Source organism: Accipiter gentilis, chromosome 10, assembly GCF_929443795.1.
Source record: "Accipiter gentilis chromosome 10, bAccGen1.1, whole genome shotgun sequence".
In the NCBI taxonomy this organism is placed as follows: Eukaryota; Metazoa; Chordata; class Aves; order Accipitriformes; family Accipitridae; genus Astur; species Astur gentilis.
In genome coordinates this window covers 7,597,631-7,658,578 of record NC_064889.1, presented here as the reverse complement: position 1 = coordinate 7,658,578, position 60,948 = coordinate 7,597,631, and the positions used below count along the sequence as shown (strand labels likewise).

Genomic DNA, 60,948 nt, shown 5'->3' with positions numbered 1-60,948 from the left:
AAAGCTCAAATGCTCCAGGCCAGCAGAAAGCTTGTTGCGGCTGGGCTTCTAGGCTACAGCACTACGGCCACCACTCCCTTTACCTGTAAGTTGGAATGATCTGAACACTAGAAAAGCAGGTTAGATCCCAAAGTCATCTAGTAAAGTCTTTTTTTAAAAGCGTGTTTCAACTTTTTTTTTTTTTAAAGTTGGAATGATCTGAACACTGGAAAAGCAGGTTAGATCCCAAAGTCATCTAGTAAAGTCTTTTTTTAAAAGCGTGTTTCACGGGGTTGGCATTCTAAAGGAATTTTCCTTGCGTTACGCACTGGACAGGGGTAAGATAAAACACCTTCTTTTAAACAGACATACAAGATACACAACCACCTCCAGCGTCGATAAAACCAAACGCAATCACGCCACGGGGAAGGAGGAGACTTCCTTTTATTCACCTATTATTCACCTGCGGCTAAGCAGAGATTGCCCTGCCACTCTTTCACCACTACCCAGGAAGCAGGCACCCAGGCTGTCAGGTTACTCTTCGCTCGGCACCGGCTCCGGCGCCCTCAATAAAGTCCCACCTAAGAGGCACGACCAGAGCCACCGAGGCGAGGCGAGGCAGCCGCGGGCGGGCGGGCGGGGGGCGGCGTGGGGGGGTGTGTGGGGGGGGGGTGTTGGTGGTCGGGCAGCGCTTCGCCCCCGAGCGGCGGGGGAGGGCGGGCCGCACGTGGCGGCGCGGCGCGCGAGGGAGCCGGCCGCGCCCGCCGCCGCCGCCGCCGCCGCCGCCGCGGGGGCATGCGGCTGTGCGACAGGACCCCCCTGCAGGCGCGGCGGCGCTGCGCGGTGCTGCTCAGCTCCCTGCTGCTGGCCGCCGCCGTGGCGCTGCGCAGCGCCACCCGGCCCTGCCCCGCCGCCCACCCGGACGCCGCCGCCCACCCCCGCTGCCGCGAGCGCCTCTACCAGGCGCTGGAGCTCTCCCCCGGCAGGAGGATCAACTGCTCGGGGATCGTCCGCGGCGATGAGAAAGCCATCCGGGAGGCCCAGCTCAGCAACCTGGAGGTTGCGAACAGAAGGGCTTCCCTGACGCCCGGCGAGTACCTGAACATGACTGAGGACTGCAGCAACTTCAAGGAGACCCGGCGATTCATCGAGTTCCCGCTGAGCCAGGAGGAGGCGGAGTTCCCCATCGCCTACTCCATGGTCATCCACGACAAAATCGAGATGTTTGAGCGGCTCCTGCGCTCCCTCTACGCCCCCCAGAACGTCTACTGCGTCCACGTTGACAGCAAGGCTCCGGCCGCCTTCCAAGACGCCGTGCGGGCCATCGCAGCCTGCTTCCCCAACGTCTTCGTGGCGAGCCGCTTGGAAGAGGTGGTGTATGCCTCCTGGTCCCGGCTGCAGGCTGACCTCAACTGCATGCAGGACCTGCTGCGGAGCCCCATCCCGTGGCGCTACGTCCTCAACACCTGCGGCACCGATTTCCCCATCAAGACCAACGTCGAGATCGTCCGTGCCCTGAAGGTGCTGCAAGGGCGGAACAGCATGGAGTCAGAGAAGGCCTCGGGCCCCAAGCGGGAGCGCTGGCGGTACCACCACGAAGTGGGGAAGTTCATCTTCCGGACAGCCACAGAGAAACTGCCGCCACCCCACAACTATCCCATGTTCACGGGCAACGCGTACATTGTGGTCACGCGGGCCTTCGTGCAGTACATCTTTGAGAACCCCACGGCGCAGCAGTTCCTCGAGTGGGCCAAGGACACCTACAGCCCCGACGAACACGTCTGGGCCACCCTCAACCGCATGCCCGGCGTGCCGGGCGCCACGCCCCAGAATGACAAGTTCCAGCTCTCGGACATGAACGCCCTGCCCCGCCTGGTCAAGTGGCAGTACCTGGAGGGCGACACCAGCAAGGGCGCGCCCTACCCGCCCTGCGCCGGCCAGCACCAGCGCGCCGTCTGCATCTACGGGGCGGGCGACGTGCCCTGGTTGCTCCAGCAGCACCACCTCTTGGCCAACAAGTTCGACCCCCTCGTGGACAACGCCGCCATCCAGTGTCTCGAGGAGCACCTGCGCCACAAGGCCCTCTACGGCCGGGGGCTCTGAGGGGAAGCCGCGGAGACCCTCGCCAGCACCTGCCTCGTCCCCTAGGCGAGTCGCAGCCGGCAGCGCCTCAGGGACGGCGGCAGACCCCCGTCGTGAGGCGGGACGGGCGACCCCGCGTTACCCGCGCCGGCGGAGGGATCTTGCCGCGGGCCGGGTGGGCGCGGGCGCCTCGGGGGGGGGGACCCCCTGAGGAGAAGTCGGCCGCGCGCGGCAGGCGGTGCCGCGGGCGCTCGGAGCCGGCAAGCGCGCGCGGCGGCTAACGGTCAGAAGAGCTGCGCGGCCCCCCTGCGGCCGGGGGGTGTGGGGGTGTGGAATACGGACGGGGCGCCCCGGGGGCCGCCTCGGCGGAGCTTGGCGGAGGGAATGCCCGGTGTCGAAGGGCGGGAGGGCTCAGCCTCCCCTGCCCTGCCTCCTCCCCTCCACTGTCCCCCGACGCGCGGGCTTCTCCTCAGAGACGCCGTGCGGGGTGCGGTCTCCCGCCCGGCACCCCAGGCAGCTTTCTGACAGACCGTCTTAAAGAAACGGGGCCAGTGTGTTTTTCCATTCTCCTACAGCCTGTTGGCAAAAGTGACCCCAGGGCTTCTTGTTGCAGACAGGCAGGGTCAGGTCATGGACCACGCTGACTCCACGTCCTGCTACAAGCAGAGCTGAAACTACAATTAATTTGCTTTTCTACAAAGCACCCCCAGGCCACGCACTCCTGGCACCTGCTGCACTGCTCAGCTTAGCATCTGGCTGCTGCTTTTGCATCGGTTTAGATTCTGTCAATAGCTATTAGCCATTAAAAAAAAAATCCTTCAATAAAACCAAATATACTAAAATAGATGGCTCTTCGGTATTCTGTAGTCCTCTGAGGAGGACTGGTCGTGCTCCTAGGCAGAGCCATTAAACCAATTAACCCCTCCGCACCCTACTTCTCCGTCTGAAATACCGGGAGAGGGATGCTTATGTCGTTAATGGTGTGCAAACCTACATTTTTGCAACCTCCTCTCTCTTTCCCTCCCCCGGGAAAAGAGATTTTTGTGAGGAGGGCTCTCGGAAATATAATTGCTGTGTCCACTAGTGTACCTGGCCTTTTAGATGAACAAAGCAATCATCCAACATGTTGTTTTATTAAGTTTCTAGAAGCTGAAAGATTTGTGAACTTCTGTATTTCACCCACATGTATTTTTCCCACCTTCTCACATTAAAGCCGGCCACTTTCCATGGATCCAACAGCTTTTCATTACCTATAATGCCGAGGGACTAATTCAGTTGTCTTTGTACTACCAAAAAATCTTCAAGTAATTTTTTTGTCAGTAAACACTCTCACCTTCATAAATTCAAGGTCTCCAGTGGAGAATTAGCATTATACAAAGAACTTCTGAAGCAATTCCATAGCACCCGGCTACATTTAGAGGAAGTTAAGACTGCAAACACACAGATCTTGAAAACACTAATTTAAACAGGATAAGAAGATGAAATGACTGACTGGAAAAGGTGCGTCATTGCAATTTTGTTAGACATTTTAAAATTAACTTGGTTGTAAAATGCTGATTTTTAAAATGCCACGGTAATTTAACAGCAAACATTATAGGCAAAAACCCCAACTACTGGCAAGAAAAGCTCTTGAACATAATCACCCAATGTGTGTCAAATATCATTGGACATTTGTTTATTCAAAAAGAGCAAATAAAGTGATGGGATTGCTGGTCCCAGTGTGAAACTTTCCAACTTCCATAAAGAGACATTTGCTACAACAGAGATGAAAGCTTTATGTGAACCTGATAGTAACACAGAGAATTTTAAAATGGCTTCAGCAGCAAATTCAACATTAAATAGCAAACATCTCCATGTCCAGTACATTGGTTTAGAACAAAACTTCTCTGCAGACTCAGGGTAAAAAATCAAGTCTCCCAACACAGAAGACTGCATCTAACCACTGCTGCCTAATCTGATTTTCCTTGTTGGAGCCCTTCCATTTACTTGAAGTTAATACATATTAGCCCCAAATGGTAAACTACTGCCAGTGGTTCATTGGGGGACTGAGGTAGTTGTTCAAGTTTCCGGACTAAATCAGGCAGAGCGGGGTCAGTGTGTTTCTGACTATGGCAAGGTGTTGTCTTTTTTCCTTGGAAAATAGAGAAAAAAGGTTCATATTCATGGAGGGGGAAAAAAAACCCCAAACAACAAACCCAAACCCCATACTTCTCTATTCTAAGGAATTGCACCAAAACCAAACTCATCCATGACATGGATATCCGTAAGAAGATCTAAATAATTTTTTTTCTCAAAGAACCTTCTGAGCACCTACAAAAGGTGAAAAGGTGTTTGGGGGGTAGAAGGAATCCCAGCCTGAAATAGTGAAAGATTGTTGAGAGAGGAACCTCTATTATTTTGCAAATGTACCTGTAAAGAAAGATATATATATTTACAGGTTACTTACAGATTTGTTAACAGTAATTTTTATCCCCTTCACTCTGTAAATATGTTTAACTTCTTCAGCTGTTTCTTCTCTGAGAAATATGGAGTATTGCTTGTACATACTATTTAAATAACAGTGTTTCATCTACTATTGACAGACACTGCCCTGACAAAAAAATGTTACAGATGGAGAGACAGTGACAAGTATTTAGATCTGGAGGGTGGAAAAAAAAGCACCACTTCAAATCTATTCCATGGTAAGTCTTTTAGCAAAGTCAAAATAATTTTTCTTTTAATGTTACTTGTTACAGTCTCTGCTCTTCCAGGTTAGACCCGGAGACAGAGAATCTAAGCATTTATCCACATTTGAAAGAGCTTGCCCATAGAATATGAAGGCCTCAGGTGAAACCAGCATACCAAAAAAACAGCTTGGCCACACACTTAAGAGGGACAGCAGTTACCTAACAACATAGCCTACACAGCCTTCTCCATTCAAAGAGATCACGGATTTGTACGAAAACACATGTTCTGGCATTAGTATCTGGAGATGCAAACAACTTGTGAACTTCCAACATCCAATTTTCTTGATTCAAAGAAAATTTTCAGTTTCTGTTGGTGTTACTACTCACAAGTTATCTCAGATGACTTGCTTCCAAAACCAAAGGCATATCTTGTGCAAATTTATTTTCAGCTCACCCTCTCCTTTTAGTAGTAATTTAATTCCTTCTGAAAGAACAAGACTACTCCCAAATTCAGAAGGTGACTAAGACAAAAAGATTCTTACAAAGGAACGTTCTCATCATTTCCTCTTCCAAAGGCATTAGAAATATCAGATTTATGAGTGCAGTCACATGTCAAATCAGTGATACAGAAAAGAAAAAGAAAAGAAAAATTGTCTCCTTACCATTAAAAATGACAATAAAAAATATCACTCAACCCTAATATATAACTTAGTATTCCAGAGATCTCAAAGTGTCTTCGAAATAAGGTAGCTAGCATCTTAGAAAACTGGCAACAGGGCACAAAGAAAGGTTGTAACTTGCCAAGGTTAGCTGCAGAACTGAAAAAAGAATAAACTTTGAGTAGGACAAGCTGTAGCCAAAGTAGCATTTGCATCTCAGAATATAGTATCACCTCTAGAAAATAGTCTAAACCCCATATGAACTTCATCAGTAAAATCTTGGGCTATCCAAATTGGAAATACAGTCACATCAGAAATATTAGTGTTAACTTTGTCCAGTGAGAGGATGAAAATTTACTTCTGACACTTCAGTTTACAGTCAATTGTTAACTAACCACCTGAACTTTAAATAAACCACCAGTGTTTAAGGAGGAAATATGTTGCAAATTGCCATTTAGCTTTCAAGATATGCACGAGGAAGACAAAACTATAATTCTGAAATCTAATAACTTTTTTTTAAGCACCTGGCTTTAATTTATACTTTATTTCCAAGTAGTTTTCACTTTATTTTTACAACCTAATGTGAGCTGCAGCTGGCATAATACCTATTTACACAGCAGGTCCATGAACAGCTCCTCAACTCTAGTTAGGAGGGTCTATTTCCTTCTTGCTTTGCATTTCTTTCATGTTCTATATGATCATATGACCCATGAAGACATGGGTCAATTGAAATAAATTCAGAAGAAACCGGGTAATAAATTCTGAACAAACTAGAAGCAAACATGACCTGTGGGAACAAAATACCAGTGAAGTATTTGCAGTCATGAGTAAAATTGATTCAGGGAACTGGGTTAGGATGTCCTTTTTCTTTTGACTGCAACAGCAGTGACGATGAAACATTAACTAGACTCTCAGTGAACTATTTTCCTATTTTCCACTTCCTTGGAGGGTGCAGGCTCTTTTAGCACAAGGTGAAAAGCAAAATATTAATGTATCTGTGACTTACTACCTACTAAGCCATAATGGCTAATTTATACAGTAAATTTATCTTTGATAAAAGCTATTTTCCTAACAAATGTTACCCTTCAAGTTACAGTGAAGGAAAAGTCCGCATCTCCCAGTACAGTCTTACTGAAGTTAAAATGCTTTTTTACCATGCTCCTACTTTTCTCCCTTGCAGCCTGGAACTTTTAGAATACAAAAAAGCAAAACCAAGTCACTAGTACCTTAACTGAAATACTACCTCCTAAGCTGCTGAGATCCTTAAACCCAAATATCTGTATTTTGAGTAACTCTCATCTACCTCATTGTACCTAGTCATCGTGTAAAAGTACATAATGATCCTGATAAACTTGTCTTCTAGGAATTAATCATAAATTCTTCCTGCTCTGCACTTTTCCTTTAATTTGTGTCTCTCTGATAACATTTAAAGTCAGGTATTGGCATCTCTGACTGAGCAAACAGCTTACTTCAGATAGCCTCCTGTTTTGCACACTTATGGAACTCACAAAATCCTTTTTTCTCGGAAGCCGTGTTTAAACACAGCCAGTCATGCACAGACACTTCTGTGTTGGTGTTTATTCTTTTATTTTCTTCACTTCTAGTTAACTTACTTTCTAAATAGAAACATCCATTCCAACTCAAGTCCAGGGTGCAAAGGTATCTTTTACTTTCTCTCTGCTACTGATAGGCAGAAGCAACTGTGACCTTTCTGAAGAAAAATCAACAAAAAACCCAAATAAATTAATTGGTCCATCCATAACACTACAGGCAAGGAAGAACCCATGCTGATGCTGTAGCAAGTGAGATGGTTTGTCTTCCACTGGATATTAAAATAGCTTAGTATAACAAAAGTGCAGTTAACACTTCTAGGTGCAAGTCCAACAAATCTTCCAAGACCACGAAAGCATGTTAATCATATGAACACAGAGCTGAAATTCAAACACAAAAAATAACAAGTGGCAAGAAAGTTATGCAGACAAAGCAATAAAAAGCAGGAAGAATATTGGCACCAGATCCCCCTACCTTTTTTTTGCTCCCCTCTCCTTCAGTGAACTGAAACAGTCTCCACAGCTGTAGCAGATCCATAACCTGGACAAACACCATCCCAGAAACATGGTTAAAGTCAAAAAGAATGTGTGCTGCCAAGCTGGTGTAAGAGCTTGTGTTGACAGCTGTGAGGTTTGCAGGAATTAATTCCTCAAGAAGCATAGGCAAACTTCTCTTCTGCAGGGAGCAGGCAGCAGTCTTCATCCCATAGGCAGATACTTCCCGAGGCATCACTGGAGCAATTCTAGACATCAAAAAGGTTAGTCCCAAGAATTATTTACACCTCAGTATGCCTAAAGAGCCATTTTCTAAAGAGATGGCGGAGTCAATAGGGTAAATACTTTATGCTGAATGGGGAGTTTTAAGAAAAAAGGAAAGTTTAGAAACGAGAGACAGACAGACAGACTAGAGGTGAGCTAGGAACAGAGAGTATTAGAGTATTTCCAAACAAAATAGAGGGAAAAAGACAGATCAGGTTGGAACACCAGCCTTCTGTGAAGTTTACTTTAGAAGCTTTAAACCATAAAGCAACCTTTATTCATGTTGTTTCTTCACATACACAAACCCAACACTAACTTCTGCAGTTTTCAACAGTATATTCACTGAACATATAAACACTAAAGAAGTGGTACCTAGAGCTTCTGCACTGTAACATAACTGTGCAAGGAACAAGGCTGCCAAATGCTTCTCTGTTGCATATGCACAGATTGTCCTTTGGCCTTCAAGGACAACAGACCACAAGAACAAAGAATAGCACTGATCACAAAAGTTCAAGTATACTTTGTGTACCCAGATAAACTCAGTAGTCTATATGCCTCCAAATTCGAATTCCATGTCCTAGAAACATCCCACAGATGCAAAAATACCAGATATCTGCATTGCCTAACACTGCACTGTCATGGAGGAGACAGAAGATGCATATGTAAGCTAATTTTAGGAAAAAAAAAAAAAAAGTCAAACTTATAACAAAATATGTATTTTAAATAGAGTACACAGAAGACAAGGAATCTGCCATGCATGAAAAACAACTGGTTTGCAGAACAACAGCTTGATGCATTTGCCATAACCAGAAGGAGCTACCCTACGTTACCAGAAAATTTTAAACAGGGATATTAAAACATTAACCAGATGTGAAATAAAGCTTTTAATACCACCAATAATTAGCCAGGCAGCAGCAATACAAAAGATTCAGGGTACGTTTGCCTTTCTTTCCTTCAGTTTTTGTTTGGTAACTTCTCTCTTCTTGTTTTGTATTAAAGGCCTTCTCAGACTTTCAGCTTGAGAGAGAAATGTCTAGATTACAGAAATGTATGTTATGCCTGCCCACTCGTTCCTACTCATTTGTTTGCCGTTTCATCTAAAACATTCCCTTACTCCCCATTCATGCATGCTTCGTAGCCTTTCACACAGACTAAATTACACGGATTTCCGCAGCATGCAGCCCCGTTGTTATCACTGTGCTCAGGAACAGATTGCTTCCCGTTCCCAACCATTCCAGATGCTCCAAAAATCTTTAAAGTCTGTTGTACATTTCTTTTAAGACTACATTATTATTAGCAAAAGGAAAAATCTTAGAACAGTTCACAAGCATCCATAACATTTAATATATATTTCATGTGTGTCACTTTTTGCCACTCACAGAACTCGGGGTAAACAAGCTAATCAAGAACATCAGCATCACTTAAGCATTTGCCCATTTTTTCAGTACAGTAAGACTCGGATACAGAGCATTTAAATTCATTTCAGAGCGTCCATCTCCTTTTCAGAGCTTCCTTACAAGGCAAGGCAATATTCAAATCTCAGTTTTTAAGCCAAATAGGAACCACCAGATAAGCAAGATATACAATTCCAAGTATTACTATTATGCATCAGCACAGGGAGTATCCCATCACCTTCTTCTTCCAGTGGGCCAAGTCTAGAGCTTCAATGGGACTAATCTTTTTTTCAAAAAGTTGGTAAAGTTGTCCTGAATTATGAACGTAGTAATTTCTGGTTCCTGCTCACATTGATTTGAATGTCACTGATGACTAAGTAGCAGACATCTTTGTCAACACGATTTCTCCCTTAATCTGTAATTTTTCTTAGTATATATATATTCATTACATTATTTTATTTTTCAGTTAAAAATAAACTTCAGTTTATTTTTCAGGTAGCAGTAAGCCTGGGAGTGCTACAGTTGTAGTATGCAACTGTTGAAACACAAATCTGATAAAGGAGTATCAATGAAATGCAAACGTAAATCCATTCCACACAGTAACCTCACATCATCAGTACAACTGTGCTTCTCTATTAAATATTTTTAATGGAAAAATGCTACAGTAAATATGCTAATGCACACTTAATTGGAACAAAATCAGATATATAATTATTTGCATTAGGAGGGAGTCCAAAGGCTACAGAGAACTGGAGATTGAGAAGTTTCTGTCCAGAGACAGGAAGAGACTGCAAAGAGTTGGAGGTAGGAACAGCAAACTTTTATACTTGTAAGGGCTGAAATTCAGTTTACCACATGACTACTAGGAATAAAAAAGTGTTTAAAACTACAAGATTGAGTCTGATGTAGAAAAAGAGAAAACCATGGTACAGATACACATTTGTAATGACCTCAACAGATACTTACTGTGCTGTTCGAATGAGAGCAATAGTCTGTTCTTCTGGTTTCAAAAATGGTTACTTACCAATCTGCAGTTTGCAGCAAAGGACATTTAGCATAGATACAAGACCCAAAAAAAATTAATGGTAAACATAATACTTGGAACAGTCTAGCAAGTCTGTGAACTCCTTTCTCACTTGAAGTGAGGGAAGCAGAAGTTAACCAAAACCTAAATATATATCCTTTGATGTCCAAAGGTAGGATTTAGAGAACCGTAACCTATCAGTCTGGAAAAGTATTAGAAGAGATACTAAAGCTTTATTACTTTAATAGACCGGGCCACTGACATGTAAAGGTTTCAACATGTAAATTATGCTCCAGTTTCAGCACAAACTAAAGATTTAGACTGATCTGAAAACTGTTGCCCCCGACTTTTCTTCTGTATCGTTTCCAGTTTCTAGTGGTCTATAAGTAGCCTACTGTCAAAAATAAATTAATTTGACACTGATAAGGCAGCTAGCATTCCTATGACCACACTGGAACAGTCACTGCTGTAAAGTCGGACAAATGAGCTGTCAGTATATTATATTCATACTTAGAGTGAAGAAAATATTTGTAAGGGTTTCTTGATTGGAGTTATTCAGTGGAATGTATATATCTAAAAAGAACAGTTATCTATTTGATATCTCAAAATTCATACCTCAACTCTTTCGCTGAAATCCTCTTGGCCAGGTGCCCAATTAAATGTATTCCACATAAATACAAAAAACAATTAGCAAGACATTAAGACAAGCAGCACTAATATTTGTTGAGAATATAGTGCAATCTTATGAGACTCAATTTCATTATTTCAACTTGATTAGCTGTGCAATAACTTTAACACTTGGGTTAGTGTATCATTAGGAGAGGGTACCAAATGGACAAATTTATAGACAGAAAGATGCAGTAACAAAATAGACAAATATACTGGCCAGCATGAGCTGCTAAGCTTTTGTTGATGTCCTCCTCCATCATTCTGAAACAGCCATTTCTTGCAATGCTTATCGGTGCAACCATACTCAGAACCCTGTAACTGAAAGACCTTTGCATTTGCAACATTACTCTAAACACACTTAGGCAATATTGGGAGAATATATTATATTAATGATTATTTTTAAACAAAGTTTTCCAATGATCACTCATTCACAAGTTTTTAAATAAAAGTTTATTACAGAAATTATTTTGAACAAAAAAGGCAACAGTATCAGTTGTAATTAAAAAAAAAAAGTAACATTGTATTCATGCCCTATAAGGTGAACTGAAGAAATGCTACAGGTATTTCTTCCACTGTCATTCTGTGACGCTTTCTAGTATGGATTAACACATCTGCATCACAAGAATTAAGTATGAACACAGTCCCTTTCCATGCTTCTCTCCAGAAAGTGCTGCGTATCAACAGAAAATATTGCAGACAAACCACAGTTCTATTCATTCTGCAGTATTAGAACCAGTATCTAGGAAAGAAAAAAGAAAGTGAGTAACACATACCCCACTACAGTTGAATATAAATTAAAGAGAACCAATACCATTCTCTAACACCTTCCACAAACTCAAAAGCATTCCCCAAGCATTTCAGAACATGTTCTGTACCTACCAAATTCCCTCCACTGCTATCAATGCAATGCATGAACTGCTTGTGCTGTTTCACTTCAGTTAGCAACACTGAAAATGGCCAGCACAAAACTTCAAGGTTGTGCACACACATCATTTGCTATTAAGGCATTACAAATACAAGGAGCTTTGCTCTAACTTGTAGAGATACACACACACTTCACTGCAGTCAGCCACAAGCACATCTGGCTAAATCACATGATGTGAGAAAGGGGTTTGCACATCCAGTAGCATAAACTCCTATGGAGTGTGAGCTATAGTTCATTATGCATTTTGAAACAGATGCAAGAGTGAGCATGATCTTCATAAAATAACTGAGAGGAAGTCTCTGTTCTGAACTTGTGGCAGACACACCAATTAAGACCAGTGCAACTTCTGGTATTACTACCATTACTGCTTTCTTGTTCTTAGACCTATGGAAAAAATAGGTAACTTGGATATGCAGAAAGACAGGTCAGTGTTTACTACATCCCTTTAGCAAGTCAACTTCTGGTGGGGAAAAAAAGGCCGTAATGTTGACAGCAACTTTAAGTAACCCAGTTCTTTAAATCTTATCTGCATACTTCATCATGAGTGAAAATGATCAGTACTTGGAAAGTAAGGTTTCTTCTACTAGCTACAATAAGCACACAAAAAATAAACAAAGTAAGATTATATGCTTGGCTAATACCAGAAGTTAAGCAAACAATAAATTCTGTCAACTGTTTAGAACTACAAGTCACCTGAAGTGACTACTCTAATTACACCTGGATCAGGAAGCCATGAAGAACCTGTTTCAGAGGTCTAGGGTATATTTAAATAAAGCCTTTTCCATTCTCATTTCTTCCTTTTAGCATCACTCCCCGGGAATGAAAAAAGTGGCACCATTTCACACATCTTTAGCAATCTTCTGCCACATCAATGGTCTTAAAAGTTATAAACCAGCTTGCCACAAAAGTCACTCAGTAAAGAATTTCAAGGAACATTGACAAAAGTAATCCAGTCAAGCAGATATGGAACATAAACTCCCATAAGCAGTGTACATACAGTGGGCCTGTTGAACAATATATAAATCTTACAATATGATTTGCAAATGCTAGCGCAAGCTTTTCATGTGCTTGGGTCCTCCACTATCAAATCCAGCGAACAACTGCTTAGACAGTCTTCGCAGACAATTGCTTGGTCAGGCTGATGAAGCGCTCCTTGAATTCAATACAACACGGTGCTGTTCTAACAAACAGGTTAATACTAGAAAAATCACCACACAGAAATTCAGTTAAGATTACTTCCAGCTTTCTAATTGCTCTACTAGTATGTACTTCCCAACAACACTGGGAACTTTAACACATTCCTATTTCAGTGCTTATGAGTTAGGGAAGCATTCAGCTTACTTTTGTTTCATTTCTCATCATATGTTAAAGGGAGTGCAGAGCCCTACTTTTGTCTGAATAATACAATTAATCTAGCTTTAATCAGACATTTGGTCAAAGCTTTCTATAAATTATCAAGTCTTGTGTTTCAGCTTATTTATATCATATTCCATACTTACTTTTTCCATCACATGCTACTATTTTCACTTTATCCACTTTCACAAGTTCAGTGACCTCCCTAAATTCAACATCATTCAGTACAAATGTCCATACGTTGTCACAGAACCTGTACGTATTCAGAGACCCCTTCAAAAAGACAAGAGACATTTTCTATAGGATGCATCCCAAAAGTAACAGAAAATATGATGTTAACTATCTACTGAACTATGTACCTTCTAGAACTAGGTTTCCCATAAAGCCAACTGTGAACCTGAATGCATACAAACTTGACAAGCAAGCAGTTCTGAGGAGAACTGTAGTTTAAATGCCCTCCAGTGGCTGAAATTTTCAAGACCATGTAGGGACGTTATAGTCTATCCAAGGGGAAGTTTCACAGGTACGCTAAGAAGTTTTATAACTTTTCTAATGTGTATAAAGAATCAGTATCAGAAAAGATTTCTTAAAGCATGGGCTATAAGAAAAATCAGTTACAGCAGTGATCGTAACAAGACGTGAATTCTGCAATAGTTTAAATAAAGTGATAGTTTAAATACAAAATCATGACAAAACTGACCTATGTGACATAAAGGGGCATCCCTCATCTTTGACATAATTACTGAGGATGTTGATATGTAAACCTTTTGGCCTTCACCTTCACGTATTTTAAACTCTTTTAAACTCTTGAACTTAAGCTCCAAGTAACATTTTTTTAATTTATCCGGTAAACACATTCTGAACAGTTTTCTATACCACATTACATAGACAAAGCAAATTAAGCGTGTTGAAGAAAAGTTACGCTCTTTTTAACACATCTATATGGTTTAAAATCTTAAGTTGTCACTTCATTAATGCGTTCTGCATAGATTGTAGAGGAAGTAATAGGACATAAGTTAACAGGACAACTGTTTTGGTTTTTTCTCAAAATTACAAGCAAGTTGACATTTAACAATTTGCTGGCTATTTGATGTTAATTAGGGTGGCTGGCTGGGCAAAACCCCCAAACTTATGTTTCTATGATATCTACAGAAAATAGCTACAAAATGATCCAGTGACTTGCATCCAGGTAGATCTACAACTCTGTAGTCTCTCTTCACATTACAGATGTGGCTGAAATTCTGGCCTCATCTCACTTCTGCTAGGTACAACTAAGAGAAGCAGAAGTCTCTCTCCCCATCTGCAAGACACTGAGGATGGCAATGCTACCCATCAGAGCATTTCCCTCTTGCGCCTCCCCTGTTTTCATCCACCCAGCAAATCTGTTTCTGATTTTTGCATTCCTTCAAAAGATGCCTGGCAAAATAAGATTAACAAGCCTTACAGCTGCATACAGATTATAAATATAAATGTAAAAAGTCATCACTGCAAAGTCAAAATGGACCTTCGTAAGTTTTTGTTTAGAGCACACAGCTTTTGACAAGTTCTGAATCAACGCTTAGTTGGTGTACCTCATGAAGAACTTTTATATATTGTTACCTTACCCTGAAATTGACTCTGTTCCTGACTCGTTGTGCCAGTGCCGAATTTATAGCTTTATCAAACTGAAGTAGCACCTGGAGGGCCAGCTGAGGCGTGATTTGCTGTGACTAGTTTAAAAAAAACCCACAACAGTTTTTAGTTGGTTCAAAGTAAACTCAAAAATGCAGTAAAAATCAAATACATCAAAACAAAGTTAATGTGAAGCAGATCTCTAGAAGAACAATTTACAGAAGTATTAAGTTCCTGTGTTTACTTCCTTTTTCCTATTTTAACTCAGAGAAGAAACAATGTGCTAACGTGATTTTTTGTGCTACAGAAAGATTTCTTCTGATAAATATTCACTGGAAACAATCAGAAGAGCAGGAACTCAATTACAGCATTCCAGATTAATCTGACAGTTCATTGACTGGGCCACACAACAGGGGATTATGCCACCTACATATAACATTTTCCTTCATCTAGAACATTAAGAAAAAGCCTTCCCATGTGATCAGAGCACCAATGCCTTTTGATTTCAATCGGCAAGTTTTCCAAACGTTGCCCATAGGTACCCTGATATAGCAACCACAAAGCCGTTTTAATAACTAGCCTTTTTATCAAGCTAATTGCCCAGACCGTAAACCCTACACGCACCTGTATGAGCTCATCCAGGCTCTCCTGAAGACTGTTCCCCAGCGTGGTGTTTCTATACAGCTGATACGCCATGGCTTACAGAGACGGGCTGGACACCTTCCTGATCATCCACGGCTCTGGATGCCCGTTATGTCCTCGCTCTCATTTAAAAAAAAAACAAAAAACAAACAAACCAAAAATAATAAAAAAGGAAAAAAAAAATCTAAAAAAACAACAACGGAGCCTTTAATGAACAACGCACAGCAGGAGCAAACAGAATTAAAAAAAAAAAAAAATCACTCGTCAGACACTGACCAACGATTAAGAGCGCTCAAGAGCACGGAGCATTAACGACCAGCAGGAAAACCGGGCCGCCGGGGAAGGCAGGAGGGACGGAGCCGCGTCGCTGCCCGGCCGAACACCGACAGGCCTTTGTGCCCCACGGGTACGGAAGCGGCGCGCCGGAACGGGGCCGTCTTTGTCCGCCGCCCGTTCGGCTTCCAAACCCATCCCCGTCCCCCCCGCGGCGCCGGCCGGCGCGCTTAGGAAACCCGCGACGGGCATTTCAGGCGAGCGCTGGGCACTGAGCGGCCTTACGCCCCCCTCCCGGGCCGCGCCGGGCCCCATCGCCCTCCCCCCCCGCCCGCTCCCCCAAGGCCGCCCGCGGCCCCAGCGAACGCGGGGGAAGGCACCGGTGGCCGCACCGCAGCTGCGGGCGGCCCCGGCCCGTAGCCCCGCCGGCGCCGCAGGAAGAAGGAGCCACGCAGGGTCGCGCCGCGCCGCCCTGCCGGGCCCAGCCCCGGGGCTCCCGCTCGGGGCAGCCCCCTCCCGCGGCCCCAGCCTCACCCGCTCCGAGCGGCCGGAACAGGTCGGCTGCCCTCCTCGGCCGCCCCGCGGCCCGGAACCGGAACGGCGAGGGCGGCGGCTGGGCCCGGCCTCAGCCCGCCCCTCCCCCGGAGGCGGGAGGGAGGTCGCGCTGCGCGGTGGCCGCCGCCTCACACACGGGAGGCAAGGGCGGTGGGGGGCGGCCCCGAAACCGTGCCTGGCGCCCAGGGAAGCGGCGGCGGCCGTAGGCCGAGCTGCGCGGCTTTCCCTGGCGAGGGCCCCGCCACAGGCATTCAAGAGCGAGGTCGTGCTGCAGCGTGTTAGGGGCGACTTTTTGAAGTTAGGAAATAACGAAGAGTTAAAATGGCTGTAATTGCGGGCTTAGGTTTATTTTACCTGTTCAAGCGACTGAAAGCCTTGCCCTCCTTAAGCTACGAGCTGAACCCATTTTCCTCTAGCGTTGTATTCCCAACCTGTACCGACTGCCAAAAAACCTTTTAAGTACTCGACTCCCAAACCGTCGTCAAAATAATTGTTGAATTTCACTGAGACTAGCGAACTGGCACCTACAAAGGTTTAAATGTCACATTTTTAGGAGGGAGGGGGTGGTGCATACGATCACAAAAGACACTCGCGTTATCAATATATTCCTACGCAGTAAAATAAAACATTCAGACCTTTTCCAAAGGTGTTTATTGCATATAGCATTTATTTTTTTTCCTAATTAAAAAGTTTCCCATAAGTAGTAACAGCTAGCACATTCAGAAATGTGTTTATCACCTTACTCCATGACACTGTGAAACACAAACAGAAAAGGGAAGCTCATTTTTTTTTAAAAAAAAAGGATCATAACATTCTTAAGAGGTAGGTGAAGAGTCTTGTACTTACATAGTTTTATATTAAAGGGGCAAAGGAAAATAGTGACATCTGTGAAGAACATTAATAGTCAATTTAAGCCAGTTATACCACCTACGAGTCACAACTTATGTTTCTGCATGACTAGTGCAGCTTTGTTTTGTTAAACACTGCACATTTCCCATATCACCCATAACTTTATTGATAACTAATAGGCGGTGTCCTAACCCTTGTATCTGCCATTCAACTGGTAGAGCACCCTACTACTTGGGCTTTTTCTGTTAATAAAAAGGCTTTGTTCATATCACCGAATAAGAAACACTGCAGAACTGCAGAGCCACTGGGATTGTAAGCATCGGTCTTCCATGAATATTTTTTGTAATTATTAACCTGGAATTCCATGTCATAAATACTAACTGGAGCTAGCTAGAGTAAGGAGCATGGTAACATAAAGACTTGACTTTTTGAAAACACTCCAGTAGCTTCTCCTTGGATCATTTGCAATACTGGGGGGGGGGAGAACCAACAACCAACCTATGTTTAAATCGGATTAATCTGGGCAGTCCAAATTGCAGAACTGAAAAAACATCTAGTTGAGCAAAGAATGGCTTTAATTTCACTGATCTCAGTCCTGCTTGAAGGGAATGATGAAAAACTGTAACACAACTGCACCCTCTTCACAAATGCCCTTTTTTCCTGTTAGCTCAATATACGGAACAAGATGTGATAAAGGAAACCATGTAGTTCAACTTAAAATTTTGAAGCTAGGAAAGCTGCCAAATCTGTCTTTCAGTATATGAATATTTAAATATTCCTTGTATTTCAGAGTGCTACTCTGACTAAAACCAGATATCCTTAAAAAGTATAATTAAAGCACTTATTTCAAGCATCTCCGACAACCAGTCGGTGAAACAAATCCTCTGGAGAATGACCTGCATCCACAAGGATTGAATAAGAATTTTTACTGAAAGCTTTATAAGACTTCTGCGGTTACAAAAAGCACGCAAGCTATTATCCCTCTCCCCTCTGTTCCTTGTACAAGACTTTTCTGAGGGAGACTGGAATGACTTGAGAATTAAAGTCATCTCCAAAAACAACAGCTTTTGATACAAGATGCATTTAAGCCATCTTTCTATGTAATAAATACTGTATAAATCTGTAAGATACACAGACAAAAATTTGACACTGAAAGAAATACACTTTTCACCAAGAAACTTATTTCTTTGTGACAGATTTAGTTTAGAAAGTGCCCATTCACTATGTAGTTCCATTATTTTCAGTTAACTACAGACATTTCAGTAGATGACATCAGTGAAGCTGACATATGACTAGGCACCAATGCCACCCTCTCCTCCCTATGACACACTTCGAGGTCATTTCATAAAAGATTCCATTACCACCAGCATGTAATCTGATCTTGAAGTCTGACACAAATTAGCTGTTGAAAGGTTTTAAGCTGTCATTAAAGCATTTAAGAATATTATGCAACAAAATTGCTGAAACATGCTAACAGACTATATACCAATTGTGTGCAATTCAGAATATAACTACTGTTTCTCAGTACAAAGTTCCTCACAGCAAGAAATACTATTCTTCACTTGTTCACTGAAAATAAAGGAAAAATATGCTAAACTGTATTATGAACAAGGTTACATACTATTCTAACTAGTTCTAAGCTTTTTGGAACCAAAAATTCTCCGTTTTAACATCACAGAACCTCAAAGACTTCAATCTGCTTCAGCACTAAATCCTTATACATCCCTCTCCATTACTTTCCAACAGAACATGGCTTTGCCATACTACACAGAACGTCAAGAACATTCAAGCAATCTACAGTGTACTCGCATCAGTTTTTAAATGACACTTTCTCCAAAATCTTTGCCACTTCTGAACACTTACCCTATTGCAGAAACCAATTTACAAAATGTCACATCCACACAGAGAGGCCACTGGCCCAAACCACCATTTCAGCTGCGCACAGTAATAACAAAAGATAAACAATGACTTATTACCACATATATATATATATATATATATATAAACAAACTAATGAGACTTCCAAATCAAAGGTAAGTAAGTACTCATGAAATTATCTTTTCCTGACAGGACTTAAACTGTATTCTGGGAACATGAGTTTTAGAAGGAAGTGCCATTGAATGGTGAATTCCCTGAAATACTGTATCTTATCACAAAGTGATTCAGGTTTTGAAATAACTTTTATTAAAGTATGAAATTCCAACTTCTCATGTTTTTAAATATTAAAATATATTAAACTATTTTATAAATTTTAAAAAGGGAAATTTGACAAAAAGTTACCCATCTGTGTTCAAAGTAACCTTGGGACCTCGTCGCTTTTTGTAAACAACCATCTCACCATTTTAAATGATGAGCTGCAAAAGATCAGAGGGGAATAATTCTTTAGTACACCTGTTTCTTAGGCTGCATATCTTTAAGGACAGAAAACTGTTGTGCTCTATATTCATTCATGAAAACTTATACTAGAGAAATAAACCATTCAGTAAGCACATACACATTTCCAAAAGAAATTGTACTGCTGTAGCATGAAACTGTAAAATCACTCAGCCACCAGGAAAGACAACAGTAAAAGTGCCATCATTTGATAATACGGTCTATATAGAGGACTGCCTACTCTATACTGCACTATACACATAAGCAGCAACAGGACATGTAGGACTACAATCCTCCCGCCAAGAATATGATTTTAGTGAGAAGAATACCTTTTTAAATCAGGAAAAATTTGAAATGAGATGATCAGAATGCTTAGTATCTAGCTTAGGACCCACAGAGAATCAGTAAAAATCAAGAAGGTTTACAGGTTTGCATGTTCATACACTGCACTGTGAAAGTATCAAAAGGAAACAGGCTGTAAGTGTCCAATTTACTGACTGGAACTTTACATTAATCCGGGTCAACACTGAAACTGGAGCAGAAAATAAAGACAGCCCAAAGAAACTGTTCACATTTGTGTTCTGCTTTCAGAGCAAGATCCAGACCTGATAAAATGGATGCAAGGCAACTTGAAAGAGAACAGCCTACATATTAATCTTTTTGAAACTGTGATACAGAAGCTGCTATAAAAAAAGTACCTAGATCTTGAGATGAAAGTCTCTGAATTGCAGAATTAAAACTCCCAGACATGGGTAATTTGCCCTCACCTGACATGAATATGCTCTCAGAGTCTACATGCATCATTAGAGAGATTAGATTTATTGTTAATTGGTAATAAGTCGTGACTGCTATTTATCAGTGTCAGATAGTAATCTTGTTGAACACAACCTTTTTTCTTTTTAAATAAGGGAACTGTGTAACACTAACTTTTAATATAATTAAGAACTGATATTTTCAACATTAAGACAAAATTGGGAGCACAATAAAAACCAAAAGTGAAGATTTAATATTTGCTACAATATTATATTGCTCAACTCCTGAATGGATTTATTTGCAGGCACCTGCCCTTACAGGGAAGTAGCAATGGTTATCAAGAGATGTTACAAACTTCCACAACGTATCAACCAGTGCATTATTGTTGCCCTGATAAACCTATAAACACTAGTTAGGAGTCCAAGAACATCTCTTACAGACACAAGTTTACTACCATTGTGGGGAGGAAAAAACCCACCAACCTTTAAATCACCTTTTTTTTTTTTTGTTAAGTGAAATTAGTGCTGGCATCATGTGCCAAACTAAGAGCTTTAGAAATGGATGTTTCATCTACAGGGATGACACAGGGATTCCCCATACCTCTGCAAACAACTGATATTATGGTGAGAACATCTATGTAACTCCCAAGCTCTACGTACAACCACAGTTCCTACAACCAATATTTATCCAAGAAGAATTGCAATGAACTCATTTCCTACTGGTAGCTGAGATAGCCTTGATTTACTGAAGCAGAATCTAAATTCACAACTACATTGAGAAAGGTCTGATATCTTACTAGTCATTCAAACAGTTCAGCTCCTGCTGTGGCTTAGGCTTAAACCCTTTGGCCAACAGACTGAAGTTCACAGAACTGCAGTTCTGCATTCTCAAAAATGGACTAAAAGACACCAAAGCTCAAGCTCACTCTAGTGAGGTAAATGAGTACTGCTTGTATTAGATATATGAACAACAACAAGGATCTCCGCACTTGTGAAAGACTACATTATGTGATTCTTAATATCCAAACAAATTAAGGTTTTTGTGACAACAAAGAAATGCACTTGACCATTTACAGCAAAACAGATTTATACAATAACAAGTAACTTATGGCCTTGTCTACCTGCAGATGAATTCCTTCAGCAGGTACACACAATATATTGCTCAGTCATAAAAATATATATTATCTCTTTCCTTTAACATTTAGGTACATAAATATTTTACTGAAGAACATGCATCATTTAGATAAACAACTGCAAGAACACCCTCTGAAAACATAGGGTTCTTTGACATTTAGCAGTATGAAATGATTACATAAACGTAGCTATTAAAGTCAAGACAAACCAATACAGCAGTAAGCAGTCCATTGTGTGCTAGTCCAAAGAAATTCGGCACCTTTTGCAACAGATTATATAATATATACACACACAGAACACATTGTAAATGGAGCAAAAATAGCATCATTCCATCTGCATATTCTTCAGTCTTGTTTGGACTCCAAACTTACTGTTCACTTTTCTGCTCTTGTTTTCCATTCAGCTCTTGGTCAACTCTGCTTAGTAAAGAAAGCAGTAAAATTAAAACCATGTTAAGAAGTAGTTTAGTTTGATAGCTCACATATTAAGCAAAAACTATTAACAGGAAAACACCAAGCTTTTACATGGAAAAAGTTTTAGTAAATAAACATTAGGATTTTTATTGAATGCCATCACAATGCTTTGCCTTTTTTAAAAAAAAAAGTTTTCCTACCTCCCCCTAGAAATTAATTAAAACTGTTAAGAAACCATTTAAATAACTATAGCATTCAAAAGGAAGCATTTGAAAAGTGCAAGTGAAGTTTGACTACAAAAGGAAAAAAGCAGGTTCTGTGCTTTTATTAATGAATGCAAGCAGGAATACAAATTTACAGGTAACATGACAACACTGTCAAGCACTGTGCTGGGATGAATTCACACACTGCAGAATAAGCACAGAATTACCACTGATGGCAATACTTCTTCTATGAAGTTCTAGGACTCTTGTAATTACCCAGGAAAAATTCACCATCATTCTGATAAAACTGGTTTTTTGTTTGTGGGGTTTTTTGGTTTTGTTTTTTGTTTGTTTTTTGTTTGTTTTGGGTTTTGTTTTTTGGTGGTTTTTTTTTTATATCCGCCTTAGGACTAGCAAACAAAATGTTGCCTTGCAGAAACCAGTGGATGGTTGACAGTCCTGCATGAGATGTACTTTTCCTCTTCACAGTAAGAACAAGCTACAGTCTTAACTATATCTTCTGGAAAATAAATTGTGCATGGAGGTAAGTTAATTTTAAAACCAACAGCAGTTCCAAAGTGAGAGAGGCTAAGGCCAAGTTTGTCCTCTAACAACCTAATTGTCTAACCTACCTGTCCAGTCTCTCAAACTATAACCAGCCAGTTTTTCAAAATGGTAAAAGTGACAGCTCTTCTAGGCCATAAACCGATATAAAGGGGAGGCAATGGGATTTTTTTGTTTGTTGCTTGGTTGTTTTTTGTGGGGTTGTTTTTTGTTGCCTTTTATTTTTGCAGCTGTAAAAACTGAACCTACTACATAAGGATTTAATAGGTCTGGAGCAGTCGTGTCTAGAAGCAACAGTCCTAGTCAAATACCTCTTTGCCTGCCCAGTACGCAGCTGCAAGTCATCCCTGTCCTCACTGCAGTATTTTAGAAAAGCACATTTTGACATAGCTTACAGGACTAACAGAAAGTGTAAGAAAATACGGTAAGCTAATGCAAACAAGCTATGCATAAACATAGAGCTGACAGTATAAATCCATACAGGTATATCATATGCTAGCTCCCAAACCAACTCATACACATAGCCAAGGAATTCCTACTGCCATCCTCAAATTTAGTAACTACACTTCAACACATCTCCTTTCCCCCTATTATAACAAATAATACCTCAACTGCTTTCAACCTGATTAAAGTCGCAGTATCAAATAGTGCCTGTGATCTCTCCTCTACGTATAAGTTTCACTTGGGAACATACTACTTTTTACAAAAGTGATGGCAGTATAAGCGGTATCAACCGGGACACTAAAAAGTGCTTGCTGTACTGGAGACTTGAAAAAGTTTTTACATTACTGTTTGAATGTCTCAGGTTTGCATCCTGAATACAATGGGCCTTGCAATGGAATTGGGCATATAGAATTATGTATGCTGGTGGGGCGTGGCGGGGGGGAGGCAGAAATCAAGCAGAACTGTTCTTAAATATGTACTGGAAGGGTTTCTTAAATTTGACACAGTACTTCAGGTTACACACTGCAAAATTATCACTTAATTTGAATAATTCCTAGAGAATGTTCAACACTTGTCACTAGCTTTACCTGCTAGCTTTCAGAAAGAATTTAAATTCCTTTTATTTTAATCTCTCAGTGTTCCTCTTAGACAATAAGTCTCCCTCAATAGTTATGCACACACAAGAAGAGTAATTAAAAAAAAGCAAAGTTAGTAGCAAAACCTTTCAGTACATGTGTTAATGAGAGCAAAAAAGTAACATATCCATTCAAAAATTTTCATCATCTGCTAGAATAGCTTGAATAGTTAGCAGGAGACTGAAAATTAACAAAATGAAAATCCAGTGTTTATTAGCAAGGAACATAGGCACTGCAAATACAAACAGCACTAAAAATACTAATTTAGATTGCATCTGTTCAAGTTAATAACTGAAAAGGTAGTGAATACCAAAAGTGCAAAATACAAAATTCAATATTAGAGCTTCTTCCAGAGTTCCATCTCTGCTGATGCATAGCTACAGCTTAGCACCTAAAACCAGCTCTTCCTTCAGACATCACTTTTTGTTAGAAAGAAGCACTACTTTTGTCTCTTGAAGATTCAGTTGAGAAACACGTATCCCCTTAGACATGAGCACCTCATGTAGTAGAGACTATTCACAAATATCTGTTTGAACATCCAGGGTGAGTTCTTTTAGATGATATATTGTACTTGCAGGCAGTATAGTTACTTTCATGCATAAAAACTTAGTCACTAGTGCATGTTTATATTTACAAATGCTTATTCCTTTATGCAAGCCAATCAACTGGGAGTTAGTTGCAGTGCAAATTGTCTTATCTAGATGCAACCCTAATCAAAATATGAAGATACCTTTTCTGTTTCTTTCTAAACTTTTCTTCTTCATACCTTGGTGAGGAAAAGTTTGATTTCAGTAAACATAACATATGAAGGCCAAATTCAACAGAAGCTGCAAACTGGTATTAGTGTCAATACAGTTTGTAGAAACATACCAAGTTTTGAAAATTATATAATTAAGAAAAAATATATTGTACCTCCAAAATTTATAAGCAAGAAGCATTAAGATTTAGTTACTATGACATACGAATTCAATACTTCTTGTACAGTATTAATGTCCATCACTGAAATTTAAAGTCTGTATTTGTAACAGTTTGAAGCCAGATGTAATCCTCCACAGAAGTCTGAGAATTAACTCCATAAGTCAACCAAGTTCAACCTTTGCAGAACAGTTAAAAGGTTTATGAATACAGAAAGGAGTCTTTCTCTCCTTAGAAAGACAGTCTGTGTATTTATAACACATCCTTCAAAAGCCCCAGTAAAAAAATATTCTAAAGATAGCACAAGGTTGCTTCAGCATTGTCATGTCTTTCCTCTCCACCCCAAGAAAACTGTGTTTTCTCTATTTTACAAAATGTTAAACTCTGCAACTGATACCAGCTGAATGTTTACTGCAATAACCAGCCATATGCAGAAGCGTGGGGGAACAATTTGTGGATTTGTCCAATATGGATGTGCCCTTCTGTCCACACAGTGAGACTATGCCACCTTTCCTTATGGAGTTCCCAGTTTGCAATCACCTATTGTGATGCATTCTCTATAGGTTTTGTACGTTAGACCCTCTAATAGGCCGATCGATTTGTCATCAAAATTGTTGGTATTTTCATCTGGCTTTTTTAAGGCCCAAGTTTGTGATTTCTACTCTATTACTGCACCCACAAATGCTATTGACAAAAGTATCATCATCATCGTATTTGAGAGCAAAGTTGTGCTGACGTTAAAATGGATATTTATACCTGGAGGGAAGGAAGAGGAGAAAACCAAGGACATTGATGCTGCCTTCACCTCTTCACCAAAGTAGTTTTAGAACTATTATGGGTAGGGATTCATCATTTTTCCACCACAGCTGCTCTTTTAAATGAATCCCAACCCAAGTGGTATTTCACCACTTAATTTGTTCCACATTTTAGCATGAACACCAAAGATACTATAAATAACTTCAGTATCAACATGTCCAGAATTTCTCACTCACAAGCCAGTTTAGCATACTAAAGGGTGTAACAACTGGAATGAGACCTTGTCTCTAGAAGACTTAATTTACACACACCATAATTTGGTAATTACGTAAGGCACTATTTGTGAAAATCCCTATAACATTAACAATTTCACTATCCATGCTACTGCATACCAAACTGTAGTCAGCACTGTGGTCAAACATGGATACTCCTCCTAGATACAGTGATGATCTGAGTTAAATTAAATTTTATTAAATGCAAATTATTACATTCAAACCAATCATTGAATACAATATATACTGGTTCTAAAACATGATCAGTGTAGAACATGTTTGAATAATAAAACGTACTGTTTTATGCATTCTGGGATGCCAACGTATTCCATGGGGATGAGTTCAGCTAGTTCTGCCAGGGTAAAGACATACCTAATTTTTTGGCTGAATTTTGAGCTGTGGAAGAACAAATGCAGGGTACAGTTACAACTTAAAAAGTTTTCAATAGGTCAACATTAAAACAGTTTTTGAAGTTTAAAGTAAACAGTTGTTAGGATTTTTATTTTTTTTTCAAAGAAATAGCTTCCAGAGTATTACCTAATAAAAGGTTTTGTGATGGCCAGAAGTGTTCTGATGAACCAAGAAGGATGAACTATGATTAGTGATTTCAGGTTTTTCCTTAACCTAAAGAATTCAAACAGAGGACATAATTACTAGAACAAAAAAGCAGCATGACAACAAGGGTGGTTTTTTTTAATATATAAGTATGTTTTTGGCAAGCACAACTGTCACATAAATCTAGTATTCTGACATTCCATTATTAGGCATTACCATCTGCCAGAAGAAAAAAACAAAGCACACAACCATATAGTCAAAATTTAAGATATAGTATCATTTTGACAATAATGACAAGGAAATAACATTCCAAAGAAAAGTTTCTTTGAATCTTTTTACACAACTAATGATGAAGTCCTTCACGAAGGACCCCCCCTTTACCACCTTATCATATTAATACAAGAAATTTTAAGGATATTCTATGTGGTAAGAGTATTCAGTATTCTAACACTACTGTTTTCACTTAAAACAAACAAAAAACCACCCCGCAACAAAAAAAGCCAGGCATGCCTGTAGCATTATTCCACATTGTCCAGCTGAGGAATAGGTTTTCAATATACCAAGCAATTTGCTTAAATCTTATCCAGTAGGTACCAGATACCACATTAAACAGCAGTTTTTCCTAAACAAGTATATCACTGAACATGTGAATATTGTAAGAAAACACTGCAGAGCTTCTTACCTTCTATCAATTTGCTGGTAACATTTCCTAAGCCAGCCTAAACTTGGCATTTTTCTCCTTGTTGTTGCACCATTCAGGTAAACTATCATATAGTTCTCTGCTACTAACAGCTCTAAAGTGCCAATTACATACCTGCAGAGACAAGCAACAAAAACTTTCAAGTAAAGATCTGTGGATATTAAAGTAATTCCTAGTAGTGCTCAAACATATTTAAAAAAACAAGGCTGGCAAAAGTGTTGAGCAACATCTAATAATTTTTCTTCCCTCTCCTGGAAGCAGATGTAGTTGCTTTTCTATTTGTTACTTTTCTCTCATCTGAAATATAAAAAGCTTCATTAAAAAGATGAGAGAGAAGTAGGCCTTACATTAAAATGCTAATTTTCACAACGTGAAATTAAGATAGTATTCATCAGAGGCAGATGATGACTTACTTAAATAGATTGTCCATTAGATATCTGTAGTTAGGCTGACTGCTTTCAGGCATAAAGCAAACAGCAAACACAACAATGGCATTTAACCCATCACCATAATAACCTAAAAACAAAGGAAAAAGCAACAGTGGTAACAAAGGTGACTATACAATAACTACCTTTACACAGAGTCAAGCATATTCAGTAAGCTTTCTCATTATTTACCTTGAAGAGACTTACAAACATCTGTTCTATATAGGCAGATTCATAGTTACAGAAAACCTGAAGATTTCTTTTTCAAGTTCATCTACATCTAAAGAAATAGCTGAAGTTGATGTAAATCAAATGCTGTACCTACAAATCAACATCTCAGTATAGAATCTCAATATATTTAATAAAGTTTTTATATAGCCAACTTTTCTTCCAAACTAAACTCCACAGACTGTTGGGAAGAGTCATTAAATTGACTTACGCCTTAGTAAATCTACAATTAATGCTTTCAACACTCTTAAAACCAAAAAATTATACTGGTAGCACTGACACTGTAGAACAGCTAAGTACATCTTATTACATATAAGCATGTTAGTAGCTTCATTTGAACATGTGCACATTTTTGAACTTTAGTTTAATAGGGAAAAAAATATTAAATCCACCATATGCCTTAATACTGCAACAAATGAATTATCATATGAGTCTTTATACCCAAAGCTCTTTCTGTGCCACCCCAACTTAGCTTAAAGTAGTAAGTTTCTCAACAGTTCCCCTCAGCACATCACTAATCCTTACCACCATGACTGATAACTTTTTTATATGGTTCAATTGCCTTCATGTCCACCCTATGGTCCTGTTCTCCAATCCTAAACATTCGCCAGCGCCGACCATCATCTTTCTCCTCTGCTGCAGTGTATTCAGTAAGTGATCCTTTCCTAATTACATCAGTAGTTTTTGGTTTTGGAAGATCATCTGCCAAAGTTAAAACATGTTCAAGATCCATTATGAATACTATGTATAGTGACAATCAATTACAATACAGGTTAACCACTTTGCTATCTAATCTATTTTAATGTTCTTTAGCCAGTCAGACATAACAGCTGACTTAGTTCCTTCAGTCATTACAAAATAGGATCTCATGGGTGTCATACATATTTTAGTAAAATACTCCATGTTGGCAGTTATCCATTGACTGTAGTTTTCTATGTTAAAGTACGTGACAAATTTCAATTCACATAGAAACACTAGTTAATTGTAGGCTTTCAGAATACAGACCTCGATGAATCTCACCAAAACAGACAAAGTGGTTAACTCCGATGATAATTACACAGGTTGCTTGATCACAGATTTACATAAAAGCATGATTTAAAACATTGACAGTACCTTGCAAGCAGACATGCAGGCAAATCTATTTAGAAATTAAATCTAATTCATATGTGTGCAATCAATATATATGAAATTTATGCTGACAGCAATCTGTAAAACAATTTGCTCCAATTAAATTATGATTCTTGACTTTGTTGCATAGACCTTACCCAAAGCGAGAAAAACCTACTGCAAGTTAGTTGTCTGCTCCCAAGACAAAGCTGTTAATTGAAACTATCCTTCCAGGAAAATGAAGGCAGCAGCATTAAAGGAAGAAAAGACAGAAATCCTTTTCAGCCACTTTTAAAAACAAGGCACAAACATCCGGAACATTTCCTTTGCATCATTGCAAAACTAACCCTAAATACCAATTCTTCTTCACCAAAATGATGAAAATCCTTTTACACAGGTAAACCCACAGGCTCTGTTACAAAAGCTTCACCTGCAATATGTCTTTAGCTATTTTAAAAAACCCCTTATTCTAAAGAGTGTTTCTTTCTCCATATACAAGCTATCTTGGAATGAAGAACAGGTAGTGTTTCATACATAACAGTGAAAAGAGAGCTTCCTGTTTACTCAAGAATTCAAAGTATTTTTTTTTTTCCAGAATAAAAAAGTTATAATTGATTTTACATGTTTAGAGACATTCTTAAGTCATGAAGTTTACAGAAGTTAGACTCCAACTGTTTGAGCAACACAACAGTTCTTAGCTTACATAAAAGGGCCTTAAAACATAATTAAAACTGAAAGTATAAAACTTGTGCTTTAACTCCTACACAGAACTTCTTTACCTCCAATAAAATTTCTTAGAATCTCCAGGTTTTGCCTGTAAGAATAGGATGAAGCATCTACTCATTTCTTAAATTTCAGATCATTACTAGTGAGGCTATAGCTATGTTAACTTCCTATCAAGTCATTTCAGAATTCCTTGACACAAAAATAGAGGCTCTTCCACCACTTCCAGTCAACCCAGAAAGCAAGCAAACTCTAAGGCTACTGACCTTTTGCCATCCTCACCACAGTAAGATATGAGATCAGGTGTTAGTCAGTATTTTTAAAAAAACATTCAGTCTTCCTTCAATACAAAGGCTTGCAATTCATCAATTTCCAACTAGCTAATCTACATCACTTTATATGGTTCACCTCTATTTAAAACTCATCTATAATACATGTAAAACACCTTTGGTATATTTTTTTTTCCCCAGGTTGGTTCTTAAAAACATACTGCAACAAAGAGGATTTTCCATAACTTTTGAGTCTTACAGGTGTTTAATGACATTCACCTAAGTTTTTGGAGGTACAGCTATTATTATGTTGTCTGTGTACTCATCAGTCAAGGTCTGATTTGCTCTTTAAAAATTCATTGCATATATTCCCAATTTCTAATCTAATCATTCCCTTTTTATTTTTCCTCTTGTAATATTGAGCCATAGTTATTTCCCACCTGAAAAACTGTTGACCTGCACATAAGAAAATAGAAATATTTACAGGCATCAGACAAAAGTAACAAATTACTTACCTTCCCATTCAAACTCATTGCTATTTTCTGAAGGAGTATCCAAGTCGTCCAAATCAATCTCTCCACTCTCATCCAAGTCATCAGACAAAACAGATTCTTCACTGTGATCCAAAGTTAAGCTAATATCTGGAGCTGTTAGTTTCTTCCTCACTTTGGTTCCATTAACCTCTGTATTTAAAAAAGCAAATTGTTTCTTTTCAAACCTAAAGCGAGTTTAGATAGGCATATTAACAAGACAGAAGACCACAATGCTTTCTCAGAATGCATTGTAATTTAATTCCCATAATTTAAACAATGTATCTTTGGAATAAGAATTAAACACAGGGTGAAAAGAACAGCACTTGGAGGTCAAAGTTCTCAAGTCCTCAAGACTGTAAGTTTACCCAATTGCATACACACTATGATCACAGCGGTAGACCACCATACTCCCTACAGAAGAAAAACCTGAAGTGCTGCCACCACTTAAGCAACTATTACCCATGCTAGCTATACCAAAGCATTCCATGAGTTGTTCTAGATAATTATACTAAGTAAGTCTTGCAAATAATGCAATAAGTTCATGTCGCTAGCCCTTGATTTTGTTAGATATTGGTAACATCATAACCATCTTTGATGAAATAAAAAAATAATATACAAGCTGCAAAAACCCAGAAGCCTGGCAGACAACAGTGAGGACAGAAAATTAAAGAAACTATTAGGGGAACACCCAGCATGTTTTGAGACATAAGGCAAGTACTTGTGTGATTCCAACAGTAGTTGAAAGCAGGGAATAAAATAAAATGACTGATATAGCACTGAAAATGCCACAACTAAAGCAGACTGACAAGATACAAAAAAATTAAAAATGAAAAAAAAAAAAGGCATCTGTATTATTACGCCCCTGACCATTTGGATGGGCAACATTCTTAAAAGGCCACAAAGGTCTGAAATTTGGAGAGAAACTGAGGTAGGCCCTAACTGATGCACAGAAGCCAAATAATGAACCAAGATTTTAAGACAGGTCAGGAAGTGAGTGCAGTTATTCATTTTTGTCCAGTATTACCTGGATAGCTTTGTTCACAGAGAGGATGAAGAGTCTCATATTTTATTCCCAAACCCTTTTCTTTCTAGACAAGATGTTTATAATACCCTTCACATACAAAAATGTCATTTAGAATGCTGTTTCCTCAAGCCTGACTCAAAAACCACCCCTACTCCCCAAAACACCCTAAACCAAAAATAGTTTTAAAACAGCCATCTTAAGTAGGAAGCGGTCAGCTTGACTGGAGTGGAATGTTCTTACCAGCTTCACTTTCTGTTCCAGTTGCAGCCAATATATCTGACTCAACAGGATCATCCTCTGGCAGGGGCCTGGTGCACAAAGTAGAAACTACTGTTACAAAACTTTTTTTTTTCTTTTTTAAATAACCAGCTAAATGCCAAATATTTAGGCTTACGCACTGCTAAAAATCCCACTGTGGGATAGTACTGAACTAAATTTACTTACAGCCTAAGTTCAAGCTTTCAGTAAACAAAGCCCCAAAGTAGCAGAAAATTCCTTTACAGCATGCAGGTGACCATCTGTTGATGCGACAAATGCCAAAATACTGGTTGCTACAAGTGTGTGTCATCCTTAAGAAAACTTATATTCTGGCTTAAGAAAATTTGACATTAAATACATTACAGAAGTAGTTTAGTCATGTTATTACAGAAAGCCTCTAAAGTCAGCTCTTTTAGTTTCTTTGTAGGCCCAAGCATCACTAGCAGTCCAAACTGTTAAAAGTTTTGCTCAAAAATGTTGCTTAATGAAATATTTGGGCCTTCAGACACTAGTAGTAACATGCAAACAATGTAGTTGCAAAAGAGTACCACAGAAAACTAAGCCCAACTTCCAAATTTTCACTTTAGTAACACTGGAAACTTCAAAAGTGTCATGCCTGTTTTACTTAACTTAGCCATGAACATGAAGTGATCCCTTTCCAGACCATGAAGAAACATGCCACAAAACCTTTTCAAGATGACTATATTAATGGATATCACTTCAAGATTATTGAGTGTTAGTTCACCAGGAAGATAAAGAGGTAAGCTTATTCTGGATGTTATGCATTTGATTTTAATTACTATAAAGAAAAAAATTAAAAACCTTGGGAAATCTTCATCTTGCCATTCCTCCTTAAACTCAACACCTTCCATTCTCCAGCCAACTTGAACTGCTAATAGAGACTCCTGATCACCCAGAACCTCTTGTCTTCAGGACAGTGGGCTAAAGAGGAGCTGCAGGAACATAACAGAAGATGCTAGTTCAATACTATTGTAATGCCCATACTTGCAACACATCCTTTCACTTATCACCAAGTTGAGGTATTATGCAGAAAAAAAACCACACAAAACAACCACAGGGAAAAGTTTATGATTTGTCTCCATTTTTTTTTTTTTCATACAAAACTACTTATGGCATAGTTTATCATGCAATAATTTAGGCTGGAAGGGATCTCATGTAGTCCAATACCCCACTCAAGCAGGATCAACATCTCGGCTAAAAACCAAGGCCTTGAGCAACCCGATCTATCATTTAGGATTACACCAGTTCACTCCAAACTGTAAGAAACCTGACAGCTCTCTAGATTCTAAGAGAGATATTGAATAAGTGTGTATTTTGAGAACCGCGCCCCCCAAGATGGTCAGATCTAAAACACAACCCAGTTCTTAAAAAAAAAAAAAAAAGTAAAAAATCACACGCTTTAAAGATAACTATTTCAGAAAGTGTTTTCAGAAAACTCACCCTGTGATGTGCAAGTCAAGCTGTGTTTTTTCAGGCTCACCCATCACCAGCAACAAGGAATCCCCAATAATGGAACATAATAAACCATTCTGCTGACATACAAGTCCAAGCCAGTTGAAGCTCTTAGCTGCGTTGGCTCTAAAAATTGGCAGGAGCAGGTAAGCTTATCAATGCAGATATTAAGAAAAATCAACACTAATCAAAACAGGAAACAATTATATTTTTGAATGCAAAGAAGCAATCACCACAGAACACTACTATGTACAAAGTCTGAATGCAATCATACTGCTAGTTAAGCAGAAAAACAATATTTTATGTGGCTAAAAAGAAATGTTACACTTACTGTTCTGTATGATGACCTTTCACAACAAATCTCAATTTCTCTTCTCCTGACCTGATTACAGTCACAGACTGTTTTTAAAACACCCTGCAATGCTTAAAGCTACACTACACAAGCCGATGAACAAAAAATTTAAAAGACTGATTTTTGTAAAACTCCAGTACCAGCAACAAATTAAACACTAATGACTAAAATTTAAGCTTATTTTTATGGACATTTCCCTGCTTCCCTCACCCAGAAAACTGAAATAAAATTCCTGTAAGGTAGCAGCCTAGTTCCTCTTAAGGGTCAGACTCTCCCGTTCAAATTGTTCAGCCCCTGCACCACTCAGTTGCTGTCAGTACGTGCCAGTACACACAATCCCCAAAAAGTTGCCCCAGCAATTGTCCTCCTAGCTCTTCCTTTTTCTCTTTGTCGTTTTTGACTTACACGCTCTTTGGAGTAGTTTCTTGCTGCTCAAATCACATGACTTTCCTTGTGAAACATGTCCTCTCTTTCATTAAGATGATATTCTCAGCATACAGTTTCTCCTAAGTACTAACCTGCTAAGTGTTTGCAACAATAAATTTTAAATATTTGCTTGGAGATCTGATCATATTTTGATCAGTAGTAACAGTGAATATGTGCATAGTTCTTTATGCATTTGTTTCAGGACACCGAGATGAAGCAGGAGAAGTTTCACAAGGTACTCTGCGCAGTCAAGAGAATACAGTGGTTACAATCAGTACAGAACAGACCATCTGATGCAAATACGCAGTTCACTGCAAACAGACACTAAAGAGAAAATCTAAACTGATGACTTCAATCTTAAAGGACAGATGAAGAAATGAATAAAACTGACAGTAAAAAAAACCCCCACAACAAAAACACACCACCACAAACCAACCCTACCACTGTGCTGGTGGCTATAAGACACTACTCTTGAGCTCGCCTGCACTGCATTCACAAGACAGTTTAAAGTAGGGGTTTGCTTCAAGACTTGAATAGTTTCCTCACCACACTTTTGAAGAATACCAAACACCAAGTAACATCTATTAATTTCAGATGTACAGGATTTCAGTGCAGAAGCAATTCCTACCTGCATGTATTCCATTACATTAAGATAAACTCGATACACTAAAGAAAGGCACAGAGTTTAAAAGTTACTCGTGCTGTAACCAAAGTTTAAGACACTTTTACAAAACACTTCTCGCATTACTTACAGAATTCTCATCAGCAGCTTCTCATTAAGGTAGACTTGAAAGCAATCATTCACTAAATACCGCATAGTACAACTGCAGACAACTTAAAAGGCAAGTTTCAAGTTCAACATCAGATAAGCTTGAATTTAGGTTTTCAGCATCCTACCTAACATGCAGACTAAGTAGTTGTTTTGGATGTTTCAACTTAAAGTCTTATGTACAAAAGCACTATCACCTGTCAACTAGAAGAATGAGAAATTAAGGAGGAAGGGCAATCCCAAGAAAGTTAGAAAAGTTCTGACTTTAAAGTTAACTACTGAATACTTTTACATCACTAATATAAATGCTTACAAAGCAGGGGAAAAACAAATCTACTATTTCTGCTTATAAAAACTAAAGCATAGTTTAGAATAGTCTTCCTACAGCTGCTGTGACGGTGCGGACATCTTCTGTTTTTACTATGCCAAAGTCTTTTTTTAATTCAGCTGTAAATCAAAGATAAAAGCGTAACTTGAAAAATGTAATATATTGTAATAATGCAAGTATTTACTAGTCACGTCGAATAAAAGCAATTAAATTTCTACCTGATCCTAGCACTCTTCATGGACAACTCAAAAAGCTGTGGTTTCTGAGAACAGCAAGCCTGATCATTTTTACTCTCCATTGCTCATTATTTTCCATTTTACTTAAATGGAATCGGAAGATTGGGAGCTATCTAAAGGTCAGAAACTTCAACACATCAAAGAACATCTGGATGCAGGATTGCCATGTGGTTCTGCTCTCTTACTGGAACCACGGGACTTTGGTTCTCAACAACGCCTTTGATATTTCTAAGCATCTCAACAGGCAAGTTATAATACTACAAAAAGAAAAAAATATCACAAGGGAACACATCACTAAAACGCACTACTCTTCCACTGCAGCTAACGAAGAGATTTCCATTTCCAGAACACCAGGTTAAACCTACTCAAGTTTGCATGTGAAGAGTATTACTGCTTACACTAGAAGTCGAACATCAGTGTTCTCATCATTTTTCCTGGAAGAAGGGATAATTTTCAGAGATCTCTCGTTAATACCAAGCTGGCTTAGTTGGTAGGTGCTGGAATACCAAATACAAGAATATTTAAGAAGCCTATTATAAACTGCCATTTTTAAGAATTTAGTTTGCAGCTAAACAGGGATTCTAATCTGTCCCAGATACTTAGAAAGAAGAAAAAAAAAAGAGACAGAATGCATGAGATGGTTTTATTCATTAAGTTAAAGACTCCTTGCAAAAATTATTTTTTAGGTTTTCACTCTGAGTTCTCAGAGGAATACACAAATAAATAGAAGTTATGCATTTACATAGGCATATCTGCCTATTCAATACAGAGGCCTATATTCAGTCTCTGACCAGCACCTCAGCATTTGAAGTAGAATAAATATAAGGCTTATTTCGCAACACAACTGCAATGACGAGCACACTACTGAACTAGGTACCTGATCAGCAAAGAATAGCGCGCTGTTTCCATCTCAGAAAGTGGAAATCAACTTTAAAAAAAACAAAGTTAGCCTACTTTTTCTACATTTCACCCTCACCATTTCAGCAGAAACATTAACTGTTACTAAAGTGAATTCCAGGTTCCAGGCATTAAAGAGGTGCCTCCAAGAGTATTTTTCACATTTGATTTTACAGCAAGTGAAATCTAAGGAACAGGTATATTTTTCTGGTACACACATCCACACGGTACAGCTCACTATAATTTCTAAATGTTTTTATAACCCCATTGGCTTTTAGAATGTGGCCACACTAGCCGTGACCCCAGGAAACACTTCCCAGACCTGAAGATGGACAGCCAAACTTTCTCACTTGCAAGTCTGCATGATGAGGTGATGCAAAGACTTTCATTAATAACAGGTCAATTCTTTGCCTCCTTTTACTCCCTTCTCTCAGCATCAAAGCATGGAGAAATCAGTCCATTAAAAGAGAAAACTTTGAAAACACTCTTGCTGTCATCTCCGAGGATACTACTTTGAATTCCACATCGAGGGCAAGAGAAGAATCTGCATTTCTGAATCACCGAGGCTCATTTAAAGGCAAGTACTACCTTGTCTGACAACAGTCAAAAAGAATTTATACCCTGTCTAAAGGCAATCAATATTCCTACCTAAGATTTAGATACGCATACACGCTAACCAGAAATAATCAATTACTACTTGCCGTATTACACTAGCAGCCGGAGGAACCAAAAGAAAAGGCGCTAGAAAGCGACTTTTGCGACGCACCGCGCACTTGCTAAACCTACATCGGAAAAAGTTACTCCGGGCCCCTTCCCCCGCGACGCCGCGGCCCGCTCCGCGGAGGACCCGCCCGCCCGAGGCGCAGGCCAGCAGCACCGCCCCGGTCGGGCCGCCAGCGCCCGACGGCTCCGGACTCAGCCCCGCCGCCCCTGGCGCACCGGCGAGCGGGCCGCGGCCCTGCCCTGCCCTGCCGCCCGCACAGCGCGGCCGGGCCGCGGCGCAAGGCTCCCGGCTCGCCCTTATCGGCCCCTCCGCGGACGTACCTGGCGGAACACGCACGGGGCGGGACGGGACGGGACGGGACGGGCCGCGGCGTCGCCCGGGCCGCCGCGGAAAGGGCCCTCTCCGCCGCGCTGCCCCTGCTCACCCGGAAGCGCATACGCCGCTGGACTCACGTGACGGCCCCTCTCCGGGGCGAGGCGGGAGTGGAGGGGGGAGGGAGGGGGGGGGTGTGTGTGTGTGTGTGAGGCTTGGAGCACTCACGCGCATGCGTCAAAGAAGGCCGCTGCCGCCCCGCCCCCGGGCAGTTGGCGCGTGCGCACTCTCTCCTCGCACATCGCGCCGAGGGGGCGGGCGGGCGGGCGGACGAGCGTTCGCTGGGAGCGCGCGGGGCGGGTCTCGCGCCGCTCTGAGGGGAGACGGCGGGGCCCGGGCGCCGGCCGGGATGGCGTCCGTCCTCTCTCGCCCGTCCTCTCGTCCCCGGGGCTGAGGAGCGCTGCCCATCCCCCGGGAGCGCGGTAAGGATCAGTCCTGCGGCCCGGGCGGCCCTCAGGTGCGGGTGATTAACGGCGCCGCTGCTGTCCCTGGGCACCCACAGCTCCTTTCCCCCGCTGCCCGTCCGGCCAGGGCAGCCGCTTGTCACAGGAACGGTAACTGAGGGGCCGCGATAAACGGGACACAGAATGGCAAATGTGAAGTCCGCTCGCAGGGTTCTGTGTACTGACCGGCGTGCTGTGCCTGGAACGTCAGGTGCTTGGGAAAGTATGGGACGAATGTCAGAAAGAAGAGTGGAACCTTCTCCGTGAGGAAAAAGAGAACATGTAGTATCAATATTACATACTGGCAAGGCAGTGGTAGCAAGAGTTACCGAGCAAAAAACCCGAATCTCTGCATCAGTTGAAACTACAACTTCAGCCATATAAATACAGCATCCAAAATACAGTCCTTCTTCATAACATAATGCAGTGATATTACATATGCCCAATAGACGCACAGGAAGTTAGATAAATCTCATTTTCACCTTTTTCACATACTTAAGAATGGCAATGGTAGTCAATTTTACTAGGAGGAGGAGATCAAGATAGAAGGAAGGCTTTGGCTAAGGTTTAGAAGTTGCCACTGACACGCTGTTGTAATATACAGACAGCTACTAACTTGATCACAGCTAATCTTTTGCCCAAAGGTGAACAATGCAACAATAGCAACAAAGTTTGTTTTATTGTAGGGTGCTGAAGGAACTTGGAATAAACGTGACAGATGTGGTGAAGCGTGGAAAGAATTAAAAACTGATATAAGGGGGCACAAATTGAATGGGGGAAAACATGAGAAGGAAAAATACAACTAAAGAAGAACAGAAAGCACAGCCACCCCCAACCAGCAAAGATAAAATCTATGAAAAACAGGAAAAAAACCCCAATTATTAAGGTAAATTAATTAGACCATTGAAAATATATTTAAAAGACTTAGTATCGTGCACAGCAAACAGCCTGAGGCCTATAGGTGTTACTGTAACAAGTTTATCAGGTAATAGTACAAATGTAAAGCAAGAGCTAGCTTAAGTATAAAGAAAGGGTGTGTAACGACTGGTAGGAGAAATGCAGTAAAACATTGAGGGGAAACGGCAAAAGGGAAAAAAATTGTATCCTGTCACCTTTGTTCTATCACTGTTTTTTGTTTGTGGAAGTAAGAATGCAACAGAGGATGACAAAATACTCTATAATAAGGATATCATATTTTTCTATCTGCTCCCAGCCACACACCAAACTTAATGTTACTAGTGTACCTACTTTGGAACTTCCTATGCCTGTAGCACCCCAGCTTTTAATAGCGAAGATCCGATTATGTGACTTTTGTGATCAGTTTGTAAGGTACTTGCCTAGGTATTGAAGACTGAATGGCAAGAGGCCTCAGCCTGCTGGTTCAGAGTTTCTGTGATCAGTTGGAATTATTATAGAATGAGCTGTGTCTAACTGAGCTCTAAAGATCACGGGTGTCTGTGATTCCTAGAGGGGCACATTGCATTACAGAAAAAAGAGGTTCCCTTTTATGGGCTGCTCAGTTAACATGGATCAAAACTTGCCTATTAGTTTAATGCCTGAACACCCCTTATTTTATCAGCAAACTTAAGTTTGCAAAGTGTCAGAGTACAGATTTTGAATCAGTACTGTTCTATCCTGGTTTAGATAAAGTAGAAAATTACATTAAATTGTGATGTAGAGAATCATTTTATTACCCAATAGATAATCTTCCTTGTCTTTCAACGTACCAATAGGAAGTAAAGGGCCACCATGACTTAACTTATTAAGTCAAAAGGTTGAAAGTTTTCCGGCAAATTAATGTTTTAAGAAAAATTAGGTCTCATACTAAATACTTCTAATGCTTTTCTAAGTGTGCTTCAGTTGTTCATTGTGATGGGTTAACCCTGGCTGAACACCAGGTGCCCACCAAAGCCGTTCTATCACTCCCCCATCCTCAGCTGGACAGGGGAGAGAAAATATAACAAAAGGCTTGCGGGTCGAGATAAGGACAGGAGAGATCATTCACTATTACCGTCACGGGCAAAACAGACTCAGTTTGGGAAAATTAACTCAATTTATTACAAATCAACCAGAGCAAGGTAATGAGAAATAAAACGAAATCTCAGAACACCTTCCCACCACCCCTCCCTTCTTCCCGGGCACAACTACACTCCCAGATTTCACCACCGAGCCCCCCCAGCAGCACAGGGGGACAGGGATGGGGTTTATGGTCATCACACGTTATTTTCTGCCGCTTCACCTCCTCAGGACGAGGGCTGATCACACTCTTCCCCTGCTCCAGCGTGGGGTCCCACCCACGGGAGACAGTCCTCCACGAACTCCTCCAATGTGGGCCATTCCCACGGGCTGCAGTTCTTCATGAACTGCTCCAGCATGGGTCCATTCCACGGTGTGCAGTCCTTCAGGAGCACACTGCTCCAGCGCGGGTCCCCCACGGGGTCACAAGTCCTGCCAGAAAACCTGCTCCGTGGGCTCCTCTCTCCACAGATCCGCAGGTCCTGCCAGGAACCTGCTCCAGCGCGGGGTTCCCACGGGGTCACAGCCTTCTTCGGGAACCCACCTGCTCCAGCGTGGGGTCCTCCACGGGCTACAGGTGGATATCTGCTCCACCGTGGACCTCCCTGGGCTGCAGGGGGACAGCCTGCCTCACCAGGGTCTTCACCACGGGCTTCAGGGGAATCTTCGCTCCAGCGCCTGGAGCATCTCCTCCCCCTCCTTCTTCACTGACCTTGGTGTCCGCAGGCTTGTTTCTCTTACATGTTCTCACTCCTCACTCCCGCGGCTGTTTTTCTCCGTCCCAACTTTTTCCTTCTTAAAAATGTTATCACAGAGGCGTTACCACTATCACTGATTGGCTCGGCCTTGGCCGGTGGCCGGTCCGTCCTAGAGCCGGCTGCTATGGGCTCGCTCTCTCTCGAACACAGGGGAAGCTTCCAGCAGCTTCTTACAGAAGCCACCCCTGTAACACCCCCCACCCCGCTACCAAAACCTTGCCAGACAAAACCAATACATTCATAAACTCAAAACTGCCTTCAAAATGCACCAATGTCATCTGCAGGACACCAGCGCCAAACTTGTGTCATGGTGGTCAGCAAAGTTGTGCAATTTCCCATCTCTTACACCGGGTGGCACAATATAGCTGGAAATCGATCGAGTGCTCAAATGTAACCTAGAAAACAAGCAAACAAGAGGTCAGAGCCAACTGCTAGGGAATGTTGAATAATTCTATTTTTAAACATCAGACAATTGCAAATATAAGCAGTTTCTCACATGAAAGCTTTACCAAAGAAAACAGGCTTGGAGGAATAATGCTCTGTTGCATGAATTTTGTCCAGTACATGGGAAAAATCAACTGTTACACAATTTCGGTTCTCACATAATTCACAATTAACCTTTAAATAGAAAGCAGTCATCAAAAGCAACGGAATACAAAACATTCACCTTTTTCGTGGTCTTTTCCCATTTTACTTATTAGAAAAATATTTTCTAGTAATCTAAAAAAAAACCCCAAACCCAACAACTAGATTAAAAATGCCTTCCCCTTTCAAGTGGTTCAAGCAACAGCTCAGAAATGTTGGAACTTTAAAACATTCATTTGAAAGTCTGTCTCTGTGGGGTTGGATGTAGAGACTGCATTTGTATAGAATTCCTCCTTGCCATTTTCCCTATACAGAAAGTACGAATACTGGTTTTTTCCCAACTTTATCTTGCCCTTTTTTGATGATACAGGCTTTGGACTGTAGTTTACCTCTGCTTTTGTAATCAATCCACACACATAATTTGGCTCCTGTCTTAGACACCTGTGATACAAAACGACAAGAGCAACACATGCAGTAGTAGCTTTCAGATATGCGGACAGGAAGTAGGTAGTGCATAAGGTTTTGCCTCACTTCTGGTATTCCTGCTGGGTACATCATCACCTCTTTAAAGCCCTTCTATTGTAATCAGTTGTCATGCTGCTGTAGCTAGCTGAGTTTCATAGTTGCATCCTCTTTGCATATCATGGGGTAAATTATTGATCAGAAAGTGACCCTCACCACAGCCCTTCTATGTCCCTGTGTACTTTCTCCTAAACCTCCCTGAGCTACTTCAGATACAACCCACGATGCTGTAGTGGACTAGTTCTTAAGCAGATTTGCACTTCACATCTGCTAGCACTCCTCCCTGAAGTTTTGCCTTTTTCTATCTCCAGAAGATACCTTGTTGAAAAGAAGTCAAGGTCTAACTCAGGTCTAAGTGAAGATCTTGTGTTTGGAATTCAGCTAGAAACATTCAAAAACACAAAGAATGCACATCTTTCATAATAGTCAAACCAAACCCCAGACCTTTGCCATTTCAAGGAAATGGCTATTACCGACATACAAAAGAGAATCTATTCATCCTCTGTGTATGTGATTTTCAGTTTTTCTAATATATTTTTCCTATCAGAGAGCATCACAGTTTGTTGGGTACAAACAGCCATATCAGTATGAGAGAAAGCAAGAGCCAACTTGCTAGCCATGAGAATCTTCATGTCTGCCTTTGTGGGGAGGGGGGATATAATTATTATCTTGTTTACAGAAGCTATTGAAGTTCTTCATTAGTATTTAGATAAGGTTTCTGTATCTGCAAGTGAAAGGTACTAAATACATTGCTATTAATACTGTATTTGCTAACTACTATGCCCTCAAGAAAAATAGATATTAATCCTAAGTTTCACTTTGGTTGAAAACTGAGGGACCCATTAACTGTGGGAATAACGTGGAAAAATAAAACAATAGGAGATCTCTTGCATCTGCCTCTTCCAGATAAATATCATTAGACAATTTCAGTGCACCACCAAAATTGCAGACAAATGTGTGGCTGTATACCATTCACTCACATTCCTTAATATGTGCTAGAAAGACTGCCTATCTCAGAAAAAGCAGATAGTTACACATAGGTACAGATAACTTCTGTTTTCTGAGGTTATTTTCTGCATAGGTATTTTTGACATGGTAAACAGTCTTATATTACTGTGCCTCATAAAAAAATACCCGATCTTTGCCATTTGCAGTATCAGCTTGATGTCTACCATAATGCTGTGTTAGTAATATCATTTTTATCTTAACTGTGTCCGAATCCAATATCAAGTGTGGATGAACCATACCAGGAAAATATTTATGCATAATCAAAAAATCTGGAACTTCCTTCATATGAAACTGTTGAGTTCTCAGTTTGCATTTCTGTGTGTTCTGATGGTCACGTTGTTATTCATACTTGCATGCAGTATGAATTCAGTGATACTTGGTTCAGCTCACTTCTTATAGTTTCTGAAAAAAACATGAAGTACCCTGTTACATGGACAGAAGATATCTTTGCTGGTTGAGCTTGAGGGGAAAACTGGGTACAATTATATATTCTTTTAATTATTCATGACTTGGGTCTGAAGTGAATGTGTATACGTTTTTCACTTATTCACTTTATAAAATTCAAAACTAAGCCCAGAAGCAGTTTTATTCTTGGCAGCATGACAAGTTTCCTTTCCTCAACAAACCAGTCAAAGGAATTGTTCCTCAGAGAATTTGTCATCCTCACGTATCCCAGCGAGTCGGGAGGGGAGCTGGCATTCATTACACCCCCCCATCACACATATGTGTGTGCGCAGTCCCTCCCGCTCTCTCTCTCTCTCCCTCTCTGACTGTGACAACAAGCCCATCTCAGAGGACTGTGTTTATATCTAGCATGTGGTTTCATTTGTGTAGCTGATTTGCAGTTCATTAATCTAGAAAGCATTGCCCAGTTCTGGTAAGGACAATGTATCCACCCATATTCTGCTTATTCTGCCTCCTATCCCTCATGCAACACACAGTTTAGAGAGAGGCAATTTGCTCTGTTTTGTGGAACAACTAGAGCAAAAGCAGCTCAGGAGCCAAAGCTGATGTAAACATACATTAGGAAATTGTTTTGATCTGGCCTATCAGGCTGCTGGCAATGCACTGTGCTTCCTTGGGAGACATGCAAATTTATGGGACACAACTTGACATGATTAAGGCAATGCATACAGAAGAGGTAGTTGCCCTTCGGCAAGAGAATGGTGTCAAGAACCAATGATTCTTTAAGTTCTTGGCAGCGCAGGTAGGATCATGAAATTAGGGGTCTCTTGCAGATTCATTATAATTTAAGTGTTGGGTTGGGTATTTTTTAAACTGTTTTTCCAGCTTCTATGGTTGTATTCCTAGTAGTTGTTTGTCTTGCAGGGGAACCTAAGGACAACAGTCAATGTGCAGTCTTCAAAACCTAAATCTGTATCTGCTGATACTATGATAGCTTACGATAGCTTGTTGAGTCTGGAGACAACAACAACAACAACAACAACAACAAGAATTAAAATAATGCCACAGGGAGGCATCAACTTCTGCTATTCACTCACAGCAGTGGGGTTCTTCACTTTGAAATTTAATTATCAGAGACACTGACACTCTTGTTGACAGACATGTGCTCAGAACTCATCCACATGCCTGAGTGGAGTCAGATTCATCTTGTGCCGGGGTTAATGAGAAATTACTGATCACTGCCTGGGAATTTGGGGGTAAGAATGGCTGAACTTAAGGTGAAAGACTCCATATCCTATTACTACTCCCTTGAGTCAGCCTAGCAAATAGCTAACTGTAATATCTTAATTAACCATGTGTTAGAATCAACCTTATTCCCCCTTGCAAGCTGTACACATTGCTAATTACATTCGGTAAGCACAAAAGAGCACAAGGGAACCAGGCATTAGTGCTGTGGTGGGGCAGTTAGATTTCCCACTGTACTGTGTAGCAAGGCAAGTCTGGTGGCACTGGGGTGATGTTGTTGAAATGACACCCTTTAATTTAATGCAAACATAAAGATAAGGGAAACCATACTCTTTGTATGTTGAAGAATATTACCCTTCCAACCTCCTGGATGAAACAGGCACAACAGTCAAAGGAGGCTGTCTTTGCGTTAAGTTTAGCAAAGGAAGAGCCTAGTAGGAAGAGCACAAAGTGTGTAGCTCTGGAAGCTGTCATCTTTCACATGCCTACTGTACAGCGAGCCTCCAACACACGTTCTGCTGCTTTGAATGCTCATGAGCCCACGTGTCAATATAGCCTCACTGTGCTGGGTGCACAGTGAGAGAAAAGAGGAAGTGTGGTTGGAGTACGTTGTATTCTGGCCGTGCGCAGCTGGCATACGATTCATCAGGGACTTGTACCATCTGGTACAGATGAGAGTCTATCATGTTACACAGTGTCTTTATCAGAAATAGGGACTTGGAAGAACATCACAAAGCTAGGATTAGTTTGCTGGTGCAAATTTAACTTTTGAACTACAAACCTCATATGGAGAGGCTGACCGCTTCTAAAGCTCAGATTCTCCAGTTTGTCCCATGCATAGTTGATAAATACTGGATTTTCTAGGTTCTACTAGTTAGATAAAACTTTCAAAAGTGTGTAATTTCTTGGGGTCTTTTTAGATCTAACAAAATACAGTCCCAAAGTCCTTTTTAGAGCTAACATATTTCAAATTTGTTTTTTCCATCTCTCTCCATCAGTACACAATTTCTTTGACATTTCTTCCACTGGTACCTGCTATGTTCTTCTTTAAATTAATTTTTGGTTCTCTGTTGTTTTATGTATAAAATGCAGTTTTTTTGAGGTAATTCCCATCTAAGCTTTCTCTGTCAGTCCCTGGCCCTTCATCTCTAAGCTTTTATTCAGTTAGAATACCTAGATTTTATCCTAGCCATTAATTTTAATTTTCAAACAGTATTTTTTGAAGATCAGCTAAATTGAATCATTTTTGCAATTAGTGTCAAATTAATCCACAATGCAAGGTAGATAACAGTACAGATAGAGTCTTTTAGATATTGACAGATCCCCTCATTGGGTTTAATGTTTTGTATAATATATCCTTAAGTAAGCAAAGAGCCCGCCTTGATGACTTCCTTCCCTCACACCTAGGCTGCTGGTCATATAGAAATAATATATTTGATTATGGGGAAAAACTAATTCTTTTTTTACATGTCTGAATTCTGAGAAGGAGTGTTGTTAACCCTGATTATATTAAAAACCATTTTTTGCCATATTCAGACCTGATCTCTGGCACTTGATAGCTGATGGTTGCTGAACCTCCATGGATTGACACACAAAGCCTACCACACATACACACACACACACACACAAAAACCCAACACAAAACCAAACCAAAACAAAAAAAACCAAACCCAAACAAACTTGATTTCATAGACATTGGTGAAAAAGAAGCCAAATGATCAGTTTAACTAGTGGAAGCCAAGAAATAGTAATCTCCAGCACACGGACTAGTGGAGAGAAGAAGGCTGGAAATGGGATAACAAGACCAGTCATCTCAGGATCAATTCCTGGATCAAGAAGACTTGGGTCTGACCATACCTCAGTATCTTAGCACTTTGTCATTCAGACTGATTAAAATAAAAGGAAGCAAACACAATGGTACCTGTATTAGGGTCGTTTGTGTGTTTAGCTATAGACACATCTGTGCCCAAAGTGCTTTAATCTGAGGTACCTGATTCTGAGCAGACCTTCAGCTCTGACCTGTGATTGAACTCAGCTTGACTTTCTCAGATTATTAAACGCTTACTCTTGTCTGCTCAGGGGTCCTCAGACACTTTCATTTTCTCCAACAACTTTTTTTTTTTTTTTTTTTTTAAATAAGCAGGGACATGGGTGTAATGGTTCATTTATTCTGGCATCATATGGCGTCACTTAAAATTAAGTGATTGGTATAAGCCAAAACTTTTTGTGCCTAATCTGGCCTACCTGACTTCAGTGACAGTTTTGTAGTAGCGTGTTCAGAATTACTGTGATTCAGGAATAGATGAAGAATTTATCAAAATTCTCTGTGAAGTTTGAGAAGACAAGTAAGCAGTTCTGCTTGGGTAAAATTAATTATTTATTATTTTTTTTTTACTGGTTTTAGATGAGCTTTCCTTTTGTACTCTGTAAACATACTTTGGGCTTGGTCATATCCTACTAGTCTAGCAAAACTCTCACAGAATACTATACTAATATAGGTATGGTGGCGAACAAAACCAACCCCAAGAAACCAAACACCAAAAAAACCCCCAAGCTCCAAACATTAACTATTGTCATAACAAGTAAACGCATAAACTTGGAGATCCTAGGATTAAACACAGAAGATATGCATGGATAAAATTAAAGAACTGAAGTCTTTAAAGAGAAGTAGTGAGACCTTTAGCAATCAAGTAAGATTTTATGTTTCTGCATGTATAAGGGCTGCAATTTATGATGCATCTTGGCTGTTGCTGCATTGGCCATTGAAGTTACCAAGCCTAGCTCCGCTTTTCTGACAGAGGATTCCATGCTATGACACAGGCTGCAGAACAAAAGGTTAACTCTTTCTTTTCTACTACAGTTTAGAGCCTGTCTTACCAGCACAAGTTGAAAGCTGTGACAATTAAACTAAATTATTACATAATTAGGTTAATGAGTTAAGCTAATTAATTAAGTTAATTAAGCTCTCTTTGCTGGCTCTACCATAGAAGCAGTAACAGAACAAGTGGTCCTGATAACCACTCCTGAATTAGAGATAATGAATCAAAACCTTTTGGATGCCTTTGAAATTAAGACTGACATGTAGAAAATCTGTGTGTAATTTTCAGGTCTGCTCTTTTCATGACCTTGGCCAAGGAAGATCACAGTCTAAGGTGTGGTTCCTTATTATGCCAATTCATAAACAAACTGTAGACTATATAAATTCTTCTAGGCAAGGATGATATTAAGCTGTTAGTTTTGCACAATGAGGCCTTGGCTTTATCTGGAGCTACTTAATGTTACTGTAGTAGAAATCAACAATACCAAACTATTGATTTAGGGATCATTTAAATTCAGTGTTAATGATATTTGTTCAGCTATAGTCCATGTATGAACCTCACAAATGAGGAATACTGCTAAGTCATTGAAACTCCTTCTATGAATACCCTCTGTAATGTTTAAGCCTTTCAATTTACTTAATGTTGAGCTGAATGTGTGAGCTCTGCAATGATTAATGAGATCTCCGAGAATGGGGATGTCTCCCTCAAATACTGTTGCTGTGCAAAGTTTGCACCTAAATGCTTCCAGAGACATCATTATAATTTGTGGGTATCGGTCTGTTCTCCCACTGATATACTGTGGATCTCAAGTTCAATAGAAATAGGGGAGATAAGGACTGGAGATATAAGCACAGCATTTTGCAGCCAAGTGGTCACATATGAAATCAAATCAGTCCTATTTGTCGGCTAGAACCTTAGGAAGGAGGAGATTTTTCCTGAAGACAGAACTGCAAATCCTTTGCATCACTGCTATTCACTCTAGGTAAGCAAAAATCAATACAGATTTGGCTAGAGGTGGATTTTGTTAGATTCATGGTCAAATAAAATGTGAAAAGCAATCTCACACATGATAATGTGGGGCCATCATAGGCATCATAAGAAAATAAAAAGGCAGTATGAGACGTGTCTGTTGCATCCCATGATCTTCAATTTATCCCCCAAGCATGCAAAAAAATTGAGCAAGCCAGAAAGAGCTCTCTACAATAGAACAATGGAACAATCTAGAATATTGCCCTCAATTTCCAGCACATTAACAAACTGCTATTACTAAATATGACTCATCAAGATTAAAAAAGAAAAACAATTAGTCGGAGGTGTTGTCAAGTCACTATTTAATGTTACTTTTGTATTTGCTGTGTTAAGCACTAAAATTTGCACACTCCTTGATAAATCATTGTTTAGCAATGTCTAGAGGGTCCAGTAAATGGTTTGAAATTGCTGCAATGTAATAAATGGTTATTTGATAATGAATGAAATTGTTTGAAAATACTGTTAAAATGTCAAGTTTTAACATATAGAACATTAGTCAAAAGGAGTGCAAACATGGAAACCATAGTGACACTATAAATATACTGCAACAAATGCATTTATTTGTACAGGGCAAATAGTAGGTGCTGTATACAAACCAGTATAAATTGATATATGAAGTTAATTTCAATCTGTAAAAGTAATTGCATTGGTTTAACTTATTTAACTCTCCTTACAATAATATTTATAGCAGAGCAAGAAAGTAAAGAAATAAATGATGATAAATAGATAAAATACATAGGAAATGGGAATTGTTTTCCAGTTTAATTACGCTGTCACATAAAATTATCACAGAAATACACTATGCCGACAAGAAGAATACATTAAAATCCCATTATGCTGTGCAGAGTTGGCTAGCTTTTGTTGCTGTTTATTCCATAAATAGCTTTCCATCTTCTCAGCTATCATGAAAAGTTAAACTTTGTAAAAAAATACAATGGTGCAAAAAGGACAACATAGGCTGTGCCAGTTCATGGTTAGCCTGTAGCACGAAGCTGGAAAGCAAGAATGTCATACCTTTCTCTTCAAGAATAAGTCTGACCACACAGTAAAATTTGAAGGAAAAAAATCCCCACTCAGAAGAAGCAATTTTCATTCTTTTTTTTTCTCAGATACAACTCATAACTGGAGAGTTTTTGCATGGCTGTAGTCTCTATATAACATGCTCACATATTGTGGTGATGGGACTCTATTATAACTACAGTAAGAGCAGGACCAATAAGCAGGCAAAACATTATAATAAAAGAGCAGTTGTTTTCTTCTTCTAAGCCAGATATTTGTGGTTTCAAGCTGACGTTTATCTTATAATTTCTTTTCATGATGAACAACGTTAATGTGTGTGATATTTTTTACCCTTCTATTTTCTATGTCTTGGTCTGAACACAAAATGACAGCCTCACTAGAGGCAGAAAGATGCATAGATTTCTCTGAAGGAGACTAGATTTTAATTGTCAATTTTTTTTGAACAGTTGAAGCTTAGTTTGCTTGAAAAATAATTATCTGCTTAGAAGATAGGTAAAGAACACTATAACGCTGCAGTTAGTGCTTATAATATGGCTGCATCATTTTGACCTCTCAATTATATCATAAAACTTAGTCTGTTTTTAAATTTGCAACTTTCAAAAGTATATGACAAAGTAGGAGTTGGTGCTTTACTTAACTGAAAAAAAATTTAAATATTACTCTTTAGGGTTCCAGTAAAAAATCTGGAAAATACGATTCTTCAGAGACTTCAAATTCAGAGGAAAATTTTTAGTATAGACTTCATTAATTTAAAAAATCTTATTATTTTTAAACCTATTTTATAAATCTTTAGCATCTGACTGATGGGATTTGATCAATAAGGATAAGCAATACTCTGAGTAGAAAAAAATCTCTAGAATATGAAATACCTGTGAAGAGAATACTATGTGCAAACTGAAACCCTAAAAGATAAGGCAGCTTCCTGTGTAAGATGAGATTTAGGTCATCAAAGATATTCGTAGTACTTGTCATACTTGTATAAATTAAATGAATGGACTTGCTCCAAAACTTTATTCCAGCTCTTTAAAATTATGTGTATGCTGCAAGAATGATTTTTTAAAGCTGTCTATTGCTATAAAAGAACGGCTATAACTAAAGTAAGCTATCATTAGATTTTGGAAGGGATCGTTTATTATACTCCAAAATGGCCTGTTATTTACAGTTCTTATTAAAAAAATTGAACGTGGAATGCATTCAAATTTCACCAAAGTTGTAATACTGTTAACTTGCCTTCTAGGAGTAGCAAATGATATTTTGGCTCACAAGGATGATTTATAGCCTTTATATTACCACATGAGCATTTCAAAAGGACAAAAATTGAAAACATCTTCTGAATGTTTATGCAAATCACAGACAAGCACCTTAATTCTCTTCTTGTTATTTTCTGATCTTGACCCATAGTATGTTCAGTGACATGTGTAGAGTTATGTTTTTTGGGGTATTTTAAAGGGGCTTCTGATTTTAGCAGTCTAAAAATTAGATAAAACCTAAATTTTAGATATGTATAGCATCTAAACTCTACTGAAAGCTAGTGCTCATCTTCAGTAGCCCCAGGTATCCACCTCAAAGTATTTTCAGAACTGGAGACACAAAACACAACAGCCATGACTATTTATTATTAAAGACCTTGCAAATCAACTACTATAATAATTGTTGGAGTTCAGAGACTATCATTATGAAGACATATAAAGAGATATGTAAAATAAATACACCTACTCCTAAGGAACATTTCTTTTAGGTTTTGCCCTTTATAAATTGAGCCACTATAATTTTTGCTTGGAGAGTTGGGTTTGCACAAATTCAAAATGAAACTTTAACAGAATCAAATCTCATCTATTTTCAGCAAGAACCATAAACTTGGCTTCAATGGCTTTAATTTAGAGGTTCTCTGTGAGATTTGCATTGTTGTAAACATTTCATGTAACAGTAAAGGTAATACCCATTTTTAGGGGAAGCTAACTGATACTGAATTCTGAAAGGACAGCCCAGAACTGAGTGATGTCATGAATTGCTATCTTCATCCTATTTGTTAAAGTAATTTAAAATCTTTCAAATTTTATCTTTGTATGAAAGAGGGAGGAAATTCAGAATCTTTGCATCAATGTTTTCAGGTTTAAGATGGATGCACACTTCTACACACCTTTTCAGGATGAAGTACTTACTGTTCAAGCTAATAATTAACATTAGAAGTATCACAGTAATAAACAAGTTACAGTGTTTGTTAGAAATACACACACACACACACACACCCAGTAAAAAGAGAACTAATTACATCCATTAGATGGAGTTATTGCTATTTTGCTTCATGCAGGACAATGATTATCATCAAAACTGTGCAGAAATACTCCACGATAATGTCTTAAATTCAGTCATCCTGTAGGGTCATTTGCACTTCCTTTCTCCTTAATTACAGCTTCTTGGACTCCAGTCAGTTCTCAGTGGAGTCAGCAGGAACACAACAGGAGCAGAATTCAGGCCCTTTGGCCACAGATGAGGTTCTGAAGATCACTAACTTCTAGAAGTAATTTGAGGTTTCACTTGAAATTCCAGTAGTGGTAGTTTTGTGCCTCTTCAATTGAGCAAGTGTCTTGGCATAATAAAAATAACGCTTATATTTAAAAGCATTTTTTAAAGTCTGCATTTGTCACCATTGTATGGCAGGGTATTAATGCTTCTCTCTGTCATACTTCACACGTTCATACCTTTGGTAAGAGCATAAAGACCCTTGTATCTCTGAAAGTACTCCTGAAAACACAAAGAACTAAACAGAGGTAAAAATCTATTTCTCTTATTAGTTTTTTCATTTTCTAGAATATTAAACTACATATGTACAGAATCAAGAATTGCTTAAAAGAAAGGAAAGGCACTGGGAGGGTTGGGGTTTTTTTGTTTTGAAAAATCAGTAAATTCTTAAATGACAAGTATCAACAACAACAAAAAAACTATCTTGTTACCTTTAGAAGCCAGGTACAGAACTGAGTCTCTAAAATTGAGGAATTTGTTCCTAAAACAGTCCCTCCACACTGTCATTGAAGCAGAATATGGAATTCCTGTGTGTGTTTTTCCAGCATATTTCAAAAGTTGTACTCAAATCTCTCACCTCGCCTGTCCTGGACTTGAAGTGTTTTTACCAAACCTAGGAGAAAGTAAAAGAGCCAAGTGAGTCAGAATGTTTGTCAGTTAGCGTGTTGTAAAATTGAGGGGTTTTTACCACTGTTGCCTGCTAATAATCTGGGACATCTGTTTGGTAAGTGGGACCCAAAGTAGTCCTATACAAAGGCCTCAACTCAGTATAATACTAAACTGAGTAATCCAGCCAGAAGCAGAAGGGCTATTGCTGTGCTTTAATCTCACTGGCTGCGAGTACTTTGCTGAATGAAGGCCAATGCAGTGACATGAATTTACATGTGATGTTGTGAAGCCAGTACAGGTTATGTCAATTGTGCTATGGCTGAGCATTTCCAGTCTTCGTTTTCTGCAAAGTCTATGGCTTTCCTTTGCCACAGGCTGGCAAGGCATATTGTACCTATAATATTGTCTTCTGATTTGTCAACTGTGCATTGATTAAGATACAGATGAGCCATATGCTAGTGAACTAAGCAGTTAAATGGATTTTGGGGGAAGTTCAGCTGTGAGGTATTTTACAAGTGCCAGCTCAGATTTTCCTTTGAACTGCATTAGCCATAAATATGGATTATTCCTGTAGGTTCTGTATATGGAGAATTAGATCTGCTTTAAAGGTTCAGCAGGAAAATATGAACATAATTATTTCCCAGCCAGATAAATGAGTCATTTTAGTAGGGACATTTTGATCATGTGACTTAGTCAAAGTGCAGAAAAATTTAAATATTTCCATCCCTGTCTGCTTGAAACTTTTATCATTATACAAATATATACATACATGTACATTTACATAATATACACGTACAAAGTATTGCAGATTTTGACAGCTTCACTAAGTCACTTTGTTTGAATAGCAAAGCAGCAAACAGATTACTAAACAAAAGAATAATCCAATTTCACTGCTAAAATCTAAAGTGAATTTAGTGTTTCTTACTATTTGTGAATAACTGCTATCTGAAAATATTAATTTATGAATATTATTGAGCAGGTGACTACTCAGTGCTTACTAGGAACTAGCAATTAGTGTATGTAAATCAACTAAGACAGCAGCATCTCAATTACTGTTCTGCATAGAGGAATAGTTAATTTGTAGGAATACATGTTTTCAGCCCAGATTTTAAAAAGTCACGTTTTCCACTGCTGAAAACCTCAATACCTATAATATTTGTTGTGCATTTCATGATTATTCTTAATGCCCTTGCAAACACATGTAATAAAATGCTAACAAACTGTCAGCCATTACTTAATTATGTTTATCTAGATGGATAAAGTTTGGGTGGGGGGAGCCTGTGGTGAAAAATATTGTTTCCCATTTGGCAAACACAGACTAAATTTACAGCTTAATTATTCCTTGTAGTGCTGTAGAGAGATTTTCCTGTTAATCATACTCAGGTCCAGAGTTGATTTAAAAAAAAAAAAAAAAAAAGTGGAATTTTTTTTTTTTTTGGTAGTGAGGTTTAAAAAGTATTTTGACTCTCAATTAAATCAACTTCCCCTCTAGTAGGGGATTTAAATCTTTGTGAGGCTTCATTGGGAACTACACAGGGAGCTTTTCTGACAGTGATGAAACACCTGCTATAAGGCAAGACAAATATCTCGGAAAATAATGTTATAGTTGCATTCAGAAACTTTGCTTATGGAAAATATCAGAATAATTCATCTTAATTAATAAAAATACCTCTATGTTTCAGCAATCAAGTGCAAGAAAAATAGAGGTCAGTTCGGGAAACCTTTATTCATGAGAGTATCCCACTAAATTCCAAAAGATCACTTGTGTGCACAATGATGCCCATGTGATTAAAGACTGCAGTTTATCTCTGGATGTGTTTTTTAATGAGATCTTTTTAATTTGAAATCTTTAAATAGTGTTTTTTCAAAGCCAAATCTGTGCCAATCACCACAGGACCACTAGACATTAAAAGCAAAATCAGAAATTGCGTCTTGTAAGACACTTGATTTTTTTTGCAAAGATAGCCTAGGAAGTGCTTACTGAGAAGAATCATCAACCAATCTTCATAGTATATTCTTCAGCAGTAACTGGGCAAAAGTATTCATTGCAAGGAATACTTTATATTGAAACCAGTCACAGTGAACTTGTACAGTAATCCATGAAAATATCTCCTTTTAATGCTGAAGCTTACCACCTTCATAGTCGTAAGATAAATTTGTACATCGGTTAGCTGCATTTGAAATGGACAGGTTGGCAAAAGTTTGTTTGGCATATCTGTCTTGGCTCTAGCCAGCTGGGATTTGATTAACTTCTATGTTAAGTAGTTAATAAATTGCTTTCTGCAAAGTATCTAGAAGTACGTACTATGAAGAGTTACTAAGTTCCATTCCTCCCAGAGTACCTTCCAAACTTGGCACAAAGCCTGCCTTTGTTGCGCAAACACAAAAAACCCACAGAAACATTTTAAAGGGTGTCTGAATTCTGGATATATATTAAAGAAGTATTTTTTCCTGATTTTTTTTTTTTCCCTGATGTTTTAATTTTTTTTTTCCTGACATGGGAATAAGCTGTAAGTTGTTAAGCACCGGTAAGAAAAATAGGAAAAAGATACTTTACTTACAAGGGTTGAAAATCTGTTCAGTGATGATGTAAGTAGAAAAGCTTAATCTAACAACAGATATTGCTAAGATCTCATTTATCAGCCTCAGTAAAATGCTGAATTAATAATTTTTGCATAGATTTAAACTTATACTACCAGATCATTTATGTAAACTTAGAAATTTACTACTTGACTATTTGCCTTCTATTTTCTGGACATGGGTGTAGTTCTTGGGTAGCCTATTATGAAATGTTAAAAAATTACCTATATTAGTATTTCTTGAAGACATCTTTGCGTTGGAACAGTTTATACTTTCAGAAAAACAGCTGGAAAAGGTTTTGTTTTCTTCTTCAAAAATAAGCTGTAAGAAACAAAGCAAATATTTATTTCCATGGTTTTCTGCAGATCATCATGTTGCAATGAAGAATCTATAACAGCACAGAAGTAATAATCAATACTGAACAGTCACACCAATGTAGTTACAGAAAAGGATGTGACTTGTGTGACTTGGGTTTTTTCTGATGTTATCATGCCAGCAAAAATTTTGGCATACAGGAAGGTACAGTGCTTTAAAAGGTGCTTTTAAAGACGTTAAAAGACTTGTGTTTCCTTCATGGGAATCAGCTGTGTCAGTGTAAAAATATCATGCTGATCCCTATCCATGTTAAGGGAACTTTTTTTACTTTTCATTAAATCATTATAAAGCAGCAGGAGCTTTTTTTATATTTTTTATTTTTTTTTAAGCTAGAGACATGCCCTAAATGAGACCTGCTTTTTACATCAGAATTGTTTTAATGTGTTTTCTTTAAATCAACAGAAAAAAATATGATAAAACATTTCTTTTTAAATCTGAAAATGAAAATGTGCTTCTAGGAGAACTGCTTATAATACTGGATGATAGCATACATGCAATTAGGAAAAGGTAAAAAAAAAAGATAAGGAAACATTGACATTAGGGATACCACGTATGGACTTAAAGCTTTTGAAACTCAATACAAGGTACATTACTGCAAAACACAGAAGCAATTTCATAGCCTTAAAAGCATTGCTAAAAGATAGCCAACTTTCAGCATGACAAAAAATATCAAAGTCATTACTGATCATATGTTTCTTTCAGATGAAAGCCTTTCCAGACACTGATCAAATATTAAACAGAAAAGTCAGAATTGACTGATAGTAAAATCTGTAATAGAAAATTCAGGGACCTATAAATTAATGCTTTTTAAACCTGACGAGGAGGGAAAGAGGAGTTAAAACACAGCAGTCCTTGACAAACTCTTCAAAAATAGTTAAAAATGTTTCTCCTGCTCTGAAGGAAGGAACTTAATATATTAAATGAGGAAAATACAAACCTTTAGTATGTTAATTTAAAAAGCTGAATCTTTGTTCCCTAAGTTAAGTAGGTGTGCAGACATAGCCAACCTTATTTAAGTCATAAGAATGATAATTAGGGTCACTCTTCAGGAAAGCCCTTAATCACCTGCTTACAGAAGTCGATAGCTTGAAATACCTGTCTAAGCGCTTTCCTGAAACAGGCCTTACTAGGTGAAAGTTAACACGTGATGATCACATGGAAAGTATCTGAATAATTTCATGCCTATTTATAGTCCAGACAAACAGTCTCATTTCTTACTCAGTTTTCACACGTAAAGGATTTAATTTAACAATGAGGTTCCTGGTAATAGTTGGAATTTTTCAGCTGATAACACTTGCATCAAAAAGCTTATGAAATATCAGTCATTACATGTGATGTCTTAGAAAACCTGTTTTAAAAGTGCTGTACAAGCCAGAATATTAGAGCATCTTCTTTGAAGGAAAATTAGCTATTAGGAAAAAAAAATAAAAATCCTATTGTAGTGCATATAGACTACTTAATACCTTCTAAGATAAAAAAAAAGCATCTTCAACATTTCAGAGTATCGTAAAAATTCTCCTGGCAGATTTAAAAGGTAAAATCTCTTATGTTTATATTGATGATATGATCATTTTCTCTTAGGATCTGGATCAGCGTTTAGCGAATATAACAGCCATACTGTGAATATTACAGTCTCTGAGCTTAACTCTAAATCTTAAAAATGAAAATGCTATAGAATATAGATTAAATAATCTGTAGCATATTTTGTCAAGACCAAATTGGCTGTAGACCAGGTAAGTTGTTTTTGTTTGCATGTTTCCCATACCCTGAAATACGAAGCAAATTCAGCAGTCTTGGTTTTACAAATGGCTATCATCTATATACTGTAGTTGTCTGCCTTTGAAGAGCCTTTTAATATGTCTATGGGGCAGGGAGAGAAAAAACATCAGATAGATAGATGAGCACAGAACATTTCTAAAAACTCTTTAAAACTGTCAAATTAATAATCTTGTGAATAAGGCCTGCTTCTTAAATGCCTACTTGTATAAATGCTACCTAAAGGCAAATTTATCAGACTAATGAAAATTTTGTTTCAATATCCTGATATCAATGACAAAATATTTGTTCCCCATACTGATCTGATAACATTACAGAACACAGTAACACCATAAATAAAATCCATCAAGAAATTTCTGAAAGAAAAGGTGGTCATGCAATTATAGAATCAAACCACTGTTGTATAAATTATGTTCATCACTGGTAAATAAAAACCCAAGCAAACAAAAGAACTTCCTTTAATAAAAATATCAGAGTCCATAATTATACAATCAGTTTGGGGTTTCCAAAACTGTTCAGTGCTAGCCTGGCTTCTCTCCTGCTGAAGTCGATAACTGGCTCAAGGAAGAGAAAGGTGCTAGGCTAGGTGCTAGTATGGAGTTTGGACCAGTTTGTCAAAAGTTTTTAGAAGGGGCATTATTCCATGAGGAAATGTCAACTTAGTGAAACCATAGTGTTACATGCAGGCCAGCTCCGGCTCTCAGAGTGCCACTACAAACTCCAAATCCTCCAACAGGGTATTTCAAATGCCAGTGGTCCAGACACAGATGCTGAGCTGCAGCCAGAAAGTAAGGATACCAGATGAGAGTTCACGACCAGTGTGTCCACAAAATGTAAAAGTATGAAGCACATTTAAAAATATTCTCCAACAGTTCCGTTTGTTCTTAATTGAGATTTAAAAGGACACCAACGAGGAGTAGTAGATTCATAATATCCGTAATATTATCTGCAGCCACATAATATAGTCTCTCTTCTGACCTGCAAGTCAAGACTGGTATGAAGCTTCTATTCAGATTGCAATACTCACGAGAATCCAAGCTACTGAGGAAGGTACATATTTGACATTCTGGATCCGATGGTGGAGTGCATGTTTTTATTATGGTTTAGGATAAGACTATGTGCATAGACCCAGAGGTTCATCAAGTGCTCTAGGTATCATTAAGTTTACCAGGTAACTCTACCTGAGTAAACCTGTACTCCAGGATTGTCTTTCCATAAGAAATTTTGGTGAGGTGGCTAAAGCTAGATTCATTGGTTGTATTGTATAAGCCTCCTGTAGGAATTTATTGTGAGTGCCTTTCAGCAAGTATGAAAACATGACTTGTACTCAGTTCCTGAAGAAATTCAAGATTCCTGAAGAAATTTCTTCAGGAACGGAAGTCCTATACACTCAAAGGTACAATTTTGCTATTTTAAGGGGCTGTGTTGGAAGAGAGAACAGCCCGTAAGTGGAAAGTGACAGGGACTAAGGACCCTCCGATCCTCCTTTACTGCCGGTTTTATCTGGTGTCATGGTTTAACCCCAGCCAGCAACTAAGCACCACGCAGCCGCTCACTCACTTGCCCCCACCCAGTGGGATGGGGGAGAAAAATCAGGAAAAGACGTAAAACTCGTGGGTTGCGATAAGAATGGTTTAATAGAACAGAAAAGAAGAAATTAATAATGATAACACTAATAAAGTGATAACAGTAACGATAAAAGGATTGGAATGTACAAATGATGCACAGTACAACTGCTCACCACCTGCTGATCGACACCCAGTTAATCCCTGAGCGGCGATCCCCCCGCCCCCACTCTCCCCAGTTTATACACTAGAAGTGACGTCCCATGGTATGGAATACCCCCTTGGCCAGTTTGGGTCAGGTGCCCTGGCTGTGTCCTGTGCCAAATTCTCGTGCCCCTCCAGCCTTCTCGCTGGCTGGGCATGAGAAGCTGAAAAATCCTTGACTTTAGATTAAACATTACATAGCAACAAGTGAAAACATCAGTGTTATCCTCATTCTTCTCATACCTACCTCAAAAACGTAGCACTATGCCAGGTCCTAGGAAGACAATTAACTCTATCCCAACTGAAACCGGGACATCTGGTTAAGATAACAGATGATGAAAGCAGATTAAAAAATAAAAACAAAACAAAAAGCCGAACTAATCCACAATCCCAGGGTGGTGCCAGGAATGGAAACTGTTAGCAGCAGCAGCATGGGCCACTGCTTTTCTTTTCTCCCACCAGCAGTCAGTCAGATAACAGATTCATGATGTGTTTGAAACATGTTACCTAAAAAGCAACAAATGCAGCTCCAGCCGTCACGGGAAATAAAACCAGAAGAACGTTTTCTTTCCTAACCACTGTTGCTACTGGAATCCCTCTGAGAAAAAGGCAGGCCAAAGCCCTCCCTGAGCTGGCAACCACGGTGCCAAGGAACCAGTGATTCCTGGAATCTATTAATAACTGCCCTTCCAATCCCCGACCAAGGTTAGGTGATAAATTGCGCAGATTTAGAATGAGGAGTCAGAAATAAAACTGAGCAGTAGATGTAGGAGTTTCCAAATTCTGTCCCTAGTAAGATTTGTAATGAGGAATTAATGGAGAGACACAGGTATCAAGACCACTTTTAGTGTGGCTAAATGTGTATGATACAAGATTCAGGAAGTACAGTGTATGTTTTTGGGGGTAGCTGGAGTCAGACTAAGTCAAGTTATTTAATCTGTTCAATTTGTATGCTAATACAAATGCAACACAACAGGAATAGCTGTTTCATAGCCATATTACCAGTCATCAAAAGAACTCATTTGTAAATAAAATGGAGGACATAATAGCAAAACATTATATACCAACTTGAAACACATTTTTAATAAAAATTCCATTAGGGAAAAAATACATCTTTTCATACTCTTCTGAATGAATTTTTGCCCCTCACCCTTAAAGGTCAGTATTTCTAAGGGGGGGAAAAACCTGCAAAACTGCTATGTGGTACTAATATGAATGCTTTGGAAAAAATGGCATCTGTCCTTTACCAGTTGAGAGAACCATGATGTAGCACAGATCAAAGCTTAATATCCATTTATTGTATCTACAAATTAGATCACAAATAAAAATCTATCTTTGTACATCCAGTAAAGATTATTGCCTTTCAAGCATGATTAATAAAATGGGAAACTCCTTTCTTAAAGATAGAGGCAATGAACAACCTTTTTTCATCTTTCAGTAGTGCTGCATGTGATAAAATACAAGTAGTATGTTTCATGGACCATTGGAAAGCTGTATTTTTGCCTAAGATGTAGACGTATTTCCTTTAAAAATCTTAACATGATCCAGAATTTTTTATAAATCATATTATTTGGTATTTTAAACTTATCACTAGACCTGCAGGGAAACATGTCTTAGGAAGCCAACATACTGACCACATACATTTTAAATACAACTGGATAGCTGTGGTAGCTTTTATTTTAATGGTCATTTTAAAAGACATGACAAGGTAGTATGAAGTATTTTAAGGAGCAGCAAATGCGCCAAAAATTCACAACCTGCAGATGTTCATAAATATGTGAATAGGTTAGTGTCTACTACAAAACCACCGTGATAATTTCCTTAAATTTTTGGACCACTGTTTTTTCTCAGGGAAATCAAGTGAACATGGGTCTTTCCGACATGCAATAATACTTCTTCTGCTGCATATTTTATAATGAAAGAATGGGATATTTTAATTTAATTTAAATTCTGAGAAAATAGTGAACATTGGGGAGTGGGCAATAACATCTATTTTAAGTTTAATGGGATGTTCCTCATATCAAATCACCTGATCTATCATAGAGATGATTTGTTGGTCCATTTAAGGCAGTCTGAAACTGTTAGAATAAAACACTTCTAACTCGACCTATATGACATAAAAGGAAGACAACAAAGAAAAGGCCAGGTAACTACTCTTCATGAAATCCTGTAGCCTGCCTTCATTTTACATAACTATTTCAGTGGAATTACAGTTATGCTTGAAGACGCACTTAGCCACGTACATCTTTCTATCAGGCCAGAACCACTATTCTTCACTGGTATTGACTTCACAGGTATTGTCATCATCTTTTCATCCTGCCATGGTTTAACCCCAGCCAGCAACTAAGCACCACACAGCCACTCACTCACTCCCCCTCCTCCCCCCCAGTGGGATGGGGGAGAAAATCAGTGTCCTGGTTTCAGCTGGGATAGAGTTAATTGTCTTCCTAGAGTACTATGTTTTTGAGGTAGGTATGAGAAGAATGATGATAACACTGATGTTTTCAGTTGTTGCTAAATAATGTTTAGTCTAAAATCAAGGATTTTTCAGCCTCTGATGCCCAGCCAGTGAGAAAGGCTGGAGGGGCACAAGAAGTTGGCACAGGACACAGCCAG

General features: G+C 39.2%; 3 protein-coding genes across 12 annotated transcripts; 1 reads left to right on the top strand and 2 right to left on the bottom strand.

The window, feature by feature from the left end:
- The first annotated feature begins 709 nt into the window (after window positions 1-709).
- On the top strand, window positions 710-2,082 carry GCNT3 (glucosaminyl (N-acetyl) transferase 3, mucin type). Its single transcript, XM_049813339.1, has one exon. It carries the CDS (start codon window positions 775-777, stop codon window positions 2,080-2,082), a length of 1,308 nt encoding a protein of 435 aa, XP_049669296.1. The 5' UTR covers window positions 710-774.
- A 9,131-nt stretch (window positions 2,083-11,213) lies between these two features.
- GTF2A2 (general transcription factor IIA subunit 2) lies at window positions 11,214-16,209 on the bottom strand. Of its 2 annotated transcripts, none has more exons than XM_049813359.1 (5): window positions 16,121-16,209; window positions 15,296-15,435; window positions 14,665-14,769; window positions 13,207-13,333; window positions 11,214-11,521 (listed from the first exon to the last, which is right to left on the bottom strand). In XM_049813359.1, the coding sequence occupies exons 2-5, from the start codon at window positions 15,365-15,367 to the stop codon at window positions 11,496-11,498; spliced, it is 330 nt and encodes a 109-aa protein (XP_049669316.1). In that variant the 5' UTR covers window positions 15,368-15,435; window positions 16,121-16,209; the 3' UTR covers window positions 11,214-11,495. The 2 variants fall into 2 exon arrangements, with proteins under 2 accessions (XP_049669316.1, XP_049669317.1); XM_049813360.1 differs by lacking the exon at window positions 16,121-16,209 and adding an exon at window positions 15,590-15,865.
- A 579-nt stretch (window positions 16,210-16,788) lies between these two features.
- On the bottom strand, window positions 16,789-36,923 carry BNIP2 (BCL2 interacting protein 2). 9 transcript variants are annotated; one of them, XM_049813348.1, is made up of 12 exons: window positions 36,903-36,923; window positions 32,735-32,872; window positions 32,096-32,226; window positions 31,256-31,323; window positions 29,974-30,141; window positions 27,885-28,061; window positions 27,120-27,222; window positions 26,689-26,820; window positions 25,989-26,075; window positions 25,749-25,847; window positions 24,239-24,274; window positions 16,789-21,668 (listed from the first exon to the last, which is right to left on the bottom strand). In XM_049813348.1, the coding sequence occupies exons 3-12, from the start codon at window positions 32,143-32,145 to the stop codon at window positions 21,617-21,619; spliced, it is 972 nt and encodes a 323-aa protein (XP_049669305.1). In that variant the 5' UTR covers window positions 32,146-32,226; window positions 32,735-32,872; window positions 36,903-36,923; the 3' UTR covers window positions 16,789-21,616. The 9 variants fall into 9 exon arrangements, with proteins under 9 accessions (XP_049669305.1, XP_049669304.1, XP_049669303.1 ...); XM_049813347.1 differs by lacking the exon at window positions 36,903-36,923 and adding an exon at window positions 36,799-36,887; XM_049813346.1 differs by lacking the exon at window positions 36,903-36,923 and adding an exon at window positions 36,799-36,865 and having other exon boundaries at window positions 32,735-33,764.
- Between the last annotated feature and the right edge of the window lie 24,025 nt (window positions 36,924-60,948).

Coding starts and splice junctions, on each gene's coding strand:
- GCNT3 (XM_049813339.1), top strand. CDS start 775: ATGCGGCTGTGCGACAGGACCCCCCTGCAGGCGCGGCGGCGCTGCGCG.
- GTF2A2 (XM_049813359.1), bottom strand. CDS start 15,367: ATGGCGTATCAGCTGTATAGAAACACCACGCTGGGGAACAGTCTTCAG. Junction 14,770..15,295: donor GCCTGGATGAGCTCATACAG/GTGCGTGTAGGG, acceptor TTTTTAAACTAG/TCACAGCAAATCACGCCTCA. Junction 13,334..14,664: donor GGAACAGAGTCAATTTCAGG/GTAAGGTAACAA, acceptor GTCTTTTTGAAG/GGGTCTCTGAATACGTACAG.
- BNIP2 (XM_049813348.1), bottom strand. CDS start 32,145: ATGGAAGGTGTTGAGTTTAAGGAGGAATGGCAAGATGAAGATTTCCCA. Junction 30,142..31,255: donor TGGAACAGAAAGTGAAGCTG/GTAAGAACATTC, acceptor TTTTAAATACAG/AGGTTAATGGAACCAAAGTG. Junction 26,076..26,688: donor TACCAGCAAATTGATAGAAG/GTAAGAAGCTCT, acceptor TGAATTCTTTAG/GTTAAGGAAAAACCTGAAAT.